General features: G+C 34.9%; 2 protein-coding genes across 2 annotated transcripts; both read left to right on the forward strand.

Moving 5' to 3' along the window:
- Positions 1-14,117: 14,117 nt before the first annotated feature.
- LOC149230904 (uncharacterized) lies at positions 14,118-16,400 on the forward strand. The gene is made up of 3 exons (XM_089381461.1): positions 14,118-15,824; positions 15,940-16,029; positions 16,152-16,400. Exons 1-3 carry the CDS (start codon positions 14,118-14,120, stop codon positions 16,398-16,400), a joined length of 2,046 nt encoding a protein of 681 aa, XP_089237587.1.
- Positions 16,401-28,904: 12,504 nt separating this feature from the next.
- Positions 28,905-31,203, forward strand: LOC149230905 (uncharacterized). The gene is made up of 2 exons (XM_089381462.1): positions 28,905-30,623; positions 30,739-31,203. The coding sequence occupies exons 1-2, from the start codon at positions 28,905-28,907 to the stop codon at positions 31,201-31,203; spliced, it is 2,184 nt and encodes a 727-aa protein (XP_089237588.1).
- Positions 31,204-72,089: the final 40,886 nt, after the last annotated feature.

Below are 72,089 nucleotides of genomic sequence, written 5' to 3' on the forward strand. Positions count from 1 at the left end.
TCATAATTGTCCGACAATTAGAGGGGTTATTTGTATCTACACTATTAAAAATAGGGATAATGAAGCTATGAGGTGATGGTTTAGGGAACCCTTGCTTGACCACTTGATTGAAAAGCTTGTGGATGTGGGGGATGAGGACATGACCTCCAATTTTTAAGATTTCTGCCTGGTAACCTTCAATATCCTTAGCTTTCCCATTTGCCAGGCATTTAACCCCAAAATTAATGTCTTATAATGAGAAAAATTCCTTCATTGTGAGCAGGGTTTCAAAGTTATCCATGACATTTGGAGATTCATAAAGCTTTTTAAGATAAGAATTCCAGTTGTGTAAAGCAATTTTATTATTATCTTTAGTTTTCCTAGTTAGAATATGCCTCCAGAATTTCTTAGGAGCTACCTTAGAGAGGTGTAAGAGATTCTCTTTTCTTTTAGGAATATACTGCCTTTTTTTCCTTTTATTTAGGGCTTTGTATATTTTTATCTTGCCAATTTTAAGAGATTCATCAACAGCTTCCTTAATTCCTCTCCTCGCATTTTTACAATCTTTGTCATACCATGGGTTGGTATTGCTATTTCTTTTATCACTTGAAACTTAAATTGAGAACTTGTTAATAGAATATGAGAGGGTTGTATTAAAATTAAGATAGAGGTATTCTATGTTGTCTATACTAGATAAAGGAAACAAATTAGTTTTTAATTCATTTAGAAATAAGTTGTTTTTATTTCTATCAAAGATTAAGTTTTTTTGGCTATAAGGATTATCTTCTATGAGATCCCTATGCATGACAAAATTGAGAGTTATAAGTAAAGGCCTATGATCAGAGTGAGGCTTGTGGTCTTTTAAGCTGTCAAAATTAATTATTTCGTTGTATAAAGGGAGATTGGAAATAACATAGTCTACCACGCTGTTACCAGGCCCTTGGATGCAGGTCATCTAGCTAGAATTGGGCCACTTCTTTAGACCGCTGCAAATTATGAGATCCTGAGCACTACAGAGCTTGACTAGCTTCGACCCAAACAAATTCTCCCCGAGGTCTTCAAAGCTCCTTTTGTACCGGCTAGCTAGAGTAAGGTCTTCATCTAACCAAAGAGGATTAGGGTTGGAATGATTTCTTAGAAGAATAGCTTGGTTTTTTGAAGTTTGAGCATTAAATTCACCCATTAAAAGGATATTACTTTCATTCCTTAGGCTAGAAATATCATTCTCTAAACCATTGTAAGGACTATTTTTATCTAGATTCTTTTTCTTATAGAAGTTAGAATTGATGGGGGGAAAATAACATATTGCTATGTAGGTCTTTTTATCATTAATGTCAGTAATCTCTATCCAACTATATTGGTTGTAAGGGTCATTTTTATAAATCCTAGCATGGGGGGAGATGTTCTTCTTAATGTAACAAGCTATACCCTCAATGCCTCTACGGGAGGATCGCTTGTTCCAGGTAGACCATAGTGGAAAGCCATCTATGTTAGGGACGTTATATTCATCGTGCTCCCCAGTTTCAACAAGCAATATAATATCAACATCATTCAAGATCCAACTTAGTTTGGGGCCTTTGTTCCATTGAAAGCCCCGACAATTCCAATAAAGAATCCAGAGCATGTTGAATTGCTATTTATTACTATCATTTTGGTTTCTATCTCTAATAACTACTTTTCTATTTTTGATTATTGCCCATTTTCCTTCCTTCCAAGCTTCTTTTACCTTTTGAACCTCCTTTCTTAATTTTGCTTGATCTTCTAGAATGAGATCTTCATTTATAAATATTCTCGTTCCTTTTATACTTGAGGTTTTACTAAGTATGCCACACTTATGGTCAGCAGAGCTCACCTTTATTCGGATCAACCTTCCTTTATTCTCAGTTAATTTCCCCAACCTTGTTGCTTCTGTGAGACACGTTGTTTCAATTTGTAATCTATTATGTAATTATGTCCTGGATATTGCTAAAGTATCCTCATCTACCTCCTCTTTCAAACCGAAGATTATAAGGTTCAAAGCCCTTTTGTTATGCTCATGGTCTAATTCTATCAATTTTTCATTTCATCTTTAATTTGTTTGATATCTAATTTACCTGCCACATTATTTAGGGTGAGTTAGCTATTAACTTTTTCTTCTAGTTCTTTAATCATGTCCTTCATTTTAAAACTCCCTAAAGTGTCAACATCTCCTTGCTGGGATGTTTGGTTCGTATCTTGGTTTTGTTTTTGTATAACCTGCAACCTAGTCTCCATTGCCTCCATTTTATTCTCCAATAGTTCTATTTTATTTTTTATTTGTTTTTGGATCTTGTCTTCAAAATATGTGAATTTATTTTCCAACATGGCTTCTAACTCTGTTTGTAGCTTGACTTTTCTTTCTTCTCTACGTTTCTCTAAAGACTCTATGTACTCATAAAGGCTCTGTAGAGTAATTGTGATAGGTCTACCTTTGGTAATCTTTGGTATCTATGGTGAATTATTCATACTTGAAAATATATAAGCATATATGTATTAGAAAAGGATAAGGAATCTGTGCACCTGATATCAACAAACCGGACCGCAGACCACATGTGCCCCGGACGAACCGCAACCCGCAGACTAGATTGGATATAGAAAGATAAATGGCTGAGACCGCAAAGATTAGAAAAGTATTTGGAAAAATCGCGTCGCAGACCCAATAGACCGCAAGAGAAATCACTTCAGATCAAACTTGGCACATTAATGCTTCTGCTTTGCTGGTTTGGAGAGCCTCTTAGCCAAAAGATTGAATTCTCTGTGTTTAGGATGATGCCCTAGAGATCTGAGAATCAATACTTCAGATCTGTATATATGCGAACCCGCAGAAATGAAACGAATCGCAAATCTGATGTCCAGTTCGAAGACGGAAGAATCCTCACTAAGAAAGCTCAGAAGACCCCACCATTAACTGCAATTATATAGACTAAGATCATAAAGACCATTTAAAATTATAATATATTATATTAATAACTCACATTGTGACTTTATTGAAATGCTTTATAAAATATTTAATGCTCAAAACATTTGGAATTTGTAAATTATTTTAATAAATTTGAAATTACAAATATAGCAAAACAACAGATGAAAAGTATTATATTATCTTAATATGATTTTGTTCATGTAAAATACAATTATTTTAAAATTTTTACTAGGAGTACATTTCATTTTTGCATAGCGAAATGGTATTTAGTATTTTGTTAGGAGTACTTTATCGATGAATGAAGTATTTTAATTCAATAAAGTGTAAAAACAGATAAAAGGTGGACAGATGTAAAAGGATGAGGTGAGTACTCTCGGAAAAGATGCCCTTAAAAAACGTTTTGAAGGGTTGCCCTTATAGCATGTTGCAGACTTTCTACAAGTGTTTTGGTTCTCGTTTAAATATTGATAGAACGCTCACTTATACATAAGGATTTGAAGGAGTATTGAGATTTAAGGAGTTTTAAGGATTTGAAGGAGTATTGAGATTTAAGGAGTTTTAAGATTTATCTATGTTGATGTTGTTGCTTGAGTATTTAGAGTTTTTGTTAAAATTTAATGAATAATTATTAGTTATATCATTATATTATAATTTTTGTTTTTATTTAAAATATGTTTTTGAATGTATAAATAGATATAGTATGTTGAAAATTTGCGATTCCAATAAATTTGTATTAGATTTCGAATATATTTAATTAGAAAATCTCCATAACTGAGAACAATTAGACTATAGTAAATGGATCTTCAAGGAGTCTATGTTATTGATTAAATATGTGGTCTAACTAATAGACAAAATGATTTTTCAGGTGAAATTCAATAATACATTTTTTGGTGAAATTGTGATTTCTTGTGTTTAGAATGCACTTTTGAATGCACAGATGGATTCAACACTCTGAAAAACACCCAAGGTTGCACTTGAACTTTACAAATTAAACAACTTAAACTTATGATTCTTAAGAGCCTCTATTAGATTCTAGGAAAGTTTAACAAAAAAAAAATGTTTGGAAAATGGCCATTTCATCTATTAGTTCAACTACTTGCCGATTAAATTCATTCTCATGGCAAGTTCAATGATGTTAAATGCATTCTAACAAGATATTGATCTATTAATTTTGTCCTTAACCTCTTGAACCAAAGCCTACTATGTAATACCTATGTATTTATGATGTAGTCTAATTAATAGAAAAAATGCCTTTTTCCCCAGAATGAGGCGATATAGTTTTCGGTGAGATTATGACTTCTTGTTATTTAAAATGAGTATTTGAATGCACAAATTAATTCAGCGCCCTAAAAAACCCTCAAATCTCTAGAACTTTACAGATTAAATGGAAAATAATTATTTTGTCTATTAGTTAGACTATACTTTAGACTTCCATAAATTAAATACGATGGTGATTTACTCTCTTTACAACATGTCTTTAGAAACTTAAACCCGAACTACTAATAAAACGAATTTTCCCCAAATCAATCAAACTAAAATCTAATAACTAAATTATAATTTATATTTAATAATAAATATACTATTATATTTAATTACAAAAATTTAAATAACTATTATATTTTATAATTTTATAAATTATTTTTAATAATTATGTTTAAATATTTTTTATAATTATATTTAAAATAAAATGAAACAGTTTACATTAATCAATCAACAAATAAAAATTTGTCTTTCAAAAATAAAAATCAAAACAAATTTTAATTTACACTATTTAATTTAATATATATTTTTCATATTTACTTTATTAAACATTAAAAAAATATTTGGATTATTTTTAATTTACACTATTTAATTTAATATATATTTTTCATATTTACTTTGTTAAACATTAAAAAAATATTTGGATTATGAACTAACTGTAGTTCAAAGTTATTTTACTCATTTACACTATTGAATTTAATATATACTTTTCCTATTAACTTTAATAAACATTAAAAAAAAATGTTTGAACTATGAACTAACTGTAATTCAAAGTTATTTTACATCTAACAAATTACCATATAACCTATCACGCAGGTATAATAAGATATGAAGTTGGTATTAATAAATGCAGAGATTTCGCATTTTATGAAACTGTAAAAATATTGGGAAAATTGTTTTCATTTTCCAATTTCTTTTAATGTTATAGCGAAGGTAAAAAAATTGGATTTTTAAGTTAGAATTAATGGTTTATGCTACTATTTTACGTTTTAATATTTTGGTTATAGTTTTATAATTTTTCAGCTGTGAGTTACTATTTTTCAATTATGTGTTTTTTCCTTGAGTTAAATTATATGTTTTAAAAAGTTATAATAGTATAGTATTTTTAATGGTATCAATATTTTATAAATTAATATTTTTATGAATATATATAATAATGAATTATAAATGATAATTTATATTCGGACAAAATCATTTTATGAATGGTTCCAATATAATAAAGTTGTCTTTTGTTGGATTTGTATTTCTTAAACTTGCATAACTTGTTTGACGAAATCTAATAAATACTCAATAATCATGTGTGTTTGTGCAATGAACCGTACGTCCACTTTGGAATGATGATGATGATATGCACATGTTTGTATATTCATGCTTCGGCGCTGCTTGATGTTCACCAAATTAACTATGCCTATGATGCTTGTACGTTTGCTTCATAGGGTTCAACGACAAGGTTAAAATCAAATTAAACACATCTATAACTTCCACGCTGCTTCCATATCCATCCAGGTTTCTTAAGAGTAAATATTCTTGCTTGACTCACCTCAATAAATCAAATCATATTGAATGAAAAAGTCGTAATATATTTGGGTAGATCAAAACTTTCAAATATATATATTTGTATGTAATCACTTAGAAGCCTCTACGGTGCTTCGCGACAGACTCTATTAGAATTAAGTGGCTATGACGCTACCACGCTGTGTTGTTAAGAGACTTCCACGGCACAAAGATAATATTAAACGTACTGTAACCTTCTGTCTATTACAGGCACATGGCGTTAAAGATAAAATTGAAGTGTTTAGAATGTTACCACGCTGCTACAAGCCTTGTACAACAACGCTACGGGGCTACGACGCTGCTGCATCTAGAAGGCTACCACGCTGTTTCGAAGCTACGACCTTGTAGTGTCTACGAGGTTTTTATTTTTTTTTTGGGGTGATTTCCACCGTAATTCCTTTATTGTGGCGGCAGTCTTTCAACCTCTCATGGGAAGTGCGGCACCACAATCCGATTTTTTTTAAGAATATTTTCAAGTGTGGACTTCTAACATTTCATACTTAGTTTATTTTTCACTTCTAAACATTTAACATTCATATACACAACGGAAATATTCAATTAAACATCTTTCATCATCAATATCATTTTACACATATGCACAGCGGATACAATATTTAACGGGAGGGGCAACTCCCTGAAGATGAGTCTGCCCACAATAATAATGATAATTCTTCAAAATATACAATAACAATCTTTGGAGAGGAACCCCAACTTCCTTCTCGCAAAATCTGCCAAAACACACAACTCGGTCTACAACCGTGCAGCGTACCCGAACCTTCATTTAGGAGAGCCCACCCTTCGTCGGGTCGGGTCGCCCAACTCGTCGGGCAGAGGCACCCACCCCCGGGCCGCCCTTCGCACCGCTCGTCGTGCCAACCGGTTCAACCGTCATCATATCGTTTAGTCGGGCCCACTGCATGTCACCTACCCGACGCTCACCCGCACTCAGCCCTCTGTTCAACGCTCGCCCGGTGCTTACCCAACTTGCAGCTCAGTCCTTCTTTCAGCGTTCGCCCAGCGCTCGCCCAACTCGCAGCTTGGCCCTCTTTTCAACGTTTGCCCAACACACTGTTCTATCACAGGCTCACTCGCACTCCGTGTGCTTTCACCTGGCTACAGCTCGCCGTCGTGCAGCACTGCCTCTCGACGACCCGCAGACTCGTTTCGCCCACAGTCATGTTCCACCCGCCTGCAAAACTGTTAAACCGCAGAGCCACTATCATTCAGCCGGACTCGCCGGTCGTGTAGCATGCCCTCCACGGGTCACATCCCTTACTCGACTCGCTTTTCCACCTGGTTCGCCCATCGGGTGATGTGCCCAACCTGCATCTCATCGATTCTGAACTTCGCACTTCTGTTCACCCAGCTCGGTGCTTTGGTGAGGTTGCCCGCCTGCACCTTGCCACTCACCTTATACGCCCAACCTTCAAGCTCACCCTTTACCCTTGGCTCACACTTGTGGAACTTCCAAGACTTGAATGATTGCCTTCTCCCATCCGACCCGCCGCCAATATATACGCTCTGCCGTGGATAGCTCATGGGTTGGCCTGCCCAAGCCGACTTGTAAATTTGGCTAACTCGCCCACATAACACGTCGGTTTGCCCAACCTTCACGTCGGCTCACCCATACTGTCGTGCTGCTTGGTCCACATGTCGAACTCCCATGCTTTAAGTTTTCCTTCGTGAAGTTTGCCCTATTTAGCCAAATTCTCGACTTCTAGTTTTTCAACTCCTACGTTGGCTCGTCGCGCTCGTGCCCCAGGCGCCTTTAACTGATTGCCCTAGCTCATCACTCTCTCCCAACTCGTCCCATCGTTGCAACGAAACGTCGCAACCAAGGCACCCAGTGGCCGACTCATCACGTTTAACCGGGAGCACCCACCCAACTCATCGCACATCACATCCGCAACTCGTAGGATTATCATACTCCCCCACTCTAAATGGTTGTCGTCCTTGACAACTCTCCCACATCCCGATAAACTCCATCACCAAGACTGTCAAACCACATAAACGTGTGTATGGGTAATCCAGATGTGTCCACCTCTCGACCTGCCTCACGCCATAGATATGCTAAATTCTGCAAGGAATCATGTGCTGGTACCCCTCATGTCGGTGACTAGTTGGGTAGCTAATCCAACCATGCATCACCTCCATAAGAACTCATGCCCCTACATCATCATGACTCTCCACTACATGCTACCTATCAATTTGTGTCATCTCACCCCTAGATGCCTACTCAAAATGTTGGATACTCACTGCTATGATCAGCTAACAATGAGCCTCATATCCATGATAGTTTAAGAAGATAAGGATGGAGCAGAGCTTGAAGGCTCTCCCTCACTGATAAGCTCAATCCACCTATCAAAATCCTCCACTTATAATCTTTGCAAATATTCTTCCTGATCCTTCGTCTGAACATTCGGTCTAACATCCTCATCCTCATCATCATCCTCCACTATCTCTAGCCTCCTTGATAGATCCAAGATACTATTAGACAATGTTCGAATAACTTGTGATTGTTCCATAAGCTTTGCCTCTGCAATAGACAACCGCATATAGACCTCTTCATCTCGCTTGTCATTCTCCATATTCATCGTTCTTAGTTTACACTCGGTCTTTGTAACTCCCATGGTCAGAACACTGATAGGTACATCTTTTTGTCCGTCGTAAATGTACAGTTTCTTCATATGGGGAACTACCACAACTTCAAATTTTTTCATAAAATCTATGCCTAGTACAACTTTGTATTCATCTATCTGCACCACAATGAAGTCAACCTTCCCTATCTATTCACCAAGTGTCACATCCACTTTCTCAGCTACACCGATCACAGAATCAAGAGGAGAATTCACTGCCTTCATTTGTCTTTGCACTGGTACAAACTTCAGTCCAATCCTTCTCGCAGTATCCTCACTCATAAAGTTGTGGGTTGCCCCACTATCCACCATACTGAGTATAACACCACTCCCAACTTTCATCTCCACATACTCTTAACTTGTTTCTTTCCGGATCTCTTCGTGAGACCGCTTCCGTAGCCACTGTAGCTCCTAGAATCTGCATGACCCCAACAAAAGTTTCCTCTTTGTCTTTCGCATTGGATTGTGCTATCGCAGCCACTTTTGGTCTTGAAGGACAATTATTCACCATATGTGGTTCCAAACATATCCAACACTTCAACAGTTTCTTCGTCTTCGCCTTATCATGCGATTTCGAAGGCTCCTGCTTTGTAAACTTTTCTTTCGACTTGTTAGTCTTTTTCCTTTTCTCTTCGGTTCCTTCATCATACTGTTCTACCAAGTGATCCACAACAGCAAATGCTTCTTCAAGTTTCATTGTCTCACCAACATTGTGCTCTAATCTTGTGGAGAGATAGACTTGTTAGTCAAGGACTTTCTATGTGACAATGTTGGTTAACATGATGAGATGCACTGGCATAAGATAAGAAAATGGATTATGAGATGGCTTGACAACATGACTCTTCTTATGAGTATTCTTTAGTAGGAGAATGTCCAAGTGCCTTGTATGAATTATGAATACCTCCCTAGTTAAGAGGGAGTGTTGAAATATGTAACTAGGTTTGGTCTTCGTAATGTTTATTGTAATTGTGATTTTATATATTTGATATTAAAGAGAAAAAAATTATTATTATCATTCTTAATGCATGGGTTTCATGCTCAAGATAAATTTATTTATAGGTCAAGCATACATTGAGTGCTTCTAGGTTTTTCATAGAGTTATGAAGTCAAAAGAGTCATTGTCATACATGTAAGACTCCCTTTATATGTTTTATCTTATTAAGAAAAAAATTGTATAGTCAAAAGTGTCAAAAGACCCTCCAAGACTTTGTCAAACAAGCAGCAACAAGTCAACCTTCATAAGGTGACAAGTTGGCCTCATGTAGGGCTATTCAACCTAGAAGATAAGCCTATATATAAGAGACATCGACCTCACTTGAAGGCTATCCAATTAACACACAACAAGTTTGATCAGGGAAGAGAAAGAGACCTAACAGAGCAAAGAAGCAAAGGAACGAAGTCTTTGACTATTGTTTTTGGGCTATCATCTCCTCACGCATGTGAATAGTAGGGAAAAATTACTACAACAAGACCAAATTGCATAAAGAAGATGACATAGAGCACCAAAATATCTTTTGTGCAAACCAAGTTCCCAAGAAGGAATAACCAATTCAAGCGAAGGAATAAGAGAGAAGAAATCACCATATTTTCCCACATGTGCAAGAGATACGATTTCTGCAGTAGTCGAAGTTACAAAAGAAACTGTTAGGGTCGAAGTTGTTGGAGTCGCTGTTACTGGAAAATTTGTTGGGTCGAAGTTGTTGGGTTCAAAGTTGCGGGAGAAGTTGTTGATATCGAAATTGCTAAAGAAGTTTCTAAAAGGAAAGCCTGTCAAGAAGAAAGGTTGACTTGATCTTGGAGGGGTCTTTGACAAGGGTCTTAGGTCTTGGAAGTCATCATCTGAACATACTATAAGAAGAAAACAAGTCTTGTGGGTTTTCTTCTCAAGAGGAGAGGTTTTGGCCCTGATTGCAGCCAACATTTTGTGTCCTCTTGTCTATTTTATCTTCATAGTTTCGTAGGTGTTTGGTGATAAGAACATAATAATAATTAAGTGAGAGAAGAAGCTAATCAAGGTAAGTAAAAATACATCACAAGAAGTTATCAAATTAAGAGAAATAACCTAATCTAGTTGCCCCTAGATTTCTCAAGAAATATTAACATTGTTATTAATATAGTAATACTCCCTATTATATTACAAATTATATTTTCAATTTCAATATTAATAATATTAATTTTAATCATTTTAAAAAAATAATAGGAATATAATACTAAGCTACTATGAATATTACTATATAGACTTTTAAATATAATAATCTAACTATTTATATGAATAGGAGTTAATGTGAGATTTATTCTTTTAAGTCTTCATGCAATTTAAAAAATAAAAATAAAAATGTCCATTTTTTTAATTTTAAAGGATAAAATTTTTGGTTTCATTGTGACAGGAAACCAAAATACATTGCATTTTGACCAACAAAAACCATCATCAAAATGTCACATTAAAAACATAACATCTCAATGCGGCCGTGCAAAACAAATGCTATAAAAATTCTATGAAACAAATGGTGGAACAATGTGATGAAAAGACGAGTGTAGCGTAGTGACAAACAAACCCACATCACAATTGGCACAAATAAAAAGAATAGACATTTCTTTTTGATGAACATTACACATCATCACGACATCACATTACACAATGAACATCACATTATGGCTGTGCAAATAAAATGACATGAATATGGAATGGAAAAAGACTTTTCATGTCATGCTTTCATTAACAAACGTCTTTGTTGCTATGTGACATGTGGTCGTGTAAAAAAAATTGTGTAATTGCAATGAAAATAAATTCTTGGACAACATAAAGAAAAAACTAGTGTCACTTTCTGACAAATGAACTAATGTGGCAAACAAACCAATTTCACACATTGTAACAAACATGTTTTCATGTCAAAATGGTGCAAAAATTTATCAAACGTCGCAATGTGACAAATATTGTCCAACATGTGACAACCATTGTTTCATATAACATTGCATTGCAATGTATCTATTGATGCAATGTGAAAAACATTATTGTAACAAGGCATTACAAAACTAAGAAACAATCTACCAAACAATGTGATATTGTCACAATTTATCCAATGACATAATGGGATGAACATTATTGTAATGTGATATTACAAAACTAACAATGTGATGTGGTTGTGTAAAAAAAATTATGTCAAACTACTATGAAAATAAATGTCTGGAAATTGTGATGAAAAAGGTAGCATCATAGTGTGACAAAGAAACCAACATCACGTTGTAACAAACATGTTCTGACATCAAAATGGTACAAAAAATTATCCAACATTGTCCAACTTTGCAATGTCACAGTCTTCATCGCAATGTTACAAAAGTTGGTCAACCTCATCAACCCTCTTGAATTAGTAATGAAACCAGTTTTGTAACATTAATGTAAAATCAACCATGGTCAACATTAATGTAACAATACAACAATTGAAAATATTAATGTTATGTTGTTAGATAATATAACATAATACATTATTATATTTATGGTTGACTGTAGTCAAACTTAGTCAACCATGTAATCCATGGTCAACACTCTTCATCCTCAATCAACCTTGTCAACAATGGTTAACCCTCTTCAACCATGATCATCCTCATCAACCATTAATTTAACCATTTTTGTAGCATTAATATAACATTAGCATTAACAATAATGTAAGATTTTATGGTTGACCTTGGTCAACATTAATGTTACATCACTTTAACCATGTAACAATGGTCAACCATGACAACAATGTAAAATAAATTCAACAATAATATTTCCCCTTAATCCCTCATCAACCATTATAATTCATGGTTAACTGAGGTGAACCATGGTCCACCTTGGCTAGCAATGGTTGACCATCTTCAATCATGGCCAACCTTGTGAACCATATGCAACCTGTCAACCCACTTCAACCATTAATGCAACTAGTTTTGTAAAATTAATGTAATGTTAACATTAAAATTAATATAACATGAAACATGGTCAACCATGGTTGACAATGGTTAACCATGGTCAATATCAATGTAATAGTGTAACAATGTCAACTTTAATGTAACATTATTAGATTTGATGTAACAATAATAAATTGGTACATTAATGGTTGACCATCGTCAATCTTGGCCAACCCTCTCCAACGTTGATAAACCTTGTTAACCATGAACAACCTCATCAATCCTCTTCAACATCAGTCAACCTCGTCAACCATGATCAACCTCGTCAACCCTCGTCAATTATGGCCAACCATGGGCAATGAATCCATCCCACACATGTCGGTTTTCAACTAGCAGAACCACATTTACTAATGTGGTTGATATACGCTAATTGGCGACACTTTCCTCCTTTTATATGTCAATTGAAATATGAAAATAATGTTGATCGGCATCTATCAACCGCATTAGCAAAAGTGGTTGTGCTAGGTATATTAATATTTGACAAGTGTAGTCTATTTCAGAATATGACTTTTAGATTTTTTATCTTTTCAACAAATAGAAATGTATGAATGGTAAAAAATATTCTTTTTCATATACACGATTTAATAACTCAAGAATTTCTAAAAGTATTTTTCATTTCAAAACTTATGTGATGATGGTCCATAAATTAAATAGCACATAAATGTTTTGATTTTGATGACTATTATTGTTTATCAACCATTTAATTTTGTGTTATCAGTGGATCATTTATTACACCTTTAGGGATGGTCTATTTTAGAATAGGTTTTCCAAAATTTCCAATACTTAAAAAGTAAAAAATTATGGATGATGTAAATTTAATAATGTGAAAGTATTCTTCTTCGTTCCATTCGCAATTCAATAGATGAAATTAAGGGTTTCCAAATAGTTTGTCAATTTCTTTCCTACCTCTGTTGGGCATTACAAATTCTCTATCTTAGGTGAGCTCCACTCCTATCATAGAACTACAAATACTGAACCTTTCAAATAACACAAGTATTTTGATTACTATTAATATTTATCATTTTTTATTGCTATTAACATTTATCAACCCGGTTGATCCAACAAATTCAACTCGATCGCAGATCTCTTGCTGGGTAAAAAAATTCAAAAAATATGGATGTCAAAATTCTTGCCTAAAGAAAATTAAAAAATTATTATTAATTTTTTTATTTTTTTTATATGGTGGAAATGGATTCAGCACCATCACAATCAGTGGGCACCCAAAATCTGAAGTTTGACAGCTATAACCCAAATGTTTAAAAATTTATGCCAGATTTTATCATAATCTTATTCCATTATTTTCTGGGTTAATAATGAAATTTCCATTATTTTCTAAGCTAATTTGTGAGTTTTTTTTAGACTAAGATTTTATCAATCCGTATAGGTATAGGTGTACTAGCAGCATGTAAAACTGGGAAAAAAAAATAACGCGTTTTGGCAATGCGTAATGAAGCTTCGGCGCTGCTTCTACGTTGCTTCATAGGGTTCAACGACAAGCTTCTACGCTGCTTCATAGGGTTCACCGACAAGGTTAAAATCAAATTAACCACGTCTACAACTACCGCGCTGCTACGAGCCTTGTACCACGATGCTACGAGGTTACGACGCTGCTGCGTCTACAAGGCTACCGCGCTGCTTCGAAGCTACGACGCTGCAGTGTCTACGAGGCTTCCACGCTTCTTCGTGACCTCCACGGTGGGGCAACAATATATAATTGAACGTCCGACAGCCAGTCTCGCCAAAATGCCATCGCCGGTCTTGCGGAAATGCCATCATCGGTTAGAGATATTGTATCTGATACAGAAATGATTGGCGACCGAACATCACCAGCTGTCCTTCTGGATGTTATGCCTAGATCTGAACTACAGACTTACAATGACAAGGGGGCACTTCCCGAGATGAAAATTACTTTGTTTGCCCTTAGGCTTGCCATTTTGGAGAAGGCAGCCAGCTGCCTCGGCAAGCTGGCCTTCATCTGGGCCACCGTCGTCCTCCTCGGAGGCTTCGCATCATCTTTAGAAACAGCAGACTTCTGGATCGTCACCATAATATTATTGACTGAAGGTGCTCGCATCTTCATCCGAAGCCAAGAGGTCGATTGGATACATGAGCCAATGCTGATATCCAGGGCAACTCTCAGAGACATGATAAATTGCAGAGGAAGTCCGCCAATGCCAAAGCTCACGTTGCTCTTATGGCTTCAGTTGTTGTCTGCTTCAACATGCGTCGGCTTGTCTCTGTATCGGTTAGTACTGCTGCACTACGGCGTAGATTCATGTAGCGATACCAATAATCCGCAATCGGCTCTCAAAATGTTCTACGGTCTGTCCTTCGCCGAATCGTTTCTCTTTCTGATCGAAAAGGCGTACTGGCAGTGGAGGATCATTGTATGTAAGTTGCTTAAAGAGGTGAGCGATGATTATGGCTTCGGCAAATCTGAGATCGTCACCCTCAAAGGATTTCTCTATGTCACATATTCGCGGTGCCTCAATGGTAACGTTTTCGACGGTTTGAAGATGGGACTTCCATCACATAGTGTGGAGTTGCTGCGGTCCAGTAGTCAGGATGGACAGCTCATGGGTGCTCGAGTACTGTCCGTGCTTGTAAAGGATCCGCTGTATAAGAAAGAGAATTTGAGGGTAATCGGAATCATGAGAGATGTGGTGGAGAGGCTGATCGAAATGCTGACTTTCAAGGACGATCAGGAACAGGAGATTCGAAAAGCGGCTGCAGAGATAATCTCCGAATTGGTGGAGAATAACCGGAATTGCATTCGGGTGACAGCCATCGCTGGGTCAATGGAATCTATAGCATCTTTACTGTACTCTACGGAGGACTCAAGTCCGGAAGGCTTTAGGCCTGTTTCTATGGGGCTGACCATACTGAAAAAGTTGGCAGAGAACCGCTCCAACTGCGCAAAAATCGGAAATTGCAGAGCGCTACTTCCTAAAATTATTGCACTGACTGACTTAAAACCGGACGCTTTGGAAATCCAGACGGCAATGCTCGTGGAAAAGCTAGCAAGTACTACAGGCTCGGCAGGGAAGGACGTAAGGAAAGGGATCCGGGAGATAGTTTTCACCGTAAGCAATCTCAGAGACGCTATTCAGTACAAAGAATTGAACTATGACATGCAAATCCTGGCGATCAACACTCTGACCAGTCTTGCTCGCGAACAGGAGGGCCGTGAGAGCATCGGCAGTACTGGCGGAGTTCTGGATAATCTCTTCTCCCTCTTTTTCCGAGGGATAGATAATAATAACAATGAAATAGAGAAACTCGTCAAGAAGGCAGGAGAAGCGCTGGGTTTTCTTTCACTCGATAATACACACAATTGTGAAATAATGATGAGTATTAAGCTGGATGGTCACCCAAATTTAATCTCAGGTCTGATCTCCGTGCTGAACGACACTGTGCGGGGTATTCATGTAGCAAGGATTCTTCGAAATCTGCTTGCACACGAAAAGGCAGATTGCATTGAATTTAGGGAAATCAGTGCACTGGCAACGCAGGTAGAAGATTGTATTCAATTCTTTGCCTTTCGTTTGAAAATTAAAGTGTTGCATTGCAGTTCGATCTGAAAGCAATTTCATCGGATCAGTTAACTTCTTTGTGATGTGTTTTCAGGTTCTGAAGGATGTGACGGAGATTAACTATTCATGCATAATGCAGAGGGAGGAACATTCAGGCGAGCCTCTGGAAGCAACCATAGGATTGGTTGCTCAGATCTTCAACATACCACATCGAAACACGATTTCCAGTTCGAAGAATTGGGTGGCTTCTCAACAACATCGTTGATTTCTAAAGTGGTGGATGTTTTCTGGAGTCACCCATATCAGTTGAAGATAGTTCCGAATATTAGGCGATTCAACATCGAGCTTTTGATCGCTCTTATGGAGAAGGACAAAGCTGCTTTAGAGACGAGATCGGAATTGGTGACAGCTTTGGAGGCGGCTTTGAAGGGAGTGATAAAGACAACGTCGGACTGGGAATATTACAACGCCTTCTCGGGCAGTGTGGGGTTGAGTAGGCACGGCAGGTCTATGCGGTCTCTCGCAGAGACCGCAATGGAGTTGCTTCCTAGATAATGGAGTCTGGCCAGTCCGGATCGAGTAATAAAAGGAGAGAAATATGTAAGGCCAAAACTTCTGGTCCTGTTGTTGTTCGTCATTAAAGTCGATTGACCTGTGGTTCGGAGTTCAACCTTAAATCGATTTCCATTCGATTGGATCTTGGAAGTCGTCGTTGGTGTTAAACTTCAACATATCCGTGGAGAGAGTATATTGTGTTATGTTATCTCAGTAAAGAAATTAGTGTATAATAGTTATATATTATATTTTATTTGTTTTTGGATTTTGTTTTTAAGAGAAATTAGTGTATAATAGTTATATTTTATATTTTATTTGTTTTTGGATTTTGTTCGAGATGTGAATTTATTTTCTAGCATGGATTCTGAATCTGTTTGCGGCTTGACTTTTTTTTTTTAAGTTTTTCTTAAAGACTTTATACACTGATAAAGATTTTATATACTCATAATTGCTTTGTAGAGTCACTGTGGTAGGTTTATTTTTGGTAATCTTTATAACTATCCTGAATTATTTATATTTTAAAAATATATGAGCATGTATTAAAAAAAATAAGGAATGTGTGCACCTGATATCAGTCAACCTAACTACAGACCACATTGCTCTATAAAGTTAAATGGCTGACTTTATATACTCATAAGTGCTCTGTATGTTACTGTGCTAGGTCTACCTTTTGGTAATCTTTGGTAACTATGATGAATTATTCATATTTTAAAAATATATGAGCATATATGTATTAAAAAAATAAGGAATATGTACACCTGATATCAGTCAACCTAACCACAGACCACACGTGCCCAAAAGGAAACAGCCCGCAAACGGGATTAGATCTAGAAAGTTAAATGGCTGAGACCAAAAAAATAAGAAAAATATTTAGAAAAATCGCACGACAAACCCGATTTGCAAACCCGATAGACTGCAGGAGAAATCACTTTAGATCAAACTTGGTAGATTAATATTTCTGCTTCCCTGGTTTGGAGAGCCTCTTAACCAAAAGATTGAATTGTGTGTGTTTGGGATGATGCCCTAGAGATCCAAGAATCAATATTTCAAATCTGTATTTATGCAAACCCGCAGAAATGAAACGAATCAATATTTCAAATCTGTATTTATGCAAACCCGCAGAAATGAAACGAATCGCAAATTTGATGTCTGATTCGAAGAGTGAAGAATCCTCACTAAGAAAGCTCAGAAGACCTCACCATTGACTGCAATTATATAGACTAAGATCATAAAGACCATTTAAAATTGTAATATATTATATTAATAATTCACATTGTGATTTTATTAAAATGCTTTATAAAATATTTAATGCTCAAAACATTTGAAATTTGTAAATTATTTTAATAAGTTTGAAATTACAAATATAGCAAAACCACAGGAGAAAAGTATCACATTATCTTAATATGATTTTGTTCATGTAAAATACAATATTTTTAAAATTATTAGGAGTACATTTCATTTTTGCATAGAGAAATTGTATTTAATATTTCGTTAGGAGTACTTTATCGATGAATGAAGTATTTTAATTCAATAAAGTGTAAAAACAGATAAAAGGTCGACAGATCTAAAAGGATGAGGTGAGTACTCTCGGAAAAGATGCCCTTAAAAAACGTTTTGAAGGGTTGCCCTTATACCATGTTGGAGACTTTGTACAAGTGTTTTGGTTCTCGTTTAAATATTGATAGGACGCTCACTTATACAAAAGGATTTGCAGGAATATTGAGATTCAAGGAGTTTTAAGGATTTGAAGGAGTATTGAGATTTAATGAGTTTTAAGATTTATTTATGTTGATGTTGTTTAAGTATTTAGAGTTTTGGTTAAAATATAATGAATAATTATTAGTTAGATTATTTTTTATTTAAAATATGTATTTGAATGTATAAATAGGTATTTTGAAAATTTGTGATTCCGATTTAATTAGAAAATATATTTAGAAAACCTCTAAAACTTAGAACAATTAGATTATAGTAAATGGATCTTTAAGGAGTCTACCTTATTAATTAAATATGAGGTCTAACTAATAGACAAAATGGCTTTTAAGTTAAAATTCAATAATACACTTTTTGGTGAAATTTTGATTTCTTGAGTTTAGAATGCACAGATAGATTCAACGCTCTAAAAAATACTCAAGGCTGCACTTGAACTTTACAATTAGACAACTTAAACTTATGATTCTTAAGAGCCTCTATTAAATTTTTGGAATATTTGACAAAAAAAAATGTTTGGAAAATGACCATTTTATCTATTAATTAGATCACTTGCCGATTAAATTCATTCTCATGGCAAGTTCAATGATGTTAAATGCATTCTAACAAGATATTCATCTATTAATTTTGTCCTTGACCTCTTGAACCAAAGCCTACTATGTAATACCTATGTATTTATTATGTAGTCTAATTAATAGCAAAAATGCCTTTTTCCCTGGAATGAGGCGATATAGTTTTCAGCGAGATTATGACTTCCTGTTATTTAAAATGAATATTTGAATGCACAAATTAATTGAACATCCTAAAAAAAACCTCAAATCTCTTGAACTTTACAAATTAAAAACGGAAAATAGTTATTTTGTCTATTTGTTACACTGTACTTTAGACTTCCATAAATTAAATATGATTGTGATTTTTACTCGGTTTACAACATTTCTTTAAAAGCTTAAACCCAAACTACTAATAAAATAAATTTTCCCTAAATCACTCAAACTAAAATCTAATAACTAAACTATACTTTATATTTAATAATAAATATCTATTATATTTAATTACGATGAACCACACTGATTGGTTCAAAACGCGTCGACAAATGGTTTCTCATGTGATTTTCGCCGAAAAATCTATCATTAACTTGTTATGGATCACAGAAGCCTCAACTCTACATATGAAAATTTAAATAACTATTATATTTTATAATTTTATAAACTATTTTTAATAATTAGGTTTAAGTATTTTTTAAAATTATATTTTTAAAAAATGAAACAGTTTACATTTATCGACCAATAAATAAAAATTTATGTCTTTCAAAAATAAAAATAAAAATAAAAACAAATTTTAATTTACACTATTTAATTTAATATATATTTTTCATATTAACTTTAATAAACATTAAAAAAATATATTTGAATTATGAACTAACTGCAATTCAAAGTTACTTTACTCATTTACACTATTTAATTTAATATGTATTTTTCATGTTAACGTTAATAAACATTAAAAAAAACGTTTGAATTATGAACTAACTGTAATTCAAAGTGATTTTACTCATTTACACTATTTAATTTCATATATATTTTTCATATTAACTTTAATAAACATCAAAAAAACGTTTGAATTATGAACTAACTGTAATTCAAAGTTATTTTACTCCTAACAAGTTACTATATAACCTATCACGCAGGTATAATAAGATATGAAGTTGGTATTAATATTTGCAGAGATTTCGCATTCTATGAAAGCTTATATATTGGGAAAATTGTTTTCATTTTCCAATTTCTTTTAATGTCATAGAGAAGGTGAAAATAATTGGATTTTTATGTTAGAATTAATGGTTTAGGCTACTATTTTACGTTTTAAATTTTTGGTTGTAGTTTTATAATTTTTCAGCTGAGAATTACTATTTTTCAATTATGTTTTTTTTCCTTGAATTAAATTATATGTTTTTTAAAATTATAATAGTATAGTATTTGAATGGTATCAATATTTTTACGAATATATATAATAATGAATTATAAATTTCATGATGATAATTTATATTTTGACAAAATTATTTTATGAATGGTTCCAATATAATAAAGTTGTCTTTTGTTGGATTTGTATTTCTTAAACTTGCATAACTTGTTTCCTGAGAGTAAATATTCTTGCTTGACTCACCTCAATACATCAAATCATATTGAATGAAAAAGTCGTAGTATATTTGGGCAGATAAAAACTTTCAGATATATATATTTGTATGTAATCACTTAGCAGCCTCTACGGTGCTTCCCGACAGACTCGGTGTTAAAATTAAGTGACTATGATGCTACCACGCTGTGTTGTTAAAAGACTTCCACGGCACAAAGATAATATTAAACGTACTGCAGCTCTGTGTCTATTACAGACGCATAGAGTTAAAGATAAAATTGAAATGTTTACACTGTTAGCACGCTGCTACGAGCCTTGTACAACGAGGCTACGCCGCTTCTACATCTACAATCCTACCGTGCTGCTTCGAAGCTACGGCGCTGTAGTGTCTACAGGGTTTTTATTTTTATTTTATTTCTATTGTAGTCTTTCTACCGTTCATAGGAAGTGTGACACCACCATCTGATTTTTTTTCAACAATATTTTCAAGTGTAGATTACATCTAACATTCTATACTTAGTTTATTTTTCACTTCTAAATATTTAGCATTCATATACACAGCTGAAACATTCAATTAAGCATCTTTCATCATCATTATCATTTTACACATATGCACAACGGATACAATATTTAACGGGAGGGGCAACTCCCTGAAGATGAGTCTGCCCACAATAATAATGATAATTCTTCAAAATATACAATAACATTCCTTGGAGAGGAACCCCAACTTCCTTCTCGCAAAATCTGCCAAAATACACAACTCGACCCATAACCATGCAGCGTACTCGAACCTTCATTCAGTAGAGCCCACCCTTCGCTGGGTCGGGTTGCCCAACTCAACGAGCAGAGGCGCCCTCCACACCACTCATCGTGCAAACTGGTTCAAACGTCGTCGTATTATTCAGTCGGCCTAGGGCATGTCACCTGCTTGGCACTCACCCGCACTCAGCGCTCCGTTCAACATTCGCCTAACTCGCAGCTTGGTCCTTCGTTCAACATTCGCCCAATGCTCGCCCAACCCGCAACTCGACTTTCCATTCAGCATTTGCCCTACTCACCGCTCTATCGTAGGCTCACTCGCACTCCGTTTGCTTTCACCCAGTGGTAGTTCTTCGTTGTGCAGCTCTGCCTGCCAACTGCCCGCATAATCGTTTCGCCCACAGAACTTTCCAACTGCAAACCTATTCTGCCCACCCGCAGAACTGTCCAACCGCAGACCCCCTATCATTCAACCCGACACGATGGTCATGTAGCGCCCTCCGCAGGTCGCCTCCCTCATCCGACTCACCTATCCACCCGGTTCGCTCGTTGGGCGATGCGCCCAACCTGTAGCGCATCGATCTTGAACTTCATGCTTCTGTTCCCCTAGCTTGGTGCTTTAGTCAAATTTCCCACCTGCACCTTGCCACTCATCTTATGTTCTCAACCTTCGAGCTCGCCCTTTACCCTTGGCTCGCACTTGTGGAACTTCCAAGACTTGATTGATTTCCTTCTCCCATCCAAACCACCGCCAATATATACGCTCTGCCATGGATAGCTCGTGGGCAGGTCGACCTGTCAATTTGACTAATTTGCCCACATAACACGTCGACTTGCCCAACATTCACGTCGGCTCACCCATACTTCCACCCCGCTGGGTCCACATGCCGAACTCCCACGGTATAAATTTTCCTTCGCGAAGTTTGCATACTTATCCAAATTCTGGACTTTCAGTTTTTTGACTCCTACGTTGGCTCATCGTGCGCGTGCCCCGGGCACCTTTAACTGATTTCCCCAACTCGTCACTCTCTTCCAACTCGTCCCATCGTTGCAATGAAACGTCGCAACCAAAGTGCTTGCTCACCGACTGGTCGCTCACTTGGCTCATCGCATTTAACCGGGAGCGCCCACCCAACTCATTGCACATTGCATCCGAAACTCATGGGATTGATATACTCCCCCACTCTAAATTGTTGTCGTCCTCGACAACTCTCCCACATCCCGGTAGACTCCATCACCAAGACTATTAAACCACACAAACGTGTGTATGGCTACCTCTCGACCTACCTCACGCCATAGATATTCTAAATTCTGCAAAGAATCATGCGCTGGTACCCCTCATGTTGGCGATTAGTTGGGTAGCTAATCCAACCATGCATCACCTCCATAAGAACTCATGCCCCTACATCATCATGACTCTCCACTGCATGCTACCTATCAATCTATGTCATCTCACCCCTAGATGCCTGCTCAAAATGTTGGAGACTCACTGTTATGAGCAGCTAACAATGAGCCTCATCTCCATGATAGTCTAAGAAGATAATGAGGGAGCAGAGCCTGAAGGCTTTCCCTCACTAATAAACTCAATCCATCTATCAGAATCCTCCACTTCTAATCTCTGTAAGTGTGCTTCTCAATCCTTCATTTGAACATTCGGTCTAGCATCATCATCCTCCACTGCCTCTAGCCTCCTTGATAGATCCAAGATACCATCAGACAATGTTCAAATAACGTGTGACTGTTCCATAAGCTTTTCCTCTGCAATAGACAACCGCTTATAGACCTCTTCATCTCGCTTGTCATTCTCCATATTCATCATTGTCAGTTTACACTCGGTCTTTGTAACTCCCATGGTCGCAACACCGATAGGTACATCCTCTTGTCCATCGTAAATGCATAGTTTCTTCGTATGGGGAACTACCATAGCTTCAAATTGCTTCATAAAATCCATGCCTAGTACAGCTTCGTAGTCATCTATCCGTACCAGAGTGAAATCGACCTTCTGTGTCCATTCACCAAGTGTCACATCCACTTTCTCAGCTACACCAATCATAGAATCTGGAGGAGAAGTCACTACCTTCATTTGTGCCTGCAACGGTACAAACTTTAGTCCAATCCTTCTCGCACTATCCTCACTCATAAAGTTGTGAGTTGCCCCACTATCCACCATAGTGAGTACAACACCATTCCCAACTTTCATCTCGACATACTTTAACTTGTTTCTTTCCGGATCTCTTTTTGAGACCGCTTCCATAGCCACCGCAGCTCCTAGAATCTGCATGACCCCAATAAAAGTTTCCTCTTTCTTTTTCGCATTGGATTGTGCTAGCACAACCACTTTTGGTCTTGAAGGACAATTATTCACCATATGTGGTTCCTCACATATCCAACACTTCAACGATTTCTTCGTCTTCGTCTTATCATGCGATCTCGAAGGCTCCTCATTTGTAAACTTTTCTTTCATCTTGTCAACATTTTTCTTCTTCTCTTCGGTTCTTTCATCATAGTGTTTTACCAAGCGATCCACAACAACAAATGCTTCTTCAAGAGTCATTGTCTCACCAACATTGTGCTCTAATCTTGTGGAGAGATATACTTGTTAGTCAAAGACTTTCTATGTGACAATGTTGGTTAACATGATGAGATGCACTAGCATAAGATAAGAAAATGGATTATGAGATGGCTTGGCAATATGACTCTTCTTATGAGTATTCTTCAATAGGAGAATGTCCAAGTGCCTTGTATGAATTATGAATACGTCCCTAGTTAAGAGGGAGTGTTGAAATCTGTAACTAGGTTTGGTCTTCATAATGTCTATTGTAATTGTGATTTTATACATTTGATATTAAAGAAAAAAAAATCATTATTATCATTCTTAATGCATGGGTTTCATGCTCAAGATAAATGTATTTATAGGTAAAACACCCATTGAGTGCTTCTAGGTTTTTCATAGAGTTATGAAAAGTCAAAAGAGTCATTGTCATACATGTAAGACTCCCTTTATATGTTTTATCTTATTAAGAAAAAAATTGTATAGTCAAAAGTGTCAAAAAGACCCTCCAAGACCTTGTCAAACAAGCAGCAGCAAGTCAACCTTCATAAGGTGACAAGTTGGCCTGATGTAGGGCTATTCAACCTAGAAGATAAGCATATATATAAGAGACATTGACCTCACTTGAAGGATATCCAATTATCACACAACAAGTTTGAACAAGGAAGAGAAAGAGACCTAAAAGAGCGAAGAAGGAAATGAACGAAGTCTTTGAGTATTGTTTTTGGGCTATCATCTCCTCACACGTGCGAATATTAAGAAAAAATTACTACAACAAGACCAAATTGCATAAAGAAGATGAGATAGGGCACCAAAATATCTATCGTGCAAACGAAGTTCCCAAGAAGGAAGAACCAATTCAGGCAAAGGAATAAGAGGGAAGAAATCACCATATTTTCCCACATGTGCAAGAGCTACGATTTCTGCAGGAGTCGAAGTTACAGAAGAAACTGTTCGGGTCAAAATTGTTGGATTCGACATTACTGGGAAGTTTGTTGGGTCGAAGTTGTTGGGGTCGAAGTTGCTGGAGAAGTTGTTGATATCGAAATTGCTAAAGGAGTTTCTAAAAGGAAAGCCCATCAAGAAGAAAGGTTAACTTGGTCTTGGAGGGATCTTTGACAAGGGTTCTAGGTCTTGAAAATCATCATCTAACCATACTATAAGAAGAAAACAATTCTTGTGGGTTTTCTTCTTAAGAGAGAGGTTTTGGCCCTCGATTGCAGCCTACATTTTGTGTCCTCTTGTTTTTTTGATCTTCATAGTTTGGTAGGTTTTTGGTGATAAGAACATAATAATAATCAAGTGAGAGAAGAAGCTAATCAAACTAAGTAAAAATACATCATAAGAAGTTATCAAATTAAGAGAAATAACCTAATCTAGTTGCCCCTAGATTTCTCAAGAAATATTAACATTGTTATTTACATAGTAATACTCCCTATTATATTACAAATTGTATTTTCAATTTCAATATTAATAATATTAATTTTAATATTTATTGGAATATAATACTAAGCTACTACGAATATTATTATATAGACTTTTAAATATAATAATCTAATTATTTATATGAATAGGAGTTAATGTGAGATTTATTGTTTTAAGTCTTCATGCAATTTTTTCAAAAAAAAAATGTCCATTTTTATTTTTATTTTAAAGGATAAAGTTTTTGGTTTCATTGTGACAAGAAACCAAAATACATTGCATTTTGACCAACAAAAACCATCATCAAAATGTCACATTAAAAACTTAACCTCTCAATGAGCTCAGGCAAAACAAATGCTATAAAAATACTATGAAAGAAACGCTGGGACGATGTGATGAAAAGACTAGTGTAGCGTAGTGACAAACAAACCCGCGTCACAATTGGCACAAATAAAAAGAGTAGACATTTCCTTTTGATGAACATTACACATCATCACGACATCACATTACACAACTAACATCACATTATGGTTGTGCAAATAAAATGACATGAATATGGAATGGAAAAAGACTTTTCATGTCATGCTTTCATTAAAAAAAATTTGTCGCTATGTGACACGTGGTCGTGTAAAAAAAATTGTGTGTAATTGCTATGAAAATAAATTCTTGGACAACACAAAGAAAAAACTAGTGTCACTTTGTGACAAATGAACAAATGTGGTAAACAAACCAATTTCACACATTGTAACAAACATGTTTTCATGTCAAAATGGTGCAAAAATTTATCAAACGTTGCAATTTGACAAATATTGTCCAACATGTGACAACCATTGTTGCATATAACATTGCATTGCAATGTATCTAATGATGCAATGTGAAAAACATTATTCTAACAAGGCATTACAAAACTAAGAAACAATCTACCAAACAATGTGATGTTGTCACAATTTATCCAATGACATAATGGGATGAACATTATTGTAATGTGATATTACAAAACTAATAATGTGATGTGTTTGTGTAAAAGAAATTATGTGAAACTACTATGAAAATAAATGTTTGGAAATTGTGATGAAAAAGGTAACATCATAGTGTGATAAAGAAACCGACATCACATTGTAACAAACATGTTTTGACATCAAAATGGTACAAAAAATTATCCAACATTGCAATGTGACAAACATTGTCCAACTTTGCAATGTCACAGTCATCATCGCAATGTGACAAAAGTTGGTCAGCCTCATCAACCCTCTTGAATTAGTAATGAAACCGTTTTGTAACATTAATATAACATCAACCATGGTCAACATTAATGTAACAATACAACAATTGAAAATATTAATGTTATGTTGTTAGATAATATAACATAATACATTATTATATTTATGGTTGACTGTGGTCAAACTTACTCAACCATGTAATCCATGGTCAACGCTCGTCATCCTCAATCAACCTTGTCAACAATGGTTAACCCTCTTCAATCATGATCATCCTCATCAACCATTAATTTAACCATTTTTGTAGCATTAATATAACATTAGCATTAACAATAATGTAAGATTTCATGGTTGACCTTGGTCAACATTAATGTTACATCACTTTAACCATGTAACAATGGTCAACCATCGACAACAATGTAAAAAAAATTCAACAATAATATTTCCTCATAATCCCTCATCAACCATTATAATTCATGGTTAACTGAGGTGAACCATGGTCCACCTTAGCTAGCAATGGTTGACCATCTTCAATCATGGCCAACCTTGTGAACCATATGCAACCCGTCAACCCACTTCAACCATTAATGCAACTAGTTTTGTAAAATTAATGTAGTGTTAACATTAAAATTAGTATAACATGAAACATTGTCAACCATGGTTGAGAATGGTTAACCATGGTCAATATCAATGTAATAGTGTAACAATGTCAACTTTAATGTAACATTATTAGATTGATGTAACAATAATACATTGGTACATTAATGGTTGACCATGGTCAACCTTGGTCAACCCTCTCCAACATTGATAAACTTTGTCAACCATGAACAACCTCATCAATCCTCTTCAACATCAGTCAACCTCATCAACCATGATCAACGTCGTCAGCCCTCGTCAACCATGGCCAACCATGGCCAATGAATCCATCCCACACATGTCGGTTGTCAACTAGCAGAACCACATTTACTAATGTGGTTGATATACGCTAATTGGCGACACTTTCCTCCTTTTATATGGCAATTGACATATGAAAATAATGTTGATCAGCATCTATCAACGGCATTAGCAAAAGTGGTTGTCCTAGGTATATTAATAGTTGACGAGTGTAGTCTATTTCAGAATATGACTTTTAGATTTTTTACCTTTTCAACAATTAGAAATGTATGAATGGTAAAGAATATTCCTTTTCATATCCCCAATTTAATAACTCAAGAATTTCTAAAAGAATTTTTCATTTCAAAACTTATGTGATGATGGTCCATAAATTAGATAGCACATAAATGTTTCGATTTAGATGACTATTATTGTTTATCAACCATTTAATTTTGTGTTATCAATCATTTATTACACCTATAGGGATGGTCTATTTTAGAATAGGTTTTCCAAAATTTCCAATACTTAAAAAGTAAAAAAATATGAATAATGTAAGTTTAATAATGTGAAAGTATTCTTCTTCATTCCATACACAATTCAATGGATGAAATTAAAGGTTTCTAAATAGTTTGTCAATTTCTTTCCTACCTCTGTTGGGCATTACAAATTCTCTATATTAAGTGAGCTCCACTCCTATCATAGAACTACAAATACTCAACCTTTCAAATAACACAAGTATTTTGATTACTATTAATATTTATATTTTTTATTGCTATTAACATTTATCAACCTGGTCCAACAAATTCAACTCGATGGCAGATTTCTTGTTTGGTAAGAAAAAATTCAAAAAATATGGATGTCAAAATTCTTGCCTAAAGAAAATTAAAAGATTATTATTCATTTTTTTCTTTTTCTTTTTTGCTTATATGGTGGAAATGGATTCAGCACCATTACAATTACAATCCATGAGATATCCAAAATCTGAAGTTTGACCGTTATAGCCCAAATTTTTTAAAATTTATATCAGATTTTACCATAATCTTATTCCATTATTTTCTGGGTTCACTGAAATTTCCATTTCCATTATTTTCTAAGCTAATTTGTGAGTTTTTTTGACTAAGATTTTATCAATCCGTATAGGTATAGGTGTACTAGCAACATGTAAATTGGGAAAAAAAAAATAACACGTTTTGGCAATGCGTAATGAAGCTTCGGCGCTGCTTCTACGTTGCTTCATAGGGTTCAACGACAAGCTTCTACGCTGCTTCATAGGGTTCACCGACAAGGTTAAAATCAAATTAAACACGTCTACAACTACCACGCTGCTTCCATATCCATCCAGGTTTCTTAAGAGTAAATATTCTTGCTTTACTCACCTCAATAAATCAAATCATGAATGAAAAAATTGTAATAGTTGTATGTAATCACTTAGCAGCCTCTGCGGTGCTTCGCGACAGATTCGGTATTCAAATTAAGTGACCATGAGGCTACCACGCTGTGTTGTCTGAGAGACTTCCACGGCTCAAAGATAATATTAAACGTACTGCGGCCTTGTGTCTATTACAGAAACATCGCGATACAGATAAAATTGAAGTGTTTACAATGTTACCACGCTGCTACGAGCCTTGTATCACGATGCTACGAGGTTACGACTCTGCTGCGTCTACAAGGCTACCGCGCTGCTTCGAAGATACGACGCTGCAGTGTCTACGAGGCTTCCACGCTTCTTCGTGACCTCCACGGTGGGGAACATATAATTGAACGTCCGACAGCCAGTCTCGCCAAAATGCCATCGCCGGTCTTGCGGAAATGCCATCATCGGTTAGAGATATTGTATCTGATACGGAAATGATTGGCGACCCAACGTCACCGACTGTCCGTCTGGATGTTATGCCTAGATCTGAACTACAGACTTACACTGACAATGGGGCACTTCCCGAGATGAAAATTACTTTGTTTGCCCTTAGGCTTGCCATTTTGGAGAAGGCAGCCAGCTGCCTCGGCAAGCTGGCCTTCATCTGGGCCACTGTCGTTCTCCTCGGAGGCTTCGCATCATCTTTAGAAAAAGCAGACTTCTGGATCGTCACCATAATATTATTGACTGAAGGTGCTCGCATCTTCATCCGAAGCCAAGAGGTCGATTGGATACATGAGCCAATGCTAATATCCAGGGCAACTCTCAGAGACATGATAAATTGCAGAGGAAGTCCGCCAATGCCAAAGCTCACGTTGCTCTTATGGCTTCAGTTGTTGTCTGCTTCAACATGCGTCGGCGTGTCTCTGTATCGGTTAGTACTGCTGCACTACGGCGTAGATTCATGTAGCGATACCAATAATCCGCAATCGGCTCTCAAAATGTTCTACGGTCTGTCCTTCGCCGAATCGTTTCTCTTTCTGATCGAAAGGGCGTACTGGCAGTGGAGGATCATTGTATGTAACTTGCTTAAGGAGGTGAGCGATGATTATGGCTTCGGCGAATCTGAGATCGTCACCCTCAAAGGATTTCTCTATGTCACATATTCGCGGTGCCTCAATGGTACCGTTTTCGACGGTTTGAAGATGGGACTTCTATCACATAGCGTAGAGTTGCTGCGGTCCAGTAGTCAGGATGGACAGCTCAGGGGTGCTCGAGTACTGTCCGTGCTTGTAAAGGATCCGCTGTATAAGAAAGAGAATTTGAGGGTAATCGGAATCATGAGAGATGTGGTGGAGAGGCTGATCGAAATGCTGAATTTCAAGGACGATCAGGAACAGGAGATTCGAAAAGCGGCTGCAGAGATAATCTCCGAATTGGTGGAGAATAAGCGGAATTGCATTCGGGTGACGGCCATCGCTGGGTCAATGGAATCTATAGCATCTTTACTCTACTCTACTGAGGACTCAAGTCCGGAAGGCTTTAGGCCTGTTTCTATGGGGCTGACCATACTGAAAAAGTTGGCAGAGAACCGCTCCAACTGCGCAAAAATCGGAAATTGCAGAGGGCTACTTCCTAAAATTATTGCACTGACTGACTTAAAACCGGACGCTTTGGAAATCCAGACGGCAATGCTCGCTCTGGAGCTCGTGGAAAAGCTAGCAAGTACCACAGGCTCGGCAGGGAAGGACGTGAGGAAAGGGATCCGGGAGATAGTCTTCACCATAAGCAATCTCAGAGACGCTATTCAGTACAAAGAATTGAACTATGACCTGCAAATCCTGGCGATCAACACTCTGACCAGTCTTGCTCGCGAACAGGAGGGCCGTGAGAGCATCGGCGGTACTGGCGGAGTTCTGGATAATCTCTTCTCCCTCTTTTTCCGAGAGATAGATAGTAATAACAATGAAATAGAGAAACTCGTCAAGAAGGCAGGAGAAGCTCTGGGTTTTCTTTCACTCGAGAATGCACACAATTGTGAAATAATGATGAGTATTAAGCTGGATGGTCACCCCAATTTAATCTCACGTCTGATCTCCGTGCTGAACGACACTGTGCGGGGTATTCATGTAGCAAGGATTCTTCGAAATCTGCTTGCACACGCAAAGGCAGATTGCATTGAATTTACTGAAATCAGTGCACTGGCAACGCAGGTAGAAGATTGTATTCAATTCTTTGCCTTTCGTTTGAAAATTAAAGTGTTGCATTGCAGCTCGATCTGAAAACAATTTCATCTGATCAGTTAACTTCTTTGTGATGTGTTTTCAGGTTCTGAAGGATGTGACGGAGATTAACTACTCATGCATAATGCAGAGGGAGGAACATTCATGCGAACCTCTGGAAGCAGCCATAGGATTGGCTGCTCAGATCTTCAACTTTATGACCACATCAAAACGCGATTTCCAGTTCGAAGAATTGGGTGGCTTCTCAACAACATCGTTGATTTCTAAAGTGGTGGATGTTTTCTGGAGTCACCCATATCCGTTGAAGATAGTTCCGAATATCAGGCGATTCAACATCGAGCTTTTGATCGCTCTTATGGAGAAGGACAAAGCTGCTTTAGAGACGAGATCGGAATTGGTGACAGCTTTGGAGGCGGCCTTGAAGGGAGTGATAAAGACAACGTCGGACTGGGAATATTACAACGCCTTCTCGGGCAGTGTGGGGTTGAGTAGGCACGGCACGTCTATGCGGTCTCTCGCAGAGACCGCAATGGAGTTGCTTCCGAGATAATGGAGCCTGGCCAGTCCGGATCCAGTAATGAGGGGAGAGAAATATGTAAGACCAAAACTTTTGGTCCCGTCCTATGTTGATCGTCATTAAAGTCGACTGACCTGTGGTTCGGAGTTCACCCTTAAATCGATTTCCATTCCATTCGATCTTGGAAGTCGCTGTTGGTGTTAAACTTCAAAATATCCGTAGAGAGAGTATTAGTGTTGTGTTATCTCACTGAAGAAATTAGTATATAATCTTTAAGTAGTTTATGGATTGGTATTTTAATTATAAAAAGAGTCAGGTTCATGTTTACTGTAAAATAAATTGGTTTATGAGATATTATATTTTTAAGCTGTCCTTTGGTTTATGAGTAATATTATCTTTTTAAGCTGTCCTTTGGTCTATTGGTAATATTATCTTTTTAAGCTGTCCTTTGGTTTATTAGATTTTCAAAAAAACTAAATTACTTTTTCATATTTTGGATAAATAAAATGAATTATTTAAAAAATAAAGTTCTTTTATATTAGATCTTCACAAAAAAACTGATTTTTTTTTTTTTTTTTGGAAAAATAAAATGAATTATTAAAAATTAATTTAATTTTTATTTTATATTTCTTATAAAAGGAATGGGAATAAGAGAGTATATTGTGTTATGTTATCACACTGGAAAAAATTATTGTATAATCTTTAAATAGTTTATGGATTGGTAATTATAAAATGAGTTGTGTTCATACACTAAAATAAATTGATTTATTAATGATATTATTTTGGTAGGTATTTTTTTTAAATTAGATGTATATTTTTTAAAAATAAAATGAATTATTTGTAAAGTGTTTTTTTTTTATAAATAAAATATATTATTTAAAAATGATTTAATTAATTTAATTTATATTTATATTAAAAAGAATAGGAGTGAATAGTTTCAATTTTTGGTTTTGATGCGGGTACGTATGAAATTAGCAATAAATTTTATTATGTGTTTTTTTAATAGTAATTGCATATGCTAATTGTATGTCCGCATGGGGTAGCTCAAGTGGCAATGGCCGTGGAAATGAAGTCTCACCGAACCGGAGATCTTGGGTTCGATTCTTGTGCTACCCTCCCTGGAAATGGAGTGAATAACGGACATGTAAAAACTGGAAAATGAGAGGGTCCTACCGAAGCTTAAAAAAAAAAAAAAAAAAATTGCATATGATAATTGTATATATTAGAAAAAGTGATGATATAATATATATAATTTGTATTAATGTATTAATAGTGTATAATTTAAACAACTTAAAATAAAGGAATAATCGCTATTTTATACTTTTAAAATTCAAGTGTAATTAAAAGATATATTATTTTAAAGACTTGATGCAATTATAGATTAAGATCATAGAGGCCCTTTTAAATTTTAATATATTATATTAATAACTCAGATTGTGACTTTATTGAAATGTTTTATAAAATATTTAATGTTCAAAATATTTAAAATATTGATTATATAATCTTTATGTCTATAATTAGGAATATGATGCAGGAGCATCTGGATTTGGCGAGCAATGTGATTGTTTCTTCACATGTTGTGGCTAACATGAGATGAATTTCATTGACCTAAGTGGTCAAAAATCAGTTCTAGTAGAGAGGGTTGGATCCTCGAATTTGACGTAGTATTAAGTTATTGTAATAATTAGAATATTGTATTATTTTTAGACTAAGAGATAAGTTGTTAGTGTAGGTGTGTAACGGAGCTTGACAATAGGGATTTAGTTGTTAGATTGATTAAAATAGGGATTGAGTTGTCAATGTAGTTAGGCTAGGATTTGACTCATAAAAGGAAAAAAGAATGTAATAGAGAAGGATTAGCTGAGATGATAGGGAATTGAGTGAGTAAGCGAGAGGTGTGATAGAGATAGGGTTTGAGATTGAGACAGAGGTTAGATAAACTGCTATAACCGAGCCGAGAGGGCCAAGACTCTGTAATTTTCATGTTGTTGAGTAATTGATTGAATTTTTGGTGTTGTGTGTTAATCTTGGTGCAAAATTTCATTTTCACCTGTGTATCGGCGTTCCGGACCCTCAACGGGTATTTCTCTGTTTTAATGTTTTAATTATAAATCTCAGTGTTTATGTGGTTTATCATTAAACGCTGCTGATTCATGGTTAAGGTTAATATTGGGGTTAAAGTGCTAAACCATCATTTAAGCATCTTTCTTAAAGTTAAGTAATAAGCACATGGGTTGTATTTGATGAGCGGGAAGCGGTATATCCCGTGCCCAAAAAGTGGTAAGTGGTAATATCCCGAGTCCGAGCGATTCGCCTTAGCGCTCGACACATAGCAAACAGAAGAGAGATAAAAACCACTTTATTGGGCGGTTAACCGACGTGTAAGTGGTCCACCCGATATGGTTGTCGACCATTGGATCGGATAGAACAGATTGACAGTAGAAAATCTACGGGCTAGTTGGCGATCAGAGAAAGTGATATCCGTCGGATCTAGAAAGGTGAAACCGATGGTAGAGATCGAAGCGCTCACTTTAGTGGAAAAGTCAAGTGGGACCGGTGGTGTTTAGTGGAAAAGTGGGACCCTCAAGGGAAAGGAAGCCATGTACAGAATCCGTTTAAACGCAGCTGATTGGTTATTAAGTTAACCAGTAATCTATTTTCAAAGTATCACCTTATTCCATCAACCTTTTGCGTCATTTTTGGTATCAAAGCACAAAGATTGAGTTTTTTTGCAGTAAACATGCCACCGAGGAGAGGAGATGGCATAGGTCGAGGAAGACCTGAAGCAAATGCAGTTCTACTAGATGAGATCCGGAGTCTGCATAGAAGGATGGACACAATGGAGACTGCTTAGAGGAGGGCACCTGATGAAGGATTTACCAGTGCTACAAAAGAATCTTCTAAGGAATAAGAAGAGAAGGAAACCGAAACTACCAATGTTATTAAGATGTTGGCTAAAGTAGGAGGAAAACCAAAGGTGGAAATTCCTTTGTATGAAGGGAGTCTCAATGCAGAAGAATTGATGGACTGGATTAGATCATTGGACAAATATTTTGACTATGAGGAGGTTGATGATAAAAAGAAGGTGAAATTTGCAGCTACCAAATTGAAGGGTCATGCAGCTATCTGGTGGAATGAACTACAAACTTCCAGAGTAAGAAAAGGAAAAAGCAATGGGATAAAATGGTAAGTAAAATGAAAGCTAAATTTATGCCAAAAGATTATCAGTTAAATCTTTTCAAACAGTTACAGAACTTAAGGCAAAAAGGGATGTCTGTTAAAGAATATACAAAAGAATTTTATAGGCTGAGTATTAGAGCAGGACATGTAGAAGATGACATGGAGAAGGTAGCCATATACATCAATGGCTTGAGATATGATATACATGATGAGATCAGTTTGCTGAATCTGAAGACAATTGAAGATGCCTATCAAGCAGGTTTGAAAGCAGAAGAGAAGATGTTGAGGAAACAAAACCAAAGGAACAGAGGGAAAAGTTCAGTAAGAGGTAGAGGAACTACCAGACCAAGATTTTAGCACCCTCAAAGTGAAGCAAGAAGTTCAAGTAGTAAACCACCAGAGAGAGGAGACTTTAGTAGAGGAAGATTTGCACCTAGAGGAAGAGGCTGAGGAAGAGATATTCGGTGTTATACATGTGGGGAATGGGGACATGGATCATGGGATTGTCCTCATAATAAAGAAACAAGTTAGAGGAATGTGAATGTGGCAGAGGAAAAGGAAGAAAAACCTCAAATTGCAGACAAAGAAGAACCCCCTGAAGTAGGAGAATCCCTGTTGTTAAAAAGGGTATTGCTTAAGGTAGAGAAAGAGATTGGAGAACCAGTTCAGAGGAAGAGTTTATTCAGAACTACATGCAAATCCAAAGGTAAATGTTGTAAAGTGATAATTGATAGTGGAAGCACTGATAACCTTGTTTCTACAGAAATGGTGGACAAGTTGGGATTAGTGAAGACAATACACCCTACTCCTTACAAAGTATCATGGTTGCAAAAATGATATCAGATCATTGTGACAGAACAATGCACGGAGATACAGATTGGTACTTATAGGGATGTGATATTGTGTGATGTGATGCCAGTGGATGTATGCCATGTGTTGTTGGAAAAACCTTGGTAGTTTGATAGGAAAGTTGTTCATGATGGGAGAATAAATACCTACACTCTAGAAAAGGATGGAAATAAACATACACTGTTGCCATTGAAGGATGAAGCTCACAAAGGAACACCTCGAAACAATGTTATGCTGATGAGTGGAAAGGAGCTATTGCAAGAGGTTGGAAAAGGTAAAGAAATACATTTTGCTATCATAGGGAGACCTAAGGTAATTTTGACTTCCACAACATTAGATGATCTACCTGAAGAAATTAAAACTCTATTGAATGATTTTGCTGATATTATTGTGGATGAGTTGCCAAATGCATTGCCACCAATTAGGAGTATTAGTCATCATATTGACCTAACACCAGGAGCAAGTTTGCCAAACAAAGCAGCATACATATTAACTCCTCAAGAGAATGCAGAAGTTGGAAGAAAAGTGCAAGAACTGATGGACAAGGGACTAATCAGAGAGAGCCTTAGTCCATGTGTTGTACCAACAGTACTCAATCCAAATAAAGGAGGTGAATGGTGCATGTGTACTGATTCCAGAGCCATAAACAAGATCACAATCAGGTATATATTTCCTTTACCACGCATGGATGATTTGATGGATTGTTTGAGTGGGTCAAAGTATTTCACTAAAATAGATCTGAAGAGTGGATATCATCAAATAAGAATTAGAGAGGGAGATGAGTGGAAGACTGCATTTAAAACAAATAGTGGGTTGTATGAGTGGTTAGTGATGCCTTTTGGACTCACTAATGCACCTAGTACATTCATGAGATTGATGAATGAAGTCTTGAAGGAATATGCAGGCAAGTTTGTCATTGTTTATCTTGATGATATTTTAGTTTTCAGTAGAAGCAAAGAAGAACATATGGAGCATCTTAAGTTGGTTTTAAGAACATTGCAGAAAGAGAAACTGCTGATAAATCTAAAGAAGTGTAGTTTCATGAAAGAAGAATTGATCTATTTGGGATTTGTAGTTTCCACAGAAGGTTCGAAAATGGATCTAGAGAAAGTCCAAGCAATTTGGAACTGGCCTATTCCAAGGAACATATTTGAGGTGAGAAGCTTTCATGGTCTTGCAAGTTTTTATAGGAAATTTATGAGAGGTTTTAGTCAGATTTGTGCACCAATTCTTGAAACAATTAAGGAGACTAATCAGCCATTCAAGTGGACAGAAACAACAAACAAAAATTTTAAGTTGCTGAAGAAGAAAATTACGGAGAAACCAGTTTTGACTTTACGTGGTTTTGAAAAGGTATTTCAAGTTGAAACAGATGCTAGTGGAGTTGCAATAGGAGCTATTTTGAGTGAGGAGTAGAGACCAATAACGTACTTTTGTGAGAAACTAAATGAAGCTAAGAAGAAGTATTCTTCTTATGATAAAGAATTTTATGCTATTGTGCAAGCTTTAAAGAAATGGAGACATTATTTGCTACCAAAGGAGTTTATATTGTATTCTCACAATCATGCATTGTAGTTCATAAATAACCAGCCAAAATTGAACCATAAACATGCCAAGTGGGTAGATTTTTTACAGAGTTTTACTTTTGTGATAAAACACAAGTGGTAAGTTAAACAAAGTTGATGATGCTCTAAGCAGGGTAAGTTTCATTGTGCAAGAATTGAGAGTCAGTGTTGTAGGATTTGAAGAAATGGTTGATATGTATAAAGATGATGCAGATTTCAAAGATATTTATGCAGCCGTACAAAATCCAATAGTTCATAATAGAAGCCAGTGGTTGGATTATCTTATCCAAGGAGGTTTACTATTTAAAGGTAACAAATTGTGCATTCCCAAATGTTCTATGAGGGAGAACATAATCAAGGAGAAACACAATGGAGGATTATCTGGGCACTTTGGACAAGACAAAACCTTTTCTCAGGTAAATGCTTTTTACTATTGGCCAAAGATGCAAACTGATGTTAAGAGATTTGTTGAGAAGTGTAGGATATGTCAGCATGCTAAAGGGAGAAGCCAAAATACAGGATTGTACTAGCCATTGCCAATACTAGACTGACCATGGGATGCAGTTAGTATGGATTTTGTTTTGGGATTACCTAGAACCCAAAGAGGGAATGATTCTATTTATGTTGTGGTAGATAGATTTTCCAAAATGGCACATTTCATTGCATGTAAAAAGACTAGTGATGCAACACATATTGCTAATCTGTTTTTTTCAGAAGTTGTAAGGTTACATGGGTTGCCTGTAAGTATTGTGTCTGATAGAGATACAAAGTTTGTTGGACATTTCTGTAGAACTCTTTGGAAGAAACTAGGTGCTAACCTTAGTTTCAGTTCAGCATACCATCCTCAAACAGATGGACAGACCGAAGTGGTAAACAGAAGCTTGGGAAACATATTGAGAATCTTAGTGTATCAAAATCCTAAACAGTGGGATTTAGCACTTGCTCAAGCTGAGTTTGCTTATAATGACATGCTAAACTGAAGTACTAGAACGAGTCCATTTCGAATTGTATTTGGGATGAATCAAAGAGGTGCGTATGAGCTCAGAAATTTGGGTAAACAGGAGACAAGAAGTGCAAAAACTGAAGAGTTTGTAGAGCAGATGCAAAGACTACAAGAAGACATTAAAGACAGATTGCAGGAAAGCAGTGGCAAATACAAACAGAGGGTTGATATGAAGAGGAAAGAAAAAGAATTCCAAGTGGGAGATTTAGTGATGGTATACTTGAGAAAAGAAAGATTTCCTACTAAGACTTATAATAAATTAAAGATGAAAAAGATAGGACCATGCAGAATTGTGAGGAAGTTTTCAACTAATGCTTATGAAATTGAACTGTTAGAAGGCATTGGACTATCACGTATCTTCAATGTTGCAGATTTGTATCCATACAAAGAGACAGAGCTATCGAAGTAAGCTACAGAAGATGAAGTTCAAACTTTGAACTGGGAAGAACAAATGCCAAAGACAACCAAGAAAGAGGTAGAAATAGTTCTGGAGAAAAGAGTATCCAAAAGAACCAGAGGACATGTTTATTTTTAGTATCTGGTCAAATGGAAGGGACAGCTAGTGGAGGATGCTAGTTGGATGACAACAACAGAGTTGCAGAAGTATGGAGTAAGCCCTGAAAGTCTGATGGATGATTCTTTTCTTCCCCGGGAGTCTGATGCAGGAACATTTGGACTTAGCCATTGTTTGTTCACATGTTGTGGCTAACATGAGATGAATTTCATTGACCTGAGTGGTCAAAAATCAATTTTAGTAGAGAGGATTGGATCCCTCGAATTTGTCTTAGTATTCAGTTATTGTAATAATTGGAATATTGTATTATTTTTAGACTAAGAGATAAGTTGTTAGTGTAGGTGTGTAACAGAGCTTGAGAATAGAGATTTAGTTGTTAGATTGATTAAAATAGGGATCGAGTTGTCAATGTAGTTAGGCTAGGATTTGACTCATAAAAGGAAAAAAGAATGTAATAGAGAAGGATTAGCTGAGATGATAGGGAATCGAGTAAGTGAGAGGTGTGACAAAGATAGGTTTTGAGATTGAGACAGGGCCAAGACTCTGTAATTTTTATGTTGTGGAGTAATTGATTGAATTTGTGGTGTTGTGTGTTAATCTTGGTGCAGAAAATCATTTTCACCTGCTTATCGGCGTTCCGGACCCTCAACGGGTATTTCTCTATTTTAATGTTTAAATTATAAATCTCAATGTCTATGTGGTTTATCATTAAACGTTGTCGATTCATGGTTAAGCTTAATACTGGGGTTAAATCACTAAACCATCATTTAAGCATCTTTCTTAAAGTTAAGTAATAAGCACGTGGGTTGTATTTGATGAGTAGGAAGTGGTATATCTCGTGCCCAAAAATTGGTAAGTGGTAATATCCCGAGTCTGAGTGATTAGCCTTAGCGCTCGACACGTAGCAAACGGAGGAGAGAGAAAAACCACTTTATCGGGCGGTTAACCAACGTGCAAGTGGTCCACCCGATATGGTTGTCGACCGTTGGATCGGACGAAACAGATCGATGGTAGAAAATCTACGGGCTTGTTGGCAATTGGAGAAAGTGATAGTCATCAGATCTAGAAAGGTGAAACTGACGGTAGAGATCGAAGCGCTCACTTCAGTGGAAAAGTCAAGTGGGACCGGCGGTGTTTAGTGGAAGAGCGAGACCCTCAAGGGAAAAGGAAGCCACATACAGAATCCGTTTAAACACAGCAAATTGGTTATTAAGTTAACCAGTAATCTATTTTCAAAGTATCACCTTATTCCGTCAACATTCTATGTCAGAATAGCTAATTAAATTAATATCACATTACACATTGATGTATTTATTAAAATTATTTTAAAATTTTTAATAATTAGATTAAATTATTAAATATTTAGATGTTGTAAATTGTGTTAGTAAATTTAAATTAATAAATATAATCTCTATATCCATTATTAAACATAGCTAACCAATGAACCCACATTGATGTGCTTACTAACTTATTGCGTTTTTCACATTTTAAAGAACACACCCTCTTATAAACACAAAAACCAATAGTAGGCTTCATAAACTCTTATCTTTTAATATTACTTGGATTTAAATGTGACTTAGGTAGTTGTTATGAAAAATATACTCTTTTCTTGTGGTAGACTAAATTCTTTCCATTATCAAAAGGCAATATTACATAGATACATTAACTCCTACTATCTCGTCCTATTAACTTATAAAGTAAATTAGCGATAATAGAGGAAAGATTTTAGCCAGAATGTAGTAGTAAAAACAAGATAAGAACTACGATAAATCTAAAAGTGGCTTTACAAACATAAACATGCCTCAAAACTAGGTGTGATTGTGCTACATAATGCCTTCTATTCACCGTAACAATGCTAGTGATTGAACCAAAAATTGTGGAAAGTAAAATAGAGGAGGATTGATACATAGTGCAAGCTAAAATTGACTACAAACCAAATTATGATGACTTGAAGACCTCAATTGGGTCCTGGGTAGCTAGATTAATAGGAGAAGTCGGTGCATTGAGCCTAGTGGTTGTTGTTTCCATGCAAGAAAGCCTCTCATTCATGTCTCTATGCTCCATTTAAATCTCTTTGAGTTGAACCATAATATTTTGCTTCACCTCATTTCCCTCCAAGAGAACTAATTTCCCAAAAGCAATTTGGTTGACCAGTGGAAATAAATTATCAATAGATAGTAATTTTTTCTACCTTTTCTCTGCCCAAGATCAAGCACCCAGTCACCTAGTGAGGCTAGGACTTCAGCTTCTGAAACTTCTTGTTCAATTAGTACTTCTTCCATCGTGGAATAAATTCCACTTACACAACACAAACTAGCAAGCAAAGAGTTGGGGATGGACATGAATAAGAATATTGAAAAATTCCCTAGCTAGTGGTGAGGACCAAAAATGACAAAACCACCCATATATATGCTAATAGAAAATCAATCTAAAAACACCAACCAATGGTTCTTTGAAAAAACACTATGAGTGAATCCAAGAGAATGTACCTGAGTGCCAGTAGGATAGTTGCAAGCATTGACAGTTCACTACTAGTTTTCCCTTGTATATGAATTCCCCTCCATGTTAAAGGATCCCTAAACAAAAGTGAAACAAGGGAGACTAGGGTAGGCATTAGGGGAATTTTGAGGTAAAAAATAGGTCTCAAAACAAAAAAAGTACTAACAAAATTAACTCGAAAAGAACCAATAGGATGCAAGATGATTATCTCATCCTCATGGGCAAATATTTTGAAGGAAAAAATGAAACTACTTTTTCTTATTGTATTTTTGGCTTATCCCCTTATAGGTTTACTCTAATGTCAAGTGTAGACATGCATTGGATGCATGGGGGCTTCATTTGGGGGAAATACAATACCACGTGCATTCATATTGCGAGATATATATTGAGGAAAAAATGACATAATATATTGAGCATATAATAAGGGGTAAAGCGTTTTTATATTGGTAAGTATAAAAAATGAAGCTTAAAGTTAACAAAAAAATATAAAGAGGTATAAAAAGCGTTAATGAAAAAATGGATATCTATAATATCTAGTGAAAGTAGGGGTTTTAAAATTAGGAAGATGTAATGGGTTCGTATTTGTATGAGGTTAAATAATGTGATTTCAGAAGTATATTCCAATACGTATTCAAATTAAGGGTATTTTTTAGTATGCCATGAATGCACGTGATATGTTAGAGGTTCATTGAGTGAAGTCCCTGTGATTGGATGTAGAATTAAATTTCACATCCAACAAGTACCCACTCTTAATACTTCCTAGTAGACCCACATCCGAAAAAAATGAATATACATGGAAAAAACATGTATTTTCATTTTTTTCGATGTGGGACTACTAAAAAGTATGCAAAGTGAGTACTCATTGGTTGAAAAAATTAAATCTTCATCTAATGGATTTCTACAAACAATGTAAACTATGAAACGAGAATTGTAAACTCAAAACGAGAACTCTGGCAAAAAAACCCCCAAAAAACATGAAAAACAACCCGAAAACGAAAATTTTTGATTCTAGAATAACTTTTTTATCCTCGGTAAATTTTCAACATTGTTTAAAAATGGCAGTAAAAGGCACCAAAAACCAATTTTTTTGTGCCTAAAACACCCTAAAAACATAAAGTGTTAATGTTTTAATAACGTCCTTTTCTTTACGAGTTAAATCTTCAACATTCTTTAGCAATGACATTAAGGACAAAATATTATGACTCTAAAAATACTTAAAATTCCAATGATTTCCAAGCATGACATTAAATATAAAACATCACGTCTCTGAAAAGCCTTAAAATTCCAACCATTTTCACTTATGGTGTTAAAGATAAAATATCATGACTCACAAAACCTTAAAATTTTGACAATTTTTCAACCATGGAATTAAAACCAAAGATCATGACTACAGAAAACCTTAAGTTTTCAACATATTTCAACCATGGCATTATGAATAAAAAAAAAATTAAAATGAATACCTAAATAAAAGAGCCATTATACCAAGAGTATTTTTTTTTGAAATGCTAAAAGTATAACAATTTTAAAATCTAAGACAACTTAACACATTGAAACCTGAATTGGTCCATGAAAGCGATATCCTCCTGGGGGATATGGAAGGATTGGTGCATTGCACTCGTCGACATGTGGTTGCCCCAATTCAATCAGCCCCGGTTCAGCCTGTTCCACAGGATTCTTCTGGTTATGAAGTCTCGGTGCAAGAGATCTTGCCACAGCCCAATTCCAATATGGAGATGGATGTCTTTAGCCCCTGTGCTCCGATACAAGGTATTTCTGGATACGCTGCCTCTGTGCAAGAGGTCTTGCCGCCGCCCAACTCAAACATGGAAGTGGACATCTTCAACGCTTGTGCCCCGGAAAATCAGGAAGAACAGCATCAGAACGAGGACGGGCTGGTGATTTGGCTCGACTTGCCAAGCCCAGACAAAGGTAAGCAGGAGGCTTCTTCAGACCATCCAATCTAGCTCTCGGGTGCTCTGCTCTGCTTTTTCTTTTTGTCATGTTGTTGCAATACTTGTTATGTTTTAGAGTCTATGTTTATGTCCAATTCAGTCCTGAGACTCGGTACAGGCGTCGCTGCAAGTCTCAGGCTTCAGATTTTTGTTCTTTTTGTCAAAAGGTCACTGATGTAAGCTGGCTTGGTTCTGCCAGCCACCATGATTTTTTTGTCAGATTGAGTCTAGGCTGCTTTATGTCCAGGAACTATAATGGACTGTGTCTCATGGCTTGGTTAAAGCTTTTCAGATGGAGGACTGGCTTCGGTCTCCTCGTGGGATGTAAACATCTGTAAATATTTTTCTTTCTTAATATAGTAGTAGTCTTAACTTAGAAAAAAAAAAACTTAACACATTGAAACAAAAATTTAAAAATCAACTATCAAATTGACACACAATATAGGGGAACTAATTCATTGTAAAGAAAGCTTAAAGACCAATCATGAAATTGACACATTGTGGGGTCGAACTCGATCCATTATAATGAAAAATTTAAAATCAACTATCAAATTGACACATAATGGGATCGGGTTGCTAGTTGAGGATCAACGCAGACGCGGAAGGAAGAAATAAAATAAAATAAAATAAAATAATAATTAAATATATAAATAGATAAATAGATAAAAATAAACAATACAAAAGAAAATAAAAATTAAACAATTGAAAAAATTAAAAACAAAAAAAACTAAAAGTTTTAAAAATAAAAGAAAGTAAATAAAAATATATATAAAAAAAAACACTTGAGTAAGAAAAGAAGAAAAAAAAAATTAAAATATTTAGAAAAATAAAAACTAAAGCAAACAAAAATAAATAAATAAACAATAAAAAATAAATAAAAATATATAATAAAATATAAACAAATTAAAAACATGAGAAAAAAAAACAAAATAAACTTATAAATGATAACAATTATATTAAAAACACAAAAACAAAAAATTCCAAAAGAAACATAATTTGAGGAAAAATAAAAATAAAAAAACATATAAAAATTAAAATCATAAAAAATAATAAAAACAAAAAAAACATTTAAAAAAACAAATTGAAAACAAATAAAAAAAATAAAAACAAAAACCATCTTAAAAAACTCATAAAATTAAATAAAATAAAAACAAAAAAAATTAAAATTAAAATAAATAAAATAAAATAAAAATTGCTCAGCCCAATAGGTCGAGCGGGTGTAGAGTTTATTCTAAAAGTCGACTCTCCACTCCTAGCCCATTGGGTTGCGGGGTGGGTGAATAGGGAGTTGCACGCCTTGCCCCCCCACGGTCCAATGGGGCCAGGAGGTGGAGGGTCGATTCTGAGACTCGACCCTCGACCCCCTGGGCCTGTTGGGTCGTGGGGGTGGGGAGAGATGGAGCTACATTGGGATGCGAGGATGGAGGGTCAATTCCAAGAATCAACCCTCCACCCCCTGGGTCCATTTGGTCGCGGGGGGTGTTGGTGGAGGGAGATGCGTTGGGTTGCGGGGATGGAGAGTCGATTCCGAGAATCTGTCGTCTACCACCTGGGCCCATTGGGCTGCGAGGATGGGCGGGGACGGAGTTGCAAAACTCTCCCCCCCCATCCCTATAGCCCAACGAACTAAGGGTGTGGTAGAGTTCATTCCGAGAATTGGCCCTACCACCCCCTGGGCACATTGGGTCGGGAGATTTTTATCTTTTCTTTATTTTTTATTTTATGATTTTTAAATGTTTGTTTTTTGTTTTTTAAATATTTTTAATGTATTTATTTTTATTTTTATTTCAATGTTTGTTGTTGTTGTTGTTGTTGTTATTATTATTATTATTATTATTAAATCCTCTATATTTTTTTTTGTTCTAATCTTTATTTTTTGGTTTATTTTTTTAATTTTTTTCTTAAATTATGCTTTTTTAATATTTTCTTGTATTTTTTTATTTTAATATTTTGTTAAATTTATATCATTTATAAATTAATTTTGTTTTTTTTTTAACATTCCTATGCTTATTTTATTTTTTTTGTTTATTTTTATATATTTGTTTTTGTTTCCATGTTTTTTAATTATGTTATGTGTTAATATATATTTTTATTTATTATTATTATTATTATTTTAAGTTTTTTTGTGTTTTTTGTTTTGTTTTTTTTTTTTATCAATATTTTAATGTTTTTATTTTTTTTTGTTAAATAATCAACAGTTTTAAAAATATGCGCATGCTTAGAACATAGGTAAATTTGAAGTGTCAAAAATATGCTTTAAATTTTTTTTTAATGTTTTTCAAAATCTTGATGAAAATTACCAAATTTTTTAAAAATTATCCATACTTAATACATTAGAAAATTTAAAGAGTAAAAAATAAACTCTCTAAAAAAAGGGGTTGATGCCTCATCAACACTATTCAAAATTAGCATGAAAATCATTAACATTTTAAAAAAAATGTTCATACTTGATACATAGAAAAATTTAAAGTGTCAAAAATATGCTCCAAAAAAAAGTGTATCTAAATCAACTCTTTTCAAAATCAGATGGTTTTTTGCTACTTCAAAAAAACAGGTACTCACTATAGTGCCCATTTGATAGTTTACATTGTTTACACTTAACATTAGAGTATACATAAAAAGAGATAATTCGAAAATACTATAAGAAAAAATAATTTAATTTATTTTTATTTATAAATTCATAACCCTTATTTTATTATTTTAATTATTATTTCATTATTTTCCCGAAGAGATCTATTATAGACCTAAAAATTCTCTTATGAGGACCTAGAACTTCACCCAACAAAAAAATAAAAAACCACCACCGAAATAGTGCACCTAGCCCCACTTCACTGACCTTCACGCTTTGTAGACTTGCAAAATTAACTAGAAAAAATAATGGCTAAACCTCACAATACTAATGTCCATTATAATGAGCCTTCTCCTCACTGAAAGATTAACTACTTTCGCGTGAGCCTTCTCCTCACTGAAAGATTAACTACTTTCGCGTGTTGTCATTTCACTACAACTAATTTTGTAATTGGGGAAGCTAGGACTTTATGCTCCACGTCTTATCTAAATGGGGGAGGGTGGTAACCACACCTGCCATCCATTGCTTGGGGTGAGTACGGGGCCACCACTCCCCCACCCCTTTTGGTATTTTTCCATTCGATATGGGCATTATGAAAAGTATAAATTTGAATTAGTTATCAAATTTAATATGATTGAAAGAGATTTCTAAATAATATATATTTATTTTGACATTTAGTAAAAGATTATATATATATGAAATTATATATATATGAAATTGAAGATTTTTGTGGTGAGAATATTGATAATGATTATTCAGAATGTGAATTACAATAGTCATTTTTATGTCGACATTTCAAGTTTACAAAAAGACTCATTGTGAGGACAAATCCGTGGAGAAGAGCAAGGAGGAAGGGAATAGATAGTGAAAGGAAGGAAGAACAGAGAGAAATGTCCGACTAGATAACCCTAAATTATAAATAAAGGAATGAAAAGAAAAATATAACAAAGTGTAAAAATGTGTTAAGGGAGATTAGAAATGGAGATATAAATACTAATAATAATTACTTTATTTTGGATAATGCTTAATTAATAAAATTAATATGTTGTTATTATGACAATTAATTATCTTCACTATTGGTAATAATAATTATTACTAATAATGAAGTTGAACTAATATCATAATAATTATTATATTAACTATATTAATACACCTTATACTAAATTAAGCCAATACTAATAATAATTTAAAAAAAATAGAATGGAATATATAAAATTAATAAAATTAATAATACTGATTTATTTTATTTTCAGGGGGAATAAATGGGAAGAAAAGACTAATCATAATTGATGTATGATATAATATCAGGGTTTAATAGTTATTATTATTAAAGAAAGAAATATAAATTAATCTTGTAATAAGATATTAGAATATTGTTATTATAGGGATGATTATTTTATATTAGTTAGGGAGATTTAAGGAAGGAATGGAAGGGAAATGGGAAGGGAGGGTAGAGAGATATTTATGAGGGAAGGATGAATACGAGGAAGATGATTGTGAAAGGTAAATAGGGAAGTTTGTATATGAGGCTATTCATGGATGGGAGCTTTAGTGTTGTGAGTAAGGGCAGGAATCCAACTTTTTCTTACTTCTAAACCCCCATCTCTATTAAGATTTTGAGGATGCTTTATGATTTCAAGAGCCTCTCAAATTTTCCATTTATATTGATGCTTCTCTTTAGCGATTATTTTAGAGTCTTCAAGGCATATGTGGTGACATGTCTTCATTGAGTGTTCTGCAAGTGCAAAATACCTAGTTCTGTTATTTTTTATGTCAGCACCATGCTCTTTGAGCCTTATTTTAAAGGACCTTCCTGTCTCTCCAATATAACAATACCCACATGAACACATGACTTTGTAAACACCTTTTTTCTGGAGGTGATTCAGACTATCTTTAATAGATCTCATCTTATGTCTTATGGTAGTTAAGGGTTTGAAAGAGGTTTCAATACCATTCTTTTTTAGAACCCTGGCAAGTTTATCAATGGCACCTTGAATGAAAGGTAGATAGGATTTATTGTTAGAAGCTTGAGAGTTTGTAGTAGGGGGTCTTACTTGATTTTTGGTCTTATATCTTTTGATTATGCTAATGATGTCTTTATTTTTATACTCAATGCTTAAAAATACCTTCCTTAAATACTCATTTTCTTCTCCAACATAATTGTTGTCAGATATCCTTAAAGCTCCAGTGAAGAGGGTCTTGAGCACTCCCATCTTTTGAGCTGGGTGATTGTGAGATTTTGCATGAAGGTAGTTATCAATGTGTGATTTCTTTATAAACAACTTGTGTCCAAGTGCTCCATCTTTATATCTAAGGAGGTGAATGTCAAGGAATGAAATGTTATTGTTTTCTTCAACTTCCATTGTGAATTTGATTTCATTAGATAAACTATTAGGGTGGTCTAGGAAGTTACTCAAATCCTCGTCCCCATGAGGCCAATTTACACTCGTGACATCAATAAACTTGATCCAAAATTTTAGTTTTAGCGAGAAGGTGTCAAGCACATTTTTTTCAAATTTCTCCATAAAGAGGTTGGCTACTATAGGGGAAAGTGGAGATCCCATAGCCACTCCTGATGTCTACTCAAAGAGTTCACCTTGGAAGGTGAAGAAAGTAGAACATACACATATTTACACGAGCTTCTTAGTCTGGGGGTTCGTGACTTCTTTTACCACCTGTACAACTTCATCTAAAGGAATCTTTGTGAAGAGATGGACTACAACAAAACTAACAATCTTATTCCCATGGTCTATATTCTCCTTCTTCATAAGTTCTATATAATGGTTGGAGTCTTTAATATAAGAATCGATCTTGCCAACTAGGGGAGCAAGTTTGCTAGCAACATATTTTGCTAATTCCTATGTGGGTGCTCCAATAGTGTTAACAATAGACCTAAGGGGTGCACCAACTTTATGAATTCTTGGGGCTCCGTAAATTCGCAGGACTGTTTCATTGTCAGGGGAAAGATGTTTCTCTATTATTTCACCAAGGTTGGAATATTTGATGGCCTTTTTGACCATCCTAGAAATATTGGAAATAGGGTTCTCTTTAAGCTTATTATAGCTACCATTTTTTTACAGGTGGTCTCTCCTTCTGGTAATGTAACATTTAAAAAAATACTTTCAAATTTAAGAGGGTAAGAATATCATCCACGAGTTTCAATTTTTTCTAAATTAATATTCAATAAAATTACAATTTTTTTTTTCTAAAAATAAATTTTTCTAAATCAATATTCAATAAAAATTGTAGGTTTTTTTTTTCCCTAAAAAATGTCAATATTCAAGAAAAATCAATTTTTTCTTGTTTTCAATAATAATAATAATAATATAGCTAGACAATTTTTTTTTAATTTACTTAAAAGTTTAAAGAAAGTTAATATTCAATAAAACTCTATAATCATTTTTTTAGTTTTTAAATATTAGAAAACATATAATATTAGCAGTTGTCCCTAAAGGTACAGAGAAGGAATAAAAGATTTGGGAAAATGAAGAAATTTGCTAAGACAAAATAGATTAGTTTTTGCACTCTTGCTTTTACCAAAGTCAATACAACTTAAAGGACAACTTCAAAAAGCCAAACAAAAAATTGAATCTACAGCACGTTGCCGCCTTCTTGCCCGGAACAAAGATTGTGGTCGGCGTGACTATGCCATATCGGTAGACTTCAATATCTGCCCTCAACCTTGTGGCAAGAAATTGTAATTTTTGTTTGTTTAAAATGCATTTTAAAATTTGTTGAATACCTAAATTATGCAAATTGTATAATTTGAGCTTTTAAATTTAACACATATCTACAAATTTCAATATTTAAAAAAAAAATTATGCCCCAAAAACTCAAAAACATAGAATAAGTAAACTATTGTTTTCTTCAACAACCATGAGTTGTTGCACAATAGTGCTTATTCAACAACCATGAGTTGTTGTGGATAATGATGCTTGTTGAAATGACAACTCATGTCCATGATGAGTATTGGGCAAGTACGATGTGGTTGTTTTCATTTTACATTTAACTATGTGTCAAGACACGAATCAATGTTCCTCAATGTTCCTGCTACAAATGAAAACACATGCCCATGCTATGTGGTTGTTTGCATTTTACATTTAACTATGTGTCAAGACACAAATCAATGTTCCTCAATGTTCCTCCTATGAATGAAAACAAATGCCCATGCTATGAGTATTAGGGAAGTGAGGTATGGCCTATGCTTACTAGTTCGGCCAGGTATAACCCTTTTAGGCAATAATGATGAGGTTGAGAGAAAAATAGGAGTTGGTTTTTTCTGTGTCGCTAAAATTCACTCACTAAAGATAATGCTTGAAGTCTACTCATATCCTTGAACAATAAATCTGTCTTGAACTGGTACCATCCTTAGCGTGGATCTATTTCTTCTTTCCTGTTGTTTTCACTTTTATTCGGGTTACTGTAATAGAGTGCAAGTTCAAGTTCTCCTAACTCACATGTAACCAATATCCATAAGACATGCATCATCCTTCACTATGTAGAAAACTATAATAGGTAACTTTTCCAATTAAATGAAGATAAATTAAAATTTACCTCCCTTCCAATTCAAAACAAAGGTGCAATGCACTAATGTGAACTGCAAGCCCATGGTGATAACTACAGTTCAATATGCATGCAAATGTGCACTTGACAATAATGCAATAATGAATGCAAATGTGCACTTGACAGAAATGCAATAATGGCTGCACTCAAGTACCAATATTAAATAATTTTTTATGTAGATCTATAAAGTGAATGACTTTTCATGATAATTTTGATGTAATCAAAATGTAGATTTGTTTAAATAAGAGGAAAATCCCACCAAAGTGATTACAATATCGACCATTGTAAATGAAAATTAGCAAGATGTAGCACACAAGTTGAAGGAAGCTCGTGAGTAGCACTTGGTGGTTACCAAAAATAAAAATGGTAAAAATAGAGAACAAGCAAAAAGAGGACTTCAATTGTTATTACCATTTCAACTATGTACAAGACATGTTCCACAAACATTGCAAGTTGTTAAAGGTCAAAAAACCAAAACATATTGTAGATGCTTAGCCTATTTCATCAAAATAAAATAAAAAAATCATACCACTAATTCTCCACCCTCCAAACTAAATTTGTGAACATTGCAAGTTGTTAATGGTCAAAAAATCAAAACATGTTCTAGATGCTTAGTGTATTTCATAAAAAAAAATAGAATTCATACCACTAATTCTTAGCCCTCCAAACTAAATTTGTTCACAAGGCCTAAGGCAATGAGAACTCTTTCTAGACTCCGATTGGAAAAACCCAAATTCTTTTGGGGTATCATTTGTTGGATCTCATGCTTACTCCCAACTCTTGATTCATCCACAAATATATGACATAAAATAAGAAAGAATAAATAGTTACCACTATGCTATAGTGTCAAATAATGCAAATTCAAATACCAAATGCAAATTTCCCAAATATAAAATCAACATAACCCACCTCAAGGAGAAAGTAAAAATTCATTATCCACTGTTGGTAATATCTTTTGGACATAAACTATTGTTTGTGGTTTCTCAGTGGGAGGTACAACTGGTATGGCACCCTTTTAAGCACGATCTGAACCTGTGGTTGGAGGAACTTCAGAACTGGGGGCAATGCACGAACTCCTGGATTTGTAGGTCATGGAAGGGGCATCACACCCATAGTTCCTGGTGGACATGGAGGAAAAGCATGATGCACCATAGGAGGGTAGGGAGTCGAATATGGGGCATACTTGGTGCAACACCAAGAATTGGAAAGCGAACTGCAATATGCAAGGCAAACAATCCACTATGTAACTTGATTTCCCATAATTAAATACATTTAAAATAAGACCATAATACCCAATCAATCAATAGTCACCAAAAACATACCTTTCAAATCAATACAATATGCAAAGCAAACAATCCACTCTATAACTTAATTTCCCATAATTAAGTACATTTAAATTAATACCTTAATATGCAATCAATCAGTAATCACGAAAAACATACATCTCAAATTAATAGTTAAAGTTATTTCAAAATGAATGACCATGCAACTTAATCTCGCATAATTCATATTTTACACAGATTGGAGAAATTGATTACATTTAAAATATGTTTTGGTGCAAAATATTGATTAAAACTTAATGGGAAATTGACCACATTTAAATTTTTTTATAGGAAATTGATAACACAGGAACGCCTATAATCCTAATTAAAAATATGACTATGAAATATTTATAATTGGATTATTAATTCATTTATAATTTTCAAAATAGAATATGAAAAACATATTGCTATATATAATTTATTTATTTAAATTATAAAACTATTACTTTACTTAAATTATAAAACTATCAATGAACAATTAATTTATTTGAATTATAAAACTATTTATTACAAAAAAAAAAAATATTGGTTAAGAATTCAATATGACTATGTAAGAACAGTGAATAAAATAAAAATATTTTTCTTAATTATTAAACCAAAATTAATTAATACTATATATTAATAATCAAATTAACTAATTTATAAAATTATTTAAATTATCAAAATAATAATAATATTGAAAAGTGTAATTCAGATTTAAAAAAAAATAAAAACAATAATTTTTTTTAGTATTAATAAGTCATTTTCCTATGAATTAATTTATAAAATAATTTAAATTATAAAATTAATAATTGAAAAGTGTAATTTAAAAATAAATAAATAAATTTTAAAGTATTAATAAGTTATTTTTTTATATGAGTTTGTCAGTATTATTATACTATGTATATTTATTTTGAAATAAGATTTTTAGAATTTTAATTTAATTATCAATAATTATTATATGGATAATAGAAACTTAATCTTAATTGTATTATTGTGAGATATTTATAATTTGATTATTAATTTATTAATACTTTTTAAAATAAAATTTGAAAAACATATTGTTATATACAATTAATTTATTTGAATTATAAAACTATTAATGATTAACAATTAATTTATTCTAATTATAAAACTATTTATTATAAAAAAATATTTGTTAGGAATTTAATATGACTATGTAAGAATTAAATTGAGTAAATAAAATAACAATATTTTTCTTAGTTATCAAAACAAATTTAATTAATAATATATATTAATTTTTGATACATGTTTCAAAAACTTGATATGGATCACAGAAGCCTTAATTCAATAAATATATATTAATAATCAAAATTATTTAAATTATAAAAATAATAATATTGAAAAGTATAATTTAAATTTAAAAATGAATAAATAAATTAAAAATTATGTTTTCAAAGTATTAATAACTTTAGGCATATCTCTTTTAGAAAAAGGATTTTTAGAATTTTAATTTAATTATCAATAATTATCACGTAAATGATAAAGATTCAACCTTCATGAAATATTCACCAATATTTTTCATAATATAAATCAAAAAATAAAACTTATCTTCAATATATATATATATATATATATATATATATAGGGAGAGAGAGAGAGAGACAGAGATAACTCATTATTTAAAAAATGCATTATAAATAAGTGTAATACAATCTGTTTTTTTGGGCACATAGTATTGATAAGCCATGATATTATAAAAACCTATTTACATATTAAGAATATCTTATGTAAATATCTATGATTAAAAATATTGTTACATTATTTTATTTTGAAAATATATATATATATATATATATATATATTTGTATGATGTATTGATATCTATTTATATTTATCAATAATTAAATTATATGATTAAGTTAGTAATAACTATTTATGATCCAAGATAATTAATAAATCACTTATGATAAGTGCTGAAAAATATTCTGCTTATCAAGCAATTGATATATAAACCTATTAAATATTGATTAAATATGAAGGAAAATGTCATACAAGATTTTATAGAATAATACTAATGAGTTGCAATGCATTGAAAACCATTGTAAAATTATTGATCGGTCTTAAATAGAAATGACTAAAACTGATCAGATCATTTTACTTAAAAAAAACTCCCCTTCACATGTTCTTTCCATACATGCTTGTAAGCATTATACTAAAAATTTCTTATTAGTCTGATTAATGAGTTCATTATTGCCTGAAATTAATGCGGACACATGACCGATATATATATTCCAATTGGCATATGGCCATATTAGATATTGATTAAATATTGGTACAGATGTCTCAAAACCACTAAGTTTCCCTACCAAATATTGTGATATAATCATCGTAGGCCCTTTGATTAATCTTAAATGGAAATGACGAGTGATGGAAATTTCTCTCCCTCATAATAGTGTTGGAGACTTGCGTCACTCACCCAGTTACTTTCACCTATATGGCTCGTTTAAATTTTTTAGATTATCACAATCTATCCACTTAAAATTTCCCTCATAGTGGTGTAGTAGTGCTGGAGACTTGGTCCAACCTCCAAATTACCTCTACCCAAAAGGTTCTAATGATATCACTCAAAGTTTCAGGCCCGGTCTCGTAAGGGAGACAAGGAGGAGAAGATATTAAAATTCTGAAATGTTATCAAAGATTTTTCTAGAAGATTTAAGAGTGTTCAAGTAAAATAGATTAAAAAAATAAAAAATCACAACCACGTGTAATGGTTGGGTTGATTGTTGTATGAGGCACATTGTTTACCAGTTTAACATGCTTTCATTTTGTATCATATTCGTCTTGGTAATTTTAGCAGCGAAGAAAGTGCCAAGGAAGTTAACTCATTTTCATTTTGATTTTGGGCTAGCAACGTTCAAAGTTCAAATGTAACTCCAGTATACACTACCGTTAGTATATGCCACATGCCCATTCTACTCTGTTGGTTTCCGCTCCTCTAGTTGTTATTCTTACTATTTCGTCTCCTTCGACTCCTGCGTCTAAAGCTTCAATACTAATGGCAGTGGAAAAAAGGACCTCACCACCTGTGCCCACTCTCTGGTTCTGCTTTTGAAAGGTCAAGCATTAGATGTAGACCATCTAAAGAATATGGAAACCTTTCGAATTTTCTCCGTATCTTATCTATTTTAAAAGTCCTAACTTTATGTATATGATGCCAGGTCTTTTCTCCATATCTCAGTTATTTTAAAATGCCTGTGAGTTATTTTAAAATGCTTCTAACCTTATGTATATGATACTGGTGATATTTGGTTACAAAATTGATGTATATCATATCTGGGACATTTGGTTATAGAATTGATGTAGATGATACTTCTATTTGTATGTTCAAGATTTCATTTGTTGAATAATGGTGTGATCAAGGCTCATAATCTCATTGCTTTTTTAGGTGCTCTACTCACCTGTCACTACATTATAAGATTAGATTCTATATGCCTTATGTATATATTGAAAATTATCAACATTATTTTGATGGAGAATTATTATGAGTTATTATATTACTATCTTTGGATGGATGTTGTGAATTCACTTTAGAATAATGATATCCATGAAATATTTTGATCTAATAATCACACATTTGAATTTTAGTTGATTTGATTAAAGATGATGACGATATTATTAGTATTATCTTGTTACTTTATACATGTGTTGAAAATTTTCATTTTTTTATTTATGGAAAATCATTATGTACGATAATATTACTATATTTAGATGGATGTTGTAAATTTACCTTGGAATAATAATATTCGCTATAGGCGTTGATTTGGTAGTCATATATCTGTATCGAAAATTGTCAATGAATTTTTGATGGAAAGTTCTTATATATGATGATACTACTATTTTTTGGATGGATGTTTTCAATTTCCATTAAATTTGTTTACAAAAAATATGTTATCAATTTGGATTATGATATATTGTTTAATGATATTTAGAAAATATAATATATTTCACTATGTAATTTAAATCAGTAAAATGAACCCATAAAAGGGGTTATAAATATAAATAAAAGTATACTTTAAACAAGCAACCAAATGTGGATGTAATCATGAATGCAAAATTAGGAGTAGAATTGGATGTTAAACTATGCATTAAAACAAAATGCAAACAAGGACACAAAAAATAGTTTTAAACAAGAAGTAAAAAAAGGTGCATCATTAGACACAAATAAGGGAAGAAAATAGGACATACAAAATGATACCAAACTAGGCACAAACAAGGACACAAAAATAGACACCAAACTAGATGCAAAAAAGGAGAGACAACTAGATGTAAATTGGATGCAAAAGGGGATACCAAGTTGGGTGCTAAAAAGAAGAAAAAATGATACAAATTTAGATGTCAAATGGATGCAAAGAGTGGTGTAGAATGGGGATGCAAAATTGGGTGCAAAAAGGAAGAAAAGAATGATGTAAGAAAAAACACAAAACACGATGCAAAATGGAGCTAAAAAAATGTGAAACCAAGGACACCATATTGGATTCCCAAAATTATGCATAACTAGATGCAAATTTAGACTCAAACCTAGGCACACAATGAGATGAAAATGTGGATACAAAATGAGGCAGAAAAAAGAATGCAAAGTTGGATGAAAAAATGATCCAAAATTAGACACCAAGAAAGATGAAATTTTGAATGAAAAATAGAAGTAAAAATAGTGTGGAATTGGACATAGAAGTAGACACAAAAAATGGTGCAAAAATGGGCACAAAAATGGATGAAAAATATGGTGCTAAATCAGATTCAACATATGGTGGATAATTGGAAGTAGAAAACAGTGCAAAAATAGGCACAAAAATTGGTGAAAAACCAAATACAAAAACAGGGACAAAATTAGAAGCAAAAACTAGCATAAGACTAGATGCAAAAACTTGCATAAGACTAGATGCAAAAAAAGGCACAAACTCATGCAAAAAAGGCCCTAAATCAGATGCAAAATATTGTGTAAAAATCGATGCAATTGATGGTGCAAAACTAGAAACAAAGAATGACACAAAACAAGAAGAAAAAAATGATGAAAAATTAGATGCAAAAAATGACGCAAAACTAGAAGCAAAACCTATCGTAAAATCGGATGCAAATCCTAGTGCAAAATCTGTTGCAAAAAAAATGTTAAATATGGCACAATAAAAGACACTTTAAAAATGTACAATAGAGCAAAATTTAGCACGAATCTCCTCATCTCAATTGGAAAAGAAAATGCACTAAAATCTGATGTTAAATCTGGCGCAAATTGTCCATTTTGTTGTAGTGTGGTAGCTCAATTATACCACATATTAGATGATTGTCCACTCAATTTATAATCGAGTTTTAGATGATTTTTAAATGTTATTTGGTGTTTTTGTTGTGAATAAGCGTTCAAAAATATGTTTATAACACCTGTAATATCATCCATTCTTATTCCTTTTGTTTGGTTTAGAACACGCCTCTAGCAATCTGCATAACTTATTTACAACATTACCTAATCTTAAAAATATATGAAATGAAATTTTCATCGTTTCGTTTGTATTATTTTTTTTCCACCCAGAATTCCTCGTTCGATTCCCTTGTTGCTAGGCTAATAGTAACAGTAGACTGATGAGAGAAATTATATCATGTAGTTGTATTACGGTTTGCCACACATATGTGGTGGATTTGATTCAGTTGCTAGTCGGCTAATCGTAGATGGAGGAGATAAATTATATCATGTATAATCTTATGTATCCATATAACATTTAAAAAATTATTAACATAAAATTTTGAACTAAGTGAAATGTTTAACTTTCACTATATTGTGTTCTATTTCAGACGTACAAAGCAAGGTTATAACACCTTTACTTGAGGAAAGGTTGAGATTTACGGATTTGCTGCAGAGAAATATTAGAGCATCGAAAAAATGTTTTATAGAAGAAGAATAGATAATTGAAAATTTAATGGATATATATATATATATATATATATATATATATATTTTGTAACCTAGAGGAACCTAACAGCCCACTTGACACGTAACTACATGTAAACCTCTAGGGAGCTACAATCTATCCTCCTCCCCGTAGCCTGAGTCACAACAAGGGGATTTGAACCCGGGTCTCTCGAGTTTCACCGATTTCACATATTTGGGATTACTAATTGAGCGCTCACCTCCCCCACGTGACACACACACACACACACATATATATATATATATATATATATATATATATATATATAGTAAAGAACTTTCTTATAGGGAGGTAATCATCTCAGGCAAAAATTGTCATTAGATAAATGTGGCGCCCTTTGTATATCAAAACTGGAAGGAGGACCTGTAATACGAGATCCATAATTTGTCAACATGATATTAGGTGCGAATATATGGTGGACGTTGGTCAAATATGTTTCGAATCCTTGGGCACACTTATGGAAAATGAAATATGAAAATAAGCTGGAATAAAAGGACCTTATTTGGCTGCCATCAACTTCTCAAGGCTGTCTAATTTGGAACGTGGAAAGCCGCAATTTCTATCTCCCCTTAAGCTAAGACAATGCTCAGTGATCATGGTGATCCAAGTTGATCATTACTAGCTAGAGGATGACATCAAAATAATTCAAAAATGGAAGAAACCATCACTATGTAGGGGAGATGGAAGCTTAGAAGATTCACAAAATATGACACAAAATTAGTAGCATACTTATCGAGAAGAAATTAGACTAAGATATTCTATGATGGGGCCACAAAAATGCATGAGCTTTTACATTCAAATACGCTTACCACCTAACTTGATAAGCATCAAAAGATGACATAGACCATTTTGGAAGGAGTCATTGTCCTTAGGTTTATGGCCGAAGGTATCCACTTTCGTCTAGATTCTATAAAAGTACATAATCAAAAGAGGATTTACTGGACCCTCACAATGTTATATGTGTAAAATTAAATAGGAATCCATGCATCAGTTATTTGACACCTATGAGATAGTAAATATCCTTCGGGACAAATTTGTGCTTGCTTTTATAAAAACTAATATAGTTTGATTATATGTTGTTCAATCTCTTAAGACATGGGGAATCCAATGCCAGGTTCTAGAAAAACCCAATGGATTGGCTCCAAGCCTCTTGGTATGGGAAACATGGAAGAAACTTAATCAACGAATATTTAATGACCAACAAAAAAATCAAGAAGGTATTTTGTTGCTCTTCCATAGACTTATTGAGGAGACCATGCTTCTTTGTCGTTTTGAAGAAAAAGATTTCCAAGGGACCCTCAAGAAAAATCCATTCTCGCATGGTGGCGATTCAATCAATCTCATATAATGACAAGAATTACATGCTTGAGATCCAAAGACACAAGTTTAGTTGTTTGGGCACCTCCTCAAGAGGCCCATTACAAATTGAACTTTGAAAAAGCTTCAAAAGGCAACCCAAGGGAGGCCCGAATAGGAGGCACCATAAGAAATTGTAAGGGTGACATCACCAGAGTCTATAGATGTAACATAGGGTGCAAAAGCAAGAATGCAGCTAAGCTATAAGTTTTAATCCAGAGACTTATCATTTCCTGGAACAAAGTTTTCCATCCCCTCATTGCGGAAGGTCATTCTCAGTTAATAGTCTAAGATGCAAAGGAGCTCCACTATGAATGTCCTCGATCAGAGTCTTCCTCCATTTGGCACCTAGATCAAAGCATGCAACAACTAGCCCAAATTATCTCCTAGCAAGAAGCAATAATTTTATCGCATGTTATGCACAATAAATATTATCTAGTGGTCTTCCTAGCCAATAACAAGGTAGAAGAGTAAGCTCCATGCACTGACATGAACCTAAAATCCCACTAAATTGTGACCTTTTCCTGCTAATGTTTAGTCCTAGTAAAGAGAGATCTCAACCCCCTAAATCTTGGTGCTCTTTTGATAAACAATAATAATGATTACTCTTATGCGAGCTCCCTCTATCATATTTATGGTCGGGGAGTGGAAACACTCTCCATAGTCCATTCTCCTTAGCTACATATATTTTAGGGGATGGTGTGGATGGATGTCAAGAACCTCACATCCAATTCTGACTTGGAATGTGGAGCTCGAATTTAATCCTCAAGTGGCTATTCATTCTCACATTTGCAAATCTCTATAGGTAGTTGTTCATTCTAACATTTGCTTAGTTGAGAAGGGAACGAATATTGGAGGTGATGTTAGGGGAAATTCTTACCCGATAGACGTGGTTTGTGAATGTGGTCACTCCAAGAGAGTAGGGAGATGAAGAGAACATTAGCCTCCTCTATGGCATGGTCAAGGAGAAAACCAGATCGATGAAGACCTTCAATAGTGCATAAGGAAAATCGTCACAACAATGGAAGAAGAGGAGATAAGAAATATTAGTGACACTTGCTGGCTGGTTAGAAATTTTCTTGGTTTGCACCTAAGGGACTAGGAAGAATTTATTTGTGGTTTAGAGGCCTCATTCACTTATTCAAATTCCCATTTGGTTCAATCTCGGTCGGCTCTGCATGTTTGAGTTGGTTCTTTGGGAATTTAGTTCCCTCCACTAACCCCACCTCACGCTTCCTCCAACTCCCTAGAAAACTCAGAATCCTCTTCTCTGAGTTCCCCAAATTAAATCTTTCAAAGTGCAAAGCCACCCAGTCTTGAGAAGTTTGGGTCTTAGAAAACAAGGGAGAGGTAATAAGGAAAACTAGGCTCATCAAGTAATGAGGCAAAGGTGCAAGCCATTGACAGCAAGGTATTATCGGTAAAAAATATGAAGGAATAGAAAAAAAACAAGATGCCAACATCAACACTAGAGGTTTTCTCATTGAACGGAAAATACCACTATGGCTATCAAAAGGTCAGGACGGTTCCTTCAAGTAATTCTTAGCATGACCTGGATCACTATCAATCTCCAAAAAAGGCCTTCTCTGTCTCTATTATTCTGTCATATTTTTTGCATGGTCTTCTGTGTTGGAAAGGAAGAGGATCTTAAACACAAATTAACACACACAAAACACATGATTTGCGGCTCTTCTATTGATCACACAAAAACTTGATTATTACAATGAATCCGCTGAAGGGTATTTAAACATTTTCGACTAACAACTTGCATAAAATAACATGGCATGTAACCTCACACTAAATTTGACTATCATTTAACTCAACTTGACTCAGTGCTAAGTTAACTAAATCTCTAATTTTAGCCAACTCCTCATGTAGGAGTAATTAGCTTATTTTAACACTCCCCCTGAATTACGATTGCTAAACTAAGACATGACTCATGACAACTCAAACATGCCTATTGGTATATGTCTCAGCTAGGCTTACAATACCCAAGTTTCTCTTGTGAAACTCAAATACATATTTTGCTAATGGCTTATTAAATATATTAGCTAATTGATCACTCAATTTACAAGGCTTCAAGTGAACTTCTCCATTGCTCACAAGTTCTTTAATAAAGTGATATCTCGTACCAATGCTCTTTTAATGAAACACGCTATTCTTGGATAGTGCAATAACTGAGGTGTTGTCACAATATATTGTTGTTGATCCATGTTGTAATTGCTTGAGTCCATCAAATACTCTTCTTAACCATACTGCTTGACATGCTGCTGGCGTTGCTGCTACATATTCTACTTTTTATGATGAAAGTTTCACAATAGGCTGCTTCTTAAATGCCCATGAAATCACACCTGAACCAAGATAGAACACGTAACCAGAAGTTCTCTTCCTATCATCCAAAATAGCTGTAAAACCAATATATGTATATCTAATCAAGTCCTTCTTTTCCATGCTTGCATACATTATGCCACAATCTCTAGTTTCTGCTATGTATCTCATAATTCATTTTCTTGCACTCTAATGTGTGTCTTTTGGAGTCTCCATAAATATGGAAATCAAACTTACTCCTTCCATAATATCCAGTCTTGTTGTTGTGAAATACATGAGGCTGCCAACCAATATTTTGAATAGAGTTGGATTGACATCTAATCCTTCATCATCCTTGCTCAAATTTCTACCTATTGCAACTAGTGAAGGGACATGTTTTCAATTTTCCATCCTGAATCGTTTCAGAAAATCTCTAGAATATTTATTTTGACAAATAAAAATTCCTTTTTCAAATTGATCAATTTCTATGCCAAGAAAATTTCATGAGACCAAGATCTATCATCTCAAATTATTTCATCATGGCTGCTTTATATTCATCTAACTCAAAAGCACTTGTATAAATCATGCCATCAACATATAAGAAAACTATAAAAATTTGTCCAGACTCATTTACCTTTGTGTACAAGGTAGGCTCAATGTTGCTTCTGAAAAATCCATTCTTGATCATGTAGCTATCAATTATGCTATACCACGCTCTAGGTGCTTGGATGAGTCCATAGAGCACATTTTTCAACCTGTAAACTTTATCTTCTTTACCTTCAACTTCATATCTTGGAGGTTGCTGCACATAGATTTCTTCTTCTAGAATCCCATTTAAGAAGGTTGATTTCACATCAATTTGATATAATTTCCACTTTTTCTGAGATGTTATGGCTAAAAATTCTCTTACAGTATCCAATCTGACTACCAGAGCAAATGTTTCTCCAAAATATATTCTCGGTTGCTGCAAGAATCATTTTTCTACAATTCTTTCTTTAAATATGTCAATTTCACCTTTCTCATTCAACTTTGTCTTGTACACCCACTTCACACCAATTATATTTTTGCCCTTTGGAAAATCAACCAAATCCCATATATCAATCTTTTCAATAGATTCAATTTCTTCATCCATGGCTCGCACCCAATTTTCATCTCTGATAGCTTCTTCAAACGAAGAAGGTTGAAAAGACAATAATGAAAATTTTGAACTAACATCCAAATCATAATAAATATCTTTCAGGCTTCACATCTTTCTCTTACCATTGCTTGATTCATCACCTGATTGATTGCTGGGAGAATCTCGATCTGTTGATCTACTTAAAGATCCACGTGGGTCAGAAAATCTTGGAGTCCTTGTTGGTGTGTCTTTGTTTGGTGTCCTCACTTGTGATTCTTACTGCTTCTTTTCTGCTACACTATCTTCTTCCATCAGTGGCACTCATGCATCAGTTTTTTTTATCTACAATCCCATTCCATGAATCTTGTTCTTTGAACACAACGTCTCTACTAATTATGGTCTTCTTGGTGATAAGGTTATACAATTTGTAAGCTTTTGATTGCTCACTATAACCAGTAAATATGAATTTTTCACTTTTATCATCCAATTTGCTTCTTCGCTCCTTAGGCACATGTGCATAAACAACACCTCCAAACACTCTGAGATGAGATATGCTACAAGACATACTTGACCATGATTGTTCTGGTACTATATTCATAGCACTCTTCGTAGGAGATCTGTTGATCACATAAATAACACATTAAACTGCTTCTGCCCAATACTCATTAGACAAGTTTCTTCCCTTCAACATGCTTCTTTCCATGCTCATAATTGTCCTTCTCTTTCTCTCTGCTACACCATTCTGCTGCGGTGTGTTCCTGGTTGTAAACTATCTTCTGATTCCATACTGTTTGCAGTAATCATGGAATGCCTTTGAATCATGTTCTCCACCATGATCGGACCTCAATACCTTGTTGTGTTGATCAGTTTGGTTCTCTTCTAAGGCTTTGAATTCTTTGAACTTTGCAAAAGTTTCAGATTTATTCAAGAAGTAAACCCATGTCTTTCTACTATAATCATCAATGAAAGTGAGAAAGTAACAACTTCCACCAATCCACTGTGTCCTCATAGGTCCACTCAAGTCTCTATGCACTAGCTCAAGATGTTGCTTTTCTCTGTATGCAACTCCCTTTGGAAAAGTTTCATGGTGTTTATTTCCCAAGATGCAACACTCACAAGTACTAGCAGGTTCTTTGATGGGAGATAATCCTTTGACCATCTGTTTCTACTGCAATAATTTTAAACCAAAAAAGTGCAAGTGTCCAACCTGAAAGTTCCATAACCAATAAACATTAGAACATGCAACTGTAAAAGAACTAACCTGATCACTGCAATTTAATTAGAGGAAAGTGTTCGTTCCTCGTCATTTGCACCTTTTATATCAGCTGCTTGCTTGGGGGCTTGTCATATATAACACTCTTGTTCTTGAAAGATAACTCTGTATCCCTTCTGTGTCAATTGACCAAGACTTATTAAATTGTGTTTGAGACTAGGAACATAATATACCTCTGAGATTGTCTTTAGCCCCCCCTGCTTTGTCATAATGTTGACCACTCCTTTTCCATCTACATCCATAGTCTTGTCAATCCCCAACTTTACCTCTGTCTTCACAGATTGATCCAAATTTGCAACCAAATTCTTGTTGTGTGTCATGTGGTTGCTGCAACCACCATCTAATAGCCACACATTATCATAAGGTTCATGCATGGTATGACAAGCTAGGAAAATTGAGTTAGTACTCTCTGTAGTGACATTAGCTCTCTGGTTCCCTTGATTAGCTACCTCTTTCTACAATCACGTGCATAGTGATAAATTGTATTGCAATAATAACATCTCACATTTGATTTGTCAAATATTTGAATATTGTTGAAGCTTATGCAGTTGCTTCGGAAGATAACTTTGTATCCCTTATGTGTCAATTGACCAACACTTAATCAATTATGTTTGAGACCAGGAACATAATATACCTCTGAGATTCTCTTCGGCTCCCCCTTCTTGGTCAGAATGTTGACCACTCCTTTTCCATCTACATCCACAGTCTTGTGAGTCCCCAACTTTATCTCTGTCTTCATAGATTGATCCAAATTTGCAACCAAATTCTTGTTGCATGTCATGTGGTTACTGAAACCACTATCTAATAGCCACACACTATCAGATGGTTCATGCATGGTATGACAAGCTATGAAAATGGATTTAGTACTCTTTGTAGTGACATTAGCTCTCTAGTTCCCTTGATTAACTACCTCTTCCTGAAATCACATGCATAGTGACCAAATGTATTGCAATAATAACATCTCACCTTTGATTTATCAAATCTTTGAAATTTTTTAAGCTTATGCAGTTTCTTCCACTTTCATGTTTATGCTCTTCTCGGCCATCTCTCTAATCGCCATGTCTCCTGCCTCATCCTCTGCCTCTCAATCTACTTCTACCTCAACCTCTGTCTCTTGAAATAGAAACCTGACTTTTGAAATCGGTTTCTAAAGTGGAATCCTTATTGTTGTCTATCCTTGCCTCATGAGATAAAAGTGATCCCATCAACTCATGAACTATCAATGATACCAAATCCTTGGCTTCTTCTATCACTGCTACCACAACATCAAATTTGGTAGACAAAGATCTGAGGACCTTCTCAACCACTGTTTGATATTTAATTTCCTCACCATAAATTTTTAACTGATTTACAACAGTCATGGCCCAATTAATGAAAGAATTGATGGCCTCTGCCTCCTTCATCTACAAAATTTCAAAATCTCTCCTGGTATTCTGCAAGTTAACAATATTGACTTTGGCCATACATTTATAGCTTGTCGCCAAGGTCTCCCATGCTTCCTTTGCTGAAGATGTGATCATTATCTTCTAGAACACTACTCAGTCCACTCCCTACTGGATAAGATGCAATACTTGTGCATTCTTCCTTTCGTCTCTCTTCCATTGTTCCCTCTCTGCATTAGTGAGAGCTCGTTTTTCTACTTTATCCTTAAGTTCTGAAAACCCAAACTAGACATAATCCAAAACCTCATGAGCCTACAATGTAGTCGTCATCTTAATGGCCCACACATCATAATCCTTCCCTGTAAATTGTAGGAACTGAGGCTAGAAATTTGAAAAAACCATCTTTTTCAAAAATCCCGTTTTAAAATAAAACTCTTGTCTTCAAATTATAATATCTCTTTTTAAGTTTTGCTAACTTTAAATAAAACCCTTAATTATTTTTTTTAAATATAAAAATTCTTTAAAAAAAATCTGTACATATAAAAACCTCTTTATAATAAGCCCCTTCTAATAATATATTTATTTTTGAAAAATCCTTTTTACCACACCTTCAACAAACTTGTGTGATGTTGAAACGGGGTAAGTTTATTTTTTGTAATGTGGTGCTTTCTCACACTTGTATGTGTTATAATGCTCTGCGTACAATATAGAAGGTGTGTTATAACATTAACGAAGAGAAAAAATATATTTCTCTCTTATCACACTGACGTCTGCTAATCTGTTATATGTGGCTCTTTGTAACCTTGCTCTGATACTAATTCTTTGGAAAGGAAGAGGAGCTTAAACACAAATTAACACACACAAAACACACGAGTTGCAGCTCTTATATTGATCACACAAAAACTTGATTATTACAATGAACCCGATGAAGGGTATTTAAACCTTTTCGACTAGCGACTCGCCTAAAATAACTTGACATGCAACCACACACTCAACTCGACTATCACTTAACTCGACTTGACTCAACACTCAATTAAATGACTCTCTAATTTTAGCCAACTCTTCATGCAGGAGTAATTATCTTATTTTAACAGTTTGGTATTTTGGTGATAAACACTGCTCTCATGATATTGTGGGAGACCCTATGGTTTCCCACCTAATGGCATATGGTCATTCCCAAGCTAGCTCCTGGTTAGAGAAGATTTTTTTTTCCTAAACATGTTCAATTCAGACATCATCCATCAATATTTCTACATGCTTGTACTCTAAGTAAATTCTGAGTATCTAATGATTTTTTTCTTTCTTACATAAAAAAATCAAGGAAAAGTAATGCGGAACTAAAGAGCTAGAGAGAAAAAAGAAACTACAATATTGTAGGGAGGTGATTAACCCTGTTAAGAAGAAAATTAGAATTGCCAATATTAGAACTAATCCTCATGAGCTTCATAGTGAACTAGGTAAAGGTAAATGCCAAAAATACCATGGGATGAATAAATATGTTACATGTGAAATCCTAAGAAATTTGAAGATGAAAAGAACCTTATGTTAGATTTTCCATCTTATAATCACATTTGACTTAATTTTATAAATATTTTTCACACTACCAACCTTCACAACCTTTTACGTCAACAAAATTATGTTGATCTCGGAACCCTTCTCTCACTTCTCTTTGAACATATAAATAAAATGTTAAACAATTTTGATTAAGCTCTTAACATCTGACCTTATAGGTCTTAGTGGATGTTACTCATCTCACACACACACACATATATAAACCCAAATATTATGTTTATGTCAGTATGCTTGCTTATTTTAGAATAATGTTTCCAAAATTTTAAATTAATTACTATCATAATGATATAAATTAAATGATTGGTAAATGCTTATAATCTCACATTGCAAAAATCAAAATATTCATAAAAATAACTAAATTATAGATTTATCTTAAATTCTTATTCTTATTCTTATTTTTTTTTTTTGTGTAAGGTAATTCTATTAAAAAGAAACAAAAAATATAATTACAAAGAGGCCTCAGCCTCAGCTGTTGTCAACGAAGTTCAGTAGGAGTATCTAAACTACCCCATATTTGGGGAAAATAGTTTGCCATAGCAAAAAAGCCATACATATGACCTGGACCCAACACTAAAGAAACCAGAAGAAGTTTTGACACAACACAACATGATACAACTGAAATTATGACATAACCGCCTATCGTTTAGACAAAAATAAAAAACAACAAGTGACTGGACCAAACCAGTTAGCAGCAGAGACCTGAGTTGGCGCTTGGGTGGCAGTGGATGCCACGTGGCTTCACTTGGGTTCATCCTGGTCAGGAGTCTCCTCGACAATGCGACAAGCGTACCGATACCAATCCTCGTCCGCCTCCGCCACGCCGCCTTCTGCCACGCCACCTGGTGGCTCCCTCGTAGGAAGAGTGCCGCTCGAACTGCCAGCCATAGCCATCGAAATAGATGCTCCAACTAAGTTGCCACCTGGTTGCCGAATGTCTCCAGTGTGTCCTCCTTCTGCATGCAGTCCGCCACGCCAAATTCCCCTGCCTTCTTCCTTCGGGAGTAGCCCAGAGTCACAACCAATTCCATGACTACGTTCCTCCTGAAGCTGCGTTTCAGAGTTTCTCACAGGAGCGCTGTGCTGCTCATTTTCTTCAGAGAAGACAATGGTAACATTGGCAGTGATGATAGGCCTGTTCAGGTTGCTCTGGAACCTGAATTGAGTCGAGTGAGGGACCGAACTAGGGTGCAAAGGAAAAGTGGTTGTATGAAGCCTGAAATCTCTGTGCTCGACAAATGAAGCCTGCACACGACCCCGTCCACTGCGAGTTTGAGGATAATGTCTGTGAGGCGAGCTGGGAGGGGGAGAATTTTCATGGGGAGGAGGTGGTGAGGCAGGTTCAGAGCTCTGCGCTGCCTGTGGGCGAGCACTGCCACTGCGGGTACCACCTCTGCGGCTCCTCATTCGGTGATGGACCATATCAATGTGGTGGGAATGGAATTCAGCAGGATAGAATGCCGGGAAGGATAGCAGAGTATGAACAGAGGGCGACTGGGCAGGATTCAAAGGGCAATGCCTGGAATGGGAATAATGATGCCCATTTCCAAGGTCGATACAGCACAGAAGCCAGCAGCGGCTCCCAATAACAGCTCTACTGTAGGGATTTCTAGCATGGGGCAGGCAAATGTTGAGGGAAGGAGGGCAGACAGAGGGGTTGAAAGGCTCCATGTCAAGGCAAACTGTGTCCGGGTCTCAGCCTGAGCGGCCATTAAATGCAGCATGCAGGTGGGCCTGCGTTCGTTTTAGGTGGACTTGGGATGGTGCGCTGACCACCATCTGTCTGGTCCGGACGCCGCCAAACTGTCGAGTCTCCATTAAATATCTCTGTGGTCACCCGCATCCGGGTTTTTTTTTATTATTATTATTATTAATTATAAAAAGAATTAATATATAAGTTAAATGTATATACATTTGAAAACATGAAAAATATTCTTTACCATGGATATTTATCTCCACTTTACCATCTAAGCAGAAAAAATATATTGGTATCCACTGATTATGTCACCAAATGGGTAGAAGCCAAAGCATTACCTTTTGCTAACGAAAAATCTGTAGTTAATTTTTTTTTGAGGACATCTTCACTTGTTTTGGTGTTCCAAGAGAAAATGTGACAGATCAGGGATCTCAATTCACATCCAATATGGTGGAAAGACTTGTGGAGGAGTACAAGATCAAGCATAGGAAATGGTCAAGTGGAGTCTACAAATAAAGTGATTGAAGGAATCCTCACCAAGACTGTGCATCTACATAGAAGAGATTGGGCAGAAAGGCTTCCTAAATCCTTATGGGCCTATAGAACTACATGGAGAAATACAATGGGACATACACCCTATGAACTTGTTTATGGAAAACAAGTCCTATTCCCTATAGAGTTCCAAATCAGAACTTTCAAGATGGCAGTCCAGTTGGGGATGGATTTATTAGAAGCTCAAAAACATAGGCTAGAGCAATTAAATGAACTTCATGAAATCAGGCAAGAAGCAATTCAAAGGACTGGTATAATCCAACAACAAAGGGTTAAATGGCATACTAAATTCATCAAGGATAAGAGGTTTCAAGAAGGAGATTGGGCATTATTATTTGATTCAAACTTTAAGGATTTTCAACTGAAGTTTCAAACTCATTGGCTTGGGCCATATGAGATTGAAAAAGTCTTTAGTAATGGAGTAGTGAGGATCAGAATAATAGATGAAAGTTAAACTCCTCTTCTTGTGAATGGTCATAGATTGAAAATATATCAAAAACCAATTTCAAAGAAGGAGTTCATCAAGATCTCCCAGAACAATTCTGAAATGAAGTTAGTGAAGAAGAATCCTTCTTCTCCACCAACTTAGTCTTTATTTTTCCTATCTAAAAAAAAAAATTGTATAAGGCTGAAAACTAGTCATTGATTAGCATGCTTATACAGAAAATATAGGGTGAAAATTAGAAGTTTCTGACACCCTATATTTTCCATTTCCTTTCTGTAATAAGTGGTGACAAAAAGCCATAGTCACTCTGCATTCTATAAAATTCATTATTTCATCTCACTTCACACTGTTTTACTTTTATAGTTTCAATTCTTTCCATTGCCATATTTCATCAATAAATTTTTCCTTTCCCGGCATTTATTTCATCTCCATTTTCATTTATCAACTTGTTTTATTTTCACTTACACATCCATTTCCATTTCATTCATTCATAATCCATATTTTACTCTCTGTTTTACGTTCTACATCTGTTTTCACGTTCTACAACTGATTTCGTTCTGTAGATGATCATGTTCTGTAGCTAATCTGATTCTGCAGCAACAATTTGTTTATCAGTCCAAGTAGTTCATAATAAAATCATGTATGCAGGTAATTGAAGAAAAATCAACTTTGAAAACCAATCATGCCTAAAGTACTTGTGGAGCAAACATCAAAATATTAGCAAGCGGAAGGTAAAGGTTCCAAAGGTAAATATAAAAATTTATTTCAAAAAGAAATTTAAAAACATAAGCTTGTATAACATGTATGATCAAATGTCTCCTTAATTAATCATCAAGTGATTTGACCGCCACGATGTCTCTGCCATATCTTTCGCCTTCAATGACAAACGATCCAATGATTCCTTCATAAATGATCTCCGCTTCAAACTCCATAACTTGTACTTAAACATTCCTCCATAGCTACATTTGTTAACGGTCAGGTTAATGACATGACCTACTTATCTACGACTCTCAAACCCTGACTATTTATTTATTACATGCCAATTCTTAAGTTTTTCTCTCATATTCACACATCCATTTCATGTATACAGTCATTCTGTTTCCATATATTTCGTGTATACAGTCATTCTGTTTCCATATTCACATTCATTTTGTTTCCATATACCTAGTCATCATGTTTCCATATCCATAATCATTTTGTTTCCATATACCCAGTCGCTCCATTTCCATATACGCAGTTCCATTTCTTAGACAGTGAGAGTAATTTTGAAGGGTAACTGAGAACATAGGATATGGGGCTTATTGTTAGAACTGAGCCCGTAGGGGTAAAATACATGGAGGGGTATCCGCAGCTGAAGTGAATGTTACAGAAGGCCAGATGGTTATGTTTTATTGAAAAATTTGATGGCTACTGTTATCACCCCAAGAAACTCTCCTAGGTTGTATCTCAGAGATGCTCGGGAACATTACAAACTCAAAAATAATGTTGGAAATAAGTGGATGAGTGGAAGGAATGCTGCATATTCAAGCCAGATAACCACTTCTACTATGCTTAACCCCAAACATGGGTGAACACCCCTAGACTACAAGGCTTTAGACCACCAATTACTCATAGTTTGAGGAATAGGTGAAGATGGAGAATACTGACCACACCAGCAAATGCACAAGACCCTGTGATGGCCGGTTGCAACCAGTTAAAAGGTCTGTAAATCTATTTCCTAATGCACAGACAAGATGACAACTCTCTAGCATTAAAATAACAGAAACCTGCATACACATTCAATGATACATACTAGATTTTAACACAGAGGTGGGATGACAACCCCTCTAATGCTAAACATCAAGAGCACATGAAAAATGCATGACAGGCACAACCTGGAACAAAGAAGAAGTGGAAAGTGATCAATTAACAACAAAAGAAGCTTGTATTAGCTGAAAATGAAGACCAGATGTTGCAGGTATCACAGTAGTTACAGTCTCCAGAAGTTGAACCTTATATCAAAAACAACAACCATCAACCATTACATTCTCTCTTTTGGGTCTATATAGAGTTTGTTTACAGAAAATGCTCTGCTATCCTATGCGTGGAGGGGTCATAATGGACCACCAACCACCTTAATTCTCTGATGGGGCCTCTGCTATGATCTGCTGGCTTTAATGAATAGATTGAACTTTTCTATTGTTTCAGTGAACAAAATCGATCTTTCTGATACTCTGCTGTATTTCACGAACCGGTGGAGTGCTATATTGAAGGAGTTCCATAACTAATAAACGCCATAATCTGCTCAAGCACATCCTTCTGGTCCTTCTGGCCATACTACTCTTGAATTCAGTAGTTGAAGAATAACTGCACAGGGTACTGGTAGATGGTCACCATTGTCCTTCGGAAGCACGTCTCAGTCAAAGGTGGCAAAGACTTCATGGCAGATGTATGAGTGGACGGAGGACAAACATCAACCATTGGATCATGCAGATGGATGGTGGAGACTGATTTACAGGCGTTATTGGGAGATGTGGGATCGGAATAAACGAGGGCCATCAGATCTTATACAGGCAGATCCGATGGTAATCGGGGACGGAAGTTGAGCGGGAGATAACGAGCGGGGGAATGGCTTTGTGCGGCGGGCGGTATTCGTACATGGGGGTGCAATCACAATTAGTGCCCGACACGTGGCGGATGTGACCGGGTCAATATCGCTTTCCCCACAAGCTAACACTTAGTTAAGTTACGGCGTCGGGGGAAGCGAATACCATTGGATCTTGTGGTGGATGTGATCTACGGCGGGGATTAAAAGAACACGTTTATGATTGATATGACGCGAAAAAGGCTTGCAAAAGGCACTCAGTCGGGTTATCGAGGTTATATGATGTTTAGACTTAGCGCCCGGGGGCTTGGGGAGTATGGGTTTATAAAGAAATTTGGAGTAAAATAGGGATAAGGGGGGTTATGGGAGTGTAGAAAAATGAAGGAGGAGGAGGAAAAGGATTGTTGTGGGCTCTTTGTAAGCATAACTAACACTGCTCAACCTTTTTTTATCCATTAAATGTTGAAGAATATAGCTGAGCTAACACTGGCTCCTTCTGGGGATGAGATCCTCCCTGTGAGGTCTCAAGAACCTACAAATCAATGCCTTGATGATGAAAAACAAATTAACAAAATTCCAAGTGTTCCATTGGGCATGGAGTCTACTTTGCTTACACTAAATTGATAAAACAAAATATTTACAACTTTAAGGCCGAAAGACCTTAAATCACATAAATTTTGAGAAAACACCCATTAACTGGG

The sequence above is a fragment of the Pinus tabuliformis genome, chromosome J (genome assembly GCF_031772625.1).
Source record: "Pinus tabuliformis cultivar Carrire ecotype Pingquan chromosome J, CPIR1, whole genome shotgun sequence".
Classification (NCBI taxonomy): domain Eukaryota; kingdom Viridiplantae; phylum Streptophyta; class Pinopsida; order Pinales; family Pinaceae; genus Pinus; species Pinus tabuliformis.

Bases quoted from the DNA above. Each gene is read 5' to 3' on its own strand.
- LOC149230904 (XM_089381461.1), top strand. From the start codon at position 14,118: ATGATTGGCGACCGAACATCACCAGCTGTCCTTCTGGATGTTATGCCT. The intron at 15,825-15,939 runs GTAGAAGATTGT...ATGTGTTTTCAG, and splicing joins TCAGTGCACTGGCAACGCAG to GTTCTGAAGGATGTGACGGA. The intron at 16,030-16,151 runs GTTGCTCAGATC...CACCCATATCAG, and splicing joins TGGAAGCAACCATAGGATTG to TTGAAGATAGTTCCGAATAT.
- LOC149230905 (XM_089381462.1), top strand. From the start codon at position 28,905: ATGATTGGCGACCCAACGTCACCGACTGTCCGTCTGGATGTTATGCCT. The intron at 30,624-30,738 runs GTAGAAGATTGT...ATGTGTTTTCAG, and splicing joins TCAGTGCACTGGCAACGCAG to GTTCTGAAGGATGTGACGGA.